A 72,089-nucleotide genomic window follows, 5' to 3' on the forward strand; every position below is an offset into this window, starting at 1 on the left:
GGGATGAAGCCTACTTGGTCGTGGTGAATAATCTTTTTGATGTGTTGCTGAATTCGGTTTGCCATTATTTTGTTGAGGATTTTTGCATCAATGTTCATTAAGGAGATTGGCCTATAGTTCACCTTTTTGGAGGTGTCTTTGCCTGGTTTTGGGATAAGTGTAATACTGGCTTCATAAAATGTGTTTGGCAGTTTTCCTTCCCTTTCTACTTCGTGGAACAGTTTAAGGAGGGTTGGTATCAGTTCTTCTTTAAAGGTCTGATAGAATTCAGCAGAGAATCCATCAGGTCCTGGACTTTTCTTTTTGGGGAGAGTCTTGATTGCTGCTTCAATTTCATTTTGTGTTATAGGTCAATTCAGGTGATTAACTGCCTCTTGGTTCAGTTTTGGATGATCATATTTACCTAGAAATCTGTCCATTTATTTTAGATTCTCAAATTTATTTGAATATAGGTTCTCAAAGTAGTCTCTGATGATTTCCTGGACTTCCATGGTGTTTGTTGTTATCTCCCCTTTTGCATTCCTAATTCTACTAATTTGGGTTTTTTCTCTCCTCATTTTAGTCAGGTTTGCCAGGGGTCTATTGATCTTGTTTATTTTTTCAAAGAACCAACTTTTTGTTTCATTAATTCTTTGTATGGATTTTTTGGTTTCTATTTCGTTGATTTCAGCTCTTATTTTTATTATTTCTCTCCTTCTATTTGTTTTGGGATTTGCTTGTTCTTGTTTTTCTAGGAGTTTGAGATGTATCATTAGGTCATTGATTTGGGATCTTTCAATCTTTTTAATATATGCACTCATGGCTATAAACTTTCCTCTCAACACTGCCTTAGCTGTGTCCCATAGGTTCCGGTAGGTTGTGTTTTCATTTTCATTGACTACCAGGAACTTTTTAATTTCCTCTTTTATTTCATCGATGATCCATTCTTCATTAAGTAATGAGTTATTTAGTTTCCAGCTGTTTGCATGTTTTTTGTCTTTATTTTTGTTGTTGAGTTCTACTTTTACTGCATTGTGATCAGATAGTATGCACGGTATTATTTCTATTTTCTTATATTTGCTGAGGCTTGCTTTGTGCCCTAGGATATGATGTATTTTGGAGAAGGTTCCATGGGCTGCTGAGAAGAATGTATATTGTGTAGAGGTTGGATGAAATGTTCTGTAGACATCTACTAGGTCCATTTGATCTATTGTATATTTTAGATCTTGGATTTCTTTTTTGATTTTTTGTTTGGATGACCTATCTATTGATGATAATGGGGTGTTAAAGTCTCTCACAACCACTGTGTTGGCGTTTATATATGCTTTTAGGTCTTTCAGGGTATGTTTGATGAAATTGGGTGCGTTGACATTGGGTGCATACAGATTGATGATTATTATTTCCTTTTGGTCTATTTCCCCTTTTATTAGTATGGAATGTCCTTCTTTATCTCATTTGATCAATGTAGGTTTGAAGTCTACTTTGTCAGAGATAAATATTGCTACTCCTGCCTGTTTTGGGGGGCCATTGGCTTGGTAAATCTTCTTCCAGCCTTTCATCCTGAGCATATGCTTATTTCTGTCAGTGAGATGAGTCTCCTGTAAGCAACAAATTGTTGGATCTTCTTTTTTAATCCATTTTGTCAAATGGTGTCTTTTGATGGGGGAATTAAGTCCATTAACATTAAGTGTTAGTACTGATAGGTATGTGGTGATTCCTGTCATTTAGTTGTCTTACTTGTTTGAAGGTTTGATTGTGTGTACCTAACTTGATGTTACTCTCTACTGTCTTGCTTTTTCTTTTCTTGTGGTTTGGTGCTGCCTGTCTTTTCATGGTTAAGTTGGGTGTCACTTTCTGTATGCAGGATCCCTTGCAGAATCTTTTGTAATGGTGGCTTTGTGGTCACATATTGTTTTAGTTTCTGTTTATCATGGAAGACTTTTATTGCTCCATCTATTTTGAATGATAGCTTTGCTGGGTAGAGTATCCTGGGGTTGAAGTTATTTTCATTCAGTGCACAGAAGATCTCACCCCACGCTCTTCTTGCTTTTAATGTTTCTGTTGAGAAGTCTGCTGTGATTTTGATGGGTTTACCTTTGTATGTTACTTGTTTTTTCTCTCTTGCAGCCTTCAATATTCTTTCCTTAGTTTCTGAACTTGTTGTTTTAATGATGATATTTCGAGGAGTAGTTCTATTTTGATCTGGTCTGTTTGGTGTCCTGGAGGCCTCTTGCATCTGTATGGGAATATCTTCCTCTAGATTTGGGAAATTTTCCGTTATTATTTTGTTAAATATATTACGCATTCCCTTCGCTTGCATCTCTTCTCCTTCTTCGATGCCCATGATTCTCAAGTTTGGTCTTTTGATGGAGTCAGTGAGTTCTTGCATTTTCTTTTCATAGGTCTTGAGTTGTTTAATTAATAGTTCTTTGGTTTTTCCTTTAATTACCATTTCATCTTCAAGTTCTGAGATTCTGTCTTCTGTTTGTTCTATTCTGCTGGATTGGCTTTCCGTTTTGTTTTGCAGTTCTGTTTCGTTCTTTTTTCTGAGGTTTTCCATATCCTGGCAGTTTTCCTCTTTAATGTTGTCTATTTTTGTCCTGAGTTCATTTATCCATTTATTCATTGTGTTCTGTCTTTCACTTTGGTGTTTATACAGTGCTTCTATGGTTTCCTTTATTTCTTCTTTTGCTTTTTCAAATTCTCTATTTTTGTTGTCTTGGAATTTCTTGAGTGTCTCCTGTACATTTTGGTTGACCCTATCCAGTATCATCTCTATAAAATTCTCATTGAGTACTTGTAGTATGTCTTCTTTTAAATTATTCTTGTGGGCTTCATTGGGTCTTTTGGCATAGTTTATCTTCATTTTATTGGAATCTGGATCTGAGTTTCTGTTCTCTTCATTCCCCTCTGGTTCCTGTACTAATTTTTGCTGTGGGGAAACTGGTTTCCCTATTTTTTCTGTCTTCCCGTCATTGTCTTTGGTGTTGTTACTGTCCCTGTACTGTGTGCAATTAAGTATTTTCTAGCTTGTAATAATAACAATGGTAATATTTAGAATGGAAGGGTGAGCTGAGATGGAAAGCAAGAAGTTAAAGAAAAGGGGAAAACAAATATACAGACAAGAGGGAGAAAGCAGAACAAGGTATCAGACAAGAAAGTTTCAAAGGTATAAACAGGGAATGTTAGTGTACTAATCGACAGTAAGCTGAACAGACATTAGAGAGACAGAGAAAGGATTGAAAATCAAAGACAAAAAAATAAAAAATAAGTAAATGAAAGAAATATCTATATATAAAAATGAATTAAAATAAAATGGAAAATAGAAAATTAAAAAAAAAAAAACAAAACCAAAAAACTTCCAAGTTTATATGCAATGCAGTTTCAGTCTTAATAATTTGGGTGTCCGTCTCAATCTCAAGTCCTGGAGTTGGTGCCTCAGATGTTGTTCTGTAGTTGTCTCATCAAAGGGGATGCATAAAGTAGAACAAAACTACACACTCACTCATACACACACACCAAAAAAAAAAAAAAGCCCCACCAAGTGTCCCAAGTTCAAATGCAATACAGTTTCAGTAAGTTTTTCAGCTTGCAGGTGTCATTCAGTTGTTCTCTCATCAAAGGTAGGGAGAAAAAGAAAAAAAAAGCGTCTGGAGACAGTTCTGAGAGTGGTATCTGCAACTGTGGCTTGCCTGCCTGCTGCTCTCATCCTGCTGTAGCTGGCGGTGTTATTTATGCAGATCTCTGGGGTGAACTTAGCATTCACCTGGTCCCACAGGCTTTGTTTGTTCAGAGTTCTCCTGTGCAGGAGCCTCTGCTACAGGCTTTCCCCTTTCCAAGCACTGGGAAAGGTGACACTGCCCCCGTGTTGTCAGGCCTGTGTGTTTATTTACAGTTCATGTGGGAAGGTGGGTCTTCCCCCCTCTTCTGTGCAGTTTTCCTCCCACTGCCACTTTCACAAGCTTTCCTGCTCCTGCTTACTGGGCGGTGCTGCTGCTCCTGCCGGCTGCCATGTTTATTTACAGTTCATGTGGGAGGTGGGTCTTCCCTCCTCTCCCGTGGAGTTTTCTTCCTCTGCCACTCTCACAAGCTTCCCTGGTCCTGGTTGCTGGGTGCACGCCCCGCTCCCACCAGAGGCTCTCCGGCCTTCCCAGCTTGTTTATTTACAGTCCCGGGAAGGATTCTCTTCCCCCAGTCTTCAGTGCTCAGGGCTCCCCACCCTCTTTCCAGCGTGTCTTAATTGTTCTTATTACTTATTACTCAGTTTCTCTTTTTTTTTCCCCTGGGTGGAAGTCAGTCTGTCCAGGGGGCTATGCTGCTCTGGCCCAGGCTTGTCTGTGGGAGAACCGTGGTACCGTGAAGCTCATCTGGTCCGTGTCTTCCCAGTGGGTGCCGGCCACTGGTGGCCCCGGGGGCCCTCCTCGTTTCTCTGTTTAATGTGAAGTGGAGATTCTCTGCGCCGGCTGGAGGTGTGGAGGGGTCAAAGTTATGCCTTTTCTCAGTGATTATGCCTGCAAAGTGTGTCTCCAGTGTCTCTCCAAGATTTCACTATAGGAGGCTCGCTTTCTGCTTCCTATCTCTATCCGCCATCTTGGATATCTTGATGATAACTATTCTAACAGGAGTGAGGTAGAATCTTAGTGTGATTTTGATTTGCATTTCCTTTATGGCCAGGAATGGTGAGCATCTTTTCATGTATATTTTAGTCATTTGGACTTTTTCCCTTGAATAGGCCCTGTTCAGTTCATTTGCCCATTTCTTCATTGGTTCCATTGGTTTGTTGATTTTTTTCAAGTAACTAAATTTTGCTTTCCTTCATATTTTCTGTTTCTATTCTCCATTTCATTTTTGTCCTCTTTTATCTTTGTCATGACATTGTTTTACTAGCTTGTGGTTTAATTTGTCCCTCTTTGTCATTTCTTTATATATATATATTTTATTATCCATTTATTCACATGTGTATACATTGTTTGGGTCATTTCTCCCCCTGCCCCCCCCCCACCCTCTCCCCTCCTTCCCCCCCAGCTTTCAGGTAGAACCCGTTCTGCCCTTATCTCTAATTTTGTTGAAGAGAAGACATAAGCATAATAAAGAAGACAAAGCATTTTTGCTAGTTGAGTTAAGGATAGATTGTAAAGTTAGAAAATTGATTTGAGACCTTTTGTTTAATGCTTGCATTTACAGTTACAAATTTCCTTCTGAGCACTGTTTTACCTGCCTCTATACATGTTGGTATGGTCAGTTTTGCTTTCATTATCAAAGAATTTCCTCATTTCTCTGGTGACTTGTTCTTTGATCCATGGGTTGTGTAACATTTTATTGTTTTATTTATACATATATGTGAATTTTTTAGTTTTCCTTTTGTTACTGATTTTTACTTTAATTTCATAGAGTAAGAGAAACTTTGAATGAGTTCAATTTTTTAAAAATCTGTTAACATTTGTCTTTTTTGGTCTAACACATGTTTTGTTCTGAAGAAGGGTCCATGTGCACTTAGACAGAATGTGTATTATGCTCTTGTTGGATGATTTCCTTAAATGTTTTATTCAAAACCTCTATTTCTTTATGCACCTTCTGTATGGTTTTCTAACCATTATTGACAATGAGGTATTAAGTTTCTAACTATTATAGAACTGTATTTAACTCTTCAGTTGTGTGAGCTGTGCATCAGATATTTGGGGGCTTTTTTGGTTAGGTACATATGGTGGTTTGGACATGAAATGTCTCCCACGGCTCAAAAGCTGAAAGCCTCTTCCACACTCTTCCACAGGTGGTGAATCCAATCTTTGAGAAGTGATTAGATTCTGAGGTCTCTAGCCTAATCAATTTATCAGTCCCTTGATGGGTTCATAATATGATGAGATTATTAGGAAGTAGTGAAAAGTAGGTAAGAAAGATAGACCTACCCCAAGCCATTTTGTATCTCTCCTTCTGTGCTTTCTGTCTACCATGGGGTGATTACTTTTGATATATTACACCCTTCAGCCAAGTTCATTCTCACCATACTGTTTTCATGGGATGTCTTTTTTGATTCTCTTACTTGCAACCATTTTGAGTGTTTGAATGTAAATTTAGTCCCTTATAGAAGCTGAGAAATGGATCATAATTTTGTTTATGTTTTTTGATTGAAAAGTGTAATCTACTTACATTTAAAGTAATTATTGAAAAGGGAGGACTAACTTTACCATTTTATCACCTTTTATAACCTGTTATATTTTTTCATTTGTTTGTTTCTCAATTCTTCCATTATTGCTTATTTTCTTAAGGGAGTTTCAGCAGTATACCATTTTGGTTCCCTTATTTCATTTTATGTATTCTTATTTTCTTAGTGGTTAACTTGATAGTTATAACATCTAAAACTTGTAGCACTCCAGATTGAACAACTCACTTAGCTTCAATAGGATTCGAGACTCTTCCTTTATGTATCTACATCCCTATGCTCCCTATTTATGTTGTTATTACCACAGTTTACATCTTTAAACACAAAGCATGTCTAGTAAGGTGATCTACTAATAATAATAAGCTTTCTTGGGTTTTCTTTCTCTGGGAATCCCTTAATTTACCCTTCATTCTTGAAAAATAGTTCTGCCAAATATGTAAGTCCTTGGTGACAATTTTGTTTTAATTTCTTTCATCACTTTAAACATGCCATCCTACCACCTTCTGGTCTCCAAACTTTGGTCTAAAAATAGTCCTGAAGACTCCACTCATGAAGAATGCATAATTTAATCTGTAAGAAATCCAAGAATAAATGAAATTAATCTATAGTGAAAGTCAGAGTGATGGATATCTTATTGGTATGTAGGATAGGTATTGAGTAAGAATGGCCTTAAGAGTTCTTGTGAGGTTTGGGAAATCTTGATACTGGTTGTAGTTATTCAGGTACCTACCTAAACCCTGTGCAACCTGTGTGATGAAGATTTGAAACCATTACTCTCATGTGTTATATTTCAAACTAAAAATTTGTGACAAAGTGATTTATTTCTTCCTTAATTTATGATAGGAAGAAGGCAATGCATTTTACTGTCTCCTATAAGTGCAATGCTTCATAAACTATTCTTCTTGTTTAGATATTTATTTTACTGAAGTATAAAACAGAGGACAATAAAAAGGAAATTATTTTTTAATCCTTAAACTGGTAATTTCTGTAACAGATCAATTGACAAACAGAATATATGATGGTCTTCTACATAAAAATAATTCTATTGCATACTGTCTATGCAAGAAACAAACTTCATTAAAATAACATGCAAATTGATGTTTCTAACATTTTTAAATTAGGACCAATCAATACTTTGAAACCACTAATTCATGGAATTGACTTAAGTGAAATCTTTGGCTAGTTTTTTTTTTATTAATAACTATATATCATTTATATCATTGTTATGACAGTATCAAATCTTCAGCCTAAATCCTGCTGAGTTTTTAAGAAAGAAGGCACCTGAATAATAACCAACAAGATCAAGATATAGAGTATTTCCTTTAATCCTGTTTGTGGATGGATCCCATTTTGTTACTTAGAAGGCACAATGTGAAAAGAAACTTACAATCATTTTTTTAGTTTATACTCCTCTATAATGTGTGGTACATTGATCAGCTTTGATCAATATTGGAATACTTATGTAGGAGAAGATCAGGCAGTATTTGGTATGGTGTTATAGCAGGAACTTGAGATATCCATGTCTGACAATAGGAGGGTAAAATGCTCACTAATGTTCTCAATGACTTAACCAATAATTGGCTAAGGAGACGAAGGAAAGATAAGTATTTTCTTTCTTACTCACTTCCATTTCCCAGTGACAGCATGTTTTCATAAATGAGTAACAGGTAATCCATCATTGAATAAGATTGGAATACTCTTTAGACAATTTATGAAGGACTTACCAGTGTCTTTAGTTAGTTAATATACACTATAAATCTATAATGAGCATTTTGTAAGTTTATTTTATTATAAAACATTTTTTATTAAATAAAACTTTTGGAAAAAAATATTTTATAAGACCTATTTTTTGTTTATATTGAAAATGGCTTCTATACAATTTGCCTTTCATTATTCTACCTTATCAAAGTTTTTTTCCTCTTAGACATCAGTATTGTATAAAAATTAATAAGGAAGAAAGACATTAATGAAATTTCAACTTTAAAATTAATTATGATTTTAAAGCAGTTTTTAGTAGTACAATACCTTTTTATTAAAAAAAATCATAAAGGAACCCAGTAAGAATACAAGAATAAACTGAAGGTACCTTTTTAATCTGAGAGTTGAATCTACCATCCAGCCTGCCACTCTCTTCATCCTCTGCTAGTTACAGTTTTGAGATTCTTATTTTGAAACCTAAATTTTCATGTACAAAAGCAAAGTCCACTCCTACCTCTTCAGTTTAAGTTTAAGGAACCCATATATTGAAAAATACATGCAACTTTAAAGTCACAACGAAAGTTGATGGTAGTATGGGGAAGAGAATTCAAGAGCCCTACTTCCAACTTTATTGCTTATTTCATGATGTTTAACTGATACACCATTTAATACATGGTAAAGCAAAATGTAAAGCTTTTGGAGAAAAGTGAATTGTTTAGATACTGGTAATAACTAAAAATATAATTTGTAATTTCTTAAATAATAGAAATATTTCTTTATAAAGACAACCATTTCCAATGGTCAGCTTGTAACTACTTCAAACCTTGTGATTTCTAAAAGTTATTTTCCATTTCATAAAACCAATGTGTTATAGAAATAGGCTCCTTTTATTTTTTGTAGAACTGTGGGTTGAGCTCAGGCTTCTTACTTGCGAGGCAGGAGCTTGACCACTTGAGTCACTCCACCAGTTCTTTGTGTATTGGTCATTTTGGAGGCACAGTCTTGCTTTATGCCTGGACTAATCAGACCACAATCCTCCTGTTTGTCCTTCCCTGAACACCTGGAATGCAGTCATGCTCTTCCACCACACCCAGCCGTTGGTTGAGATAGTGTTATGTGGAACTTGTGCTTGGTCTGTCCTTGATCTGCCATCCTCCCAATCTCTGCCTCCTGAGTAGCTATGATTACAGCCTTGAGCACCCAACTCAGCTTCACTTTTTAAAATGAAGACATATAGTCAATGTAACATTTTCAATAGTAATAATTATCATATTTTAGAAATCATGTCACAATATCTCTAAAATAAGGGCTGAAAGTTCTTAAAGCTGTTCTTTTCTGCCCATAAGGGGCTGCAAATAATTTTAGTTTAATCATTATGGCATTTAATAAAACAGGAAGCAAATGGGCCATATCTGATCTCCTTGCAGGCGGAAAGCATATTAAACCACTTTTTTGATTTACTTTTGTATGCTAGAATTATGTATTGGTTCTTTCCTTACATTTACATAAAAAAATCAAAACATGTATAGATATAAAATGTACTAAAATTTCAATTTTCAGCAGCTGTGTGAAATTTCTCACTGTTAAATTATCTAGAAAAAAGAACCTTAGGAAGGAAAATAAGTCTAAACAATTTTATCCATGTTATTACTAATTTTTTGAAAAGCTATAATAACTGATATGCCAAACCATGTTAGATAGTTGTCTGGGACATAATTAAATCAGACACATTTCAAAAACTGTAATGAGTGTACACCTATATTCACTATATATTTCACTCTCTTATTTATAGACTTTTGATTATAGTTTTCAGCTTTCTAATGACATCTCTTTTAGTAGTTATAAGTTAAAAGCTATGAATAAATCTGTACTACTTTGTTCTAATTAAAATAAAAATTTAAAAGTTCTCTGTGGAGACCCTGAGTGACCTGGTGCTGACTTTGTCACAGATTAACTACAAATTAGAGCAATTCCATTTCTTCCCAAATTTTGTAGTTAGTGATTTAATCTCCTTGAGACAATGCTCAGAATTGATTATTTTCTAACAGCCCTATGTGATTGGGTAAGTTTTCCTTCCCATTCCCATCCATATTCTGAAGTGGAGTCTTTTTCATATCTCTTCTGAAGTTCTGGCCTATGCCAAGCTAGAATAATAAAGCAGAACCTTTAATACAGGGGGAAAAAGCAGGAAAGATTCAATTAGCATAATAGCACATTGAAACCATGCCATGGGAACTGGTCAACATTTATAAGGAAGGCATGTGCTTGCTTGGTCAATATTTCACTCTGATGCCTTGCAGTTCTGAATATGTACAGTTCAATCTCTTCCCCTCTCTCATCCTTAAATTCCAGACCCAAATGAAAAATAGTGACTGAAAATAAGAATTCTGGGGAAAGAAGTTTGAAAACACTGTGGAGATGAGGAAATAAGGGACAGTTACTGGAAAGGACAATGTTGGAAAGGGAGGATTGTGGAATTGTGGGCAATAAGGTAAGGGAATGAGATGATTGCTTTATGTCATTACTTGGGAGTGTCATGTCTGGATGTACCAGCACCAGCTTGTTCTGTACAATCATGTTTACTTTGCTCCTATCTCTCAACCTAACAACTGCCACTACCAATTGCTTCTGCTGCTAAGTGCATTATTATGTAATTGTCGGAAAATAAATACCTCTCAGTAGAAATATTATATAAGTAATTAATATATCCAAAATAGTTTTGAAGCATCTTTTCATTCACAAGTATGTTGCAATTCTAAAATATCCTCCTGTATTTAACAAAGAGTAAATATTCAAGCTTGTGGAATGATCTTGTTTCCAAGAACCACAACATTATTTTGACACTGTATTTGTTCTTCCCTCTGACAACTGAGCTACTTACATGTCTTTGTTCTTTCATGGAATTTCTCTCATTTCAGTTGTAAACTTTATTACTTACTAGAACACAAACTATCCGTTTGGATGTCAATTAGTTACCATCTCTCAGCATGTTGAATAACTAATGGCCTTGAATTTTCCAAGCACTCAACTTTACTAAAATAATTGTGCATAATCTTGGAAAAGAGGTTCCTAATAATTTTATACAAATTTATAATGTTTATGGTAAATTATCTTTAAGTGAATAAGCACAATGACATGATTTACTGTATTATTTGGAACAATGAAACACATTCTCACTTTGCTAACAAAATCCAAATGCATCTGGATTGGATTAATTTGTTTTGCTAAGAAAAGATGAGGAAATTAAAATTGTATAATCCAATTAAACTTGGCCAACACAAGTGATACTCTGACAGCTCAGGTATAGAATAATAGCTGATATTCTAAATCAATAAATATAACATCTAAAAGAGATAAAATTCTACAAGTTAAGATAAATATGTAATATTTAGATCCACAAATGTAACAAATTATTAAAATTTGTATAGGTGATGAAATTTTGTGTTATATTAATGGTCTCAATATAATAAAAGTAATAGCTATAAAACTCATCTTCTTTCAGTAATAACTCTGGATGTTAATTGTCTCAATTCTTCAATCAAAAGGCACAGACTGGCAGATTGCTTTAAAACAAGTCCTGACCATTTATTGCCTATAAGAAATGAACCTAAGTGAGAAAAATAAACATAAATTATAGTGAAAGAATGGGAGAAGATGTTCCAAGCAAATGAAGCCTAAAAGCAAGTAGGAGTAGCTATACACATATATAACAAAGAAGACTTAAAACCAAATTTAGTCAAAAAAGACAGAGAAGTTTGCTGCATATTGATAAAGGGCCCAATCTAAAAGGAGGTTATACCAATTACAAGCATATATACAATGAATTGCAGCTCATCCAATTTCATAAAGTAAATACAACCTTACTTAAAAATACTAATAGACTCCAGCACAGTAACAGCGGTTACTTCAATATCCCACTCGCAAATTGCTAGAACACTCAGACAAAAAAATCAACAAGAAAATTCCAGGCTTTAACCATAGATCAAATAGACTGAGCAGACATCTACAGAACATTCCACCCAACAGCCTCAGAATGCCCATTTTTATCAGTAGCCCATGGAACTTTCTCCAAAATTTATTCTATCATAGGACATAAAGCAAGGTTAATCAATAAAAGAAATTGAATTAATTTACTATTTTATATCAGACCACAAAGGAATAAAACTATAAATCAATAACAAGAGAATCTACAGAAAACATGAAAACACATAAACTGAAAAAAAAAACAATCACTCTTAATTGATCAGTGGGTCCTTGAAGAAATAAGGTGAGAAATAAAAAATTCCTAAAATCAAACAAAAATGGAAATACAACTTATCAGAACTTTGGTACACATCAAAGGCAGTGGGAAGAAGAAAGTTTATAAATATGAGTATCTTCATTTAAAATTAGAGGAATCATGATAAATAACATAATAATGTTCCCCCAGCTTTCACAAAAACTAGAACAAGCCAAATCCCAAATCCTTAATTAGAAAGAAATAAGAAATATCTGGGCTGAAATTAATGAAACAGAGTCTAAACAAACAATACAACGAATCAAACAAAAAGCTGACTTTTTGAAAAATAAGCAAGATAGACAAAATCTAAATTACATAAACTCACCAAAAGAAAGAAGGAAAGACCCAAATTAATAAAATTAGTGATAAAAAAAGAGCATCACAACAAACACCAATGAAACTCAGAGGATGATTTGGGAATATTTTGAAAACTTGTATTCTAATAAACTGAAAAATCTAGAAAAATGGATGAATTTTTAGATGTGTATGACCAACCAAAATTGAAGCAAGAAGATATAAAACATCTTAAAAGATCTATAATAAAGTTTAGATCAAAAAGAATTAACCTAGAAGGTAACACACACACACAGGAAATCAATGTGAGTCAATGCCCTGTATAGCTATCCTTATCTCAACCAGCAAAAACCCTTTTTCCTTCCTATTATTGCTTATACTCTCTCTACAACAAAATTAGAAATAAGGGCAAAATAGTTTCTGCTGGGTATTGAGGCGGGGGGGGGGGGGAGGGAGGAGGCGGAGTGGGTGGTAAGGGAGGGGGTGGGGGCAGGGGGGAGAAATGAACCAAGCCTTGTATGCACATATGAATAATAAAAGAAAAATGAAAATAAATAAATAAATAAATAAAATAAAAACAATTAAAAAAAAAAAGATCTATAATAAGTAATGTGATTGAAACAGTAATAAATAGTCTCCCAGCAAATAGAAGTCCAAGACCTGATGGATTAACTGCTAAATTCTTATTTAAAGAATAACTAACGGCCCCCTCCTGCGGCCCCGGGCCATAGGAGGCCTTGGGGCTAATTTAGAGGCTCCCTAGAGGACGGGGACCCTGGAGGCGGGACATTGAGGCGACCCACTGGTGGGGCCAGCCATTAAGCAGTCCCACTTCTATTCCAGGCACTGAACTGGGCTCTTGATGCACGTGCTCGAAGCTGAAACCCAGATCCTCACTGACTGGCAGGATAAGAAAGGTGACCGACCGGTGACCGACGATTCCTGAACCTGGGTTGAGACCATGAGCTTGGAGCTCCTCCCAAACATGGGAAGCCCAAGAAACAGAAACTGGAAGGGAAGGCAGGACATGGGCCAGGCCCTGGCTCTGGGCGACCCAAATCCCAAATCCAAAAATCTTCAGCCCAAGATCCAGGAATATGAATTCACTGATGACCCAATCGATGTGCCATGGATCCCCAAGAGCGATGCCCCCAACAGGTCTGGGCCAGAGAACACAGAGGGTTGATAGAGGGAGCCTTAGGATTCTGGCACTGAGGCTTATGGAGGCCCTGACGGTTCCCACTCTGGATCTGTTTCTTCCCACAGATTCTGGGCCTCTGTGGAGCCTTATTGTGCAGATACCACCAGTGAGGAGGTGCGCACGCTAGAGGAGCTCCTGAAACCCCCTGAAGATGAGGCTGAACATTACAAGGTAGAAACCCTGAGCCTCCACAGACATGGGCGAGAACAAGGGAGTTCAGAGTGACTCAAAATCAGATAGTAAATCATGCATCATCTGCCTTCCCCAACCCTGACTGCCTCCTGTATGCTTCATTACCCATCCACACACACAGGCTCCAGTGCTCAGTTTTCTGCTTGCGCCACTTCTGTTGACTACAGCCTCAAGCATCTACATCAGTGAAGACTGCCCTTGGCGCCTCATCTCCATCTCCTCTGCTTTGGTTCAACCCTTCGTCACCTTTTATCCAATAGCCTCTTAACGGCTGGGTGTGTTTCAAGTGGTAGAGCACCTGCCTAGCAAGTGTAGTCCCTGAGTTCAAACCCCAGTACCACAAAAAAGAAAAAAAAAATACCCTCTTAATACTCTCTTTGCTTTTAGAGCTCCAGAGACATCTTTCTTTTTCTTTAATATATAAAGTTAATTTTTTTTTTTAAGGGATGGAGTCTTGCAGTGTTACTCAGGCTGGCCTTAAATCCCTGGGCTCAAGTGACCCTCCTGTCTCTACCCCCAAGTGACTAGAATTACAGGCATGTGCCACTGTGTCTCGCTTAAAAGTTATTACTATTACCACTAGTTTGTGGCACTGGGGATTGAATCCAGCACCTCAGGAATGCTTGGCAAGTGTTCTACTCTTGAGCCACACTCTCAACCCCCAAAGTTAATTTTTTGTTTTTTACCATGAAAATAAAACATGTTCCATTAAAGAAAATGTAAAAAAAAAAAAAAAGAATAACTAACACTGGTGCTCCTTAAACTATTCATAAAATATAAAGTAAGGATTTCTACCAAATTCATTAAATAAAGTCAGTATTACCATGATACTAATACCAGATATGGACACAAGAAAAGAAAAGAAAATTTTAAATCAATTTTCTTGATCATCAGTTGCAAGATTTTTCAATAATGTACTTGCAAACCAAATCCAACAACACATTAAAAGATCATACAACATGGTTGAGCTAGTTTTATTCCAGAGATGTAATGAGAGTTCCACATAATGCAGTGCATAAACAGAATAAAGGATAAAATCAATCATTATTTCCATAGGTACAGAAAAAGCCTTTGACAAAATTCAACATCTCTTCATGATACAAACCCTGAAGAAAGAAGGAACAGAAGGACCATACCTCAACATAATGTTTTCCTACAGCCAACATCATACTAAATTAAGGGAAACCAAAATCATTTCTTCTAAAGTTAGAAACCAAACAAGGTGTCTATGCCCTCCACTCTCATTCAATATAGTGCTTGGTTTGCTAGCCAAAGCAATTAGCAAGAGAAAGAAATAAAAGGAATACATACAATAAGGAAAGGAAGAAGTCAGATTTTTCCCTATTTGAACATGACAGCATCCTGTGCATAAAACAACCTAAAGACTCCACCAATGAACACTTAGCACTTTATAAACACTTTCAGCATTATAACAGGATATAAAATCAATATACAAAATCTAAAGTTTTTCTATACAATAATAATGAACAGTCTGAGAAAGAAATCAGGAAAATATTGATATTCACAATAGCTTCAAAAAATTTAATGCTTAGTAATAAACTGATAAAGGAGGTGAAAGACATCTCTTTACAATAAAAACTGTAAAACATTGAAGAAATAAATTGAAGAAAATGGAGGAACTTTCCATGTTCACAAATTGGCAGAATTAATATTGTGAAAATGACTATACTACTACAAACATGTACAGATTCAATGAAATCCCCACAAAATTCCCATGTCATTTTTCATAGATGTAGAAGAATCAATTCTACCATTCGTATGGAAGCACAAAAGACCTTAAATAGCCAAAGCAATCCTGAGCAAATGAGCAACACTGAAGATATGGCAGTACCAGACCATAAATTATACTATAGACGAAGAGTAACAAAATAAACACTGTACTAGTACAAAAAAGGTATGTAGAGCAATGGATTAGAATAGAAAATCTAGAAACAACCCCAAACAGCTGCAGCCATCTGATATTTGGCAAAGGAGACAAAAACATATGTTAGCAAATAAGGTCATTTCTTCAACAAATGGGGATGGGAAAATTGGATATCCACATGTAGAAGACTGAAGCTGGACCCATACCTCTCACCCTGTACAAAAGATAACTCAAAATGGATCAAAGATCTTGATGCAACTCCTGAAACTCTGAAATTTGTAGAAACAAAAAATAAATATTAAAACTATACATAGTTACACATGATATAAGAGAAGTAAGTTAAAGGAGTCATTGAATTGCTAAAGCAATGCAGATAATGGTTTGTGATGTGTTTTAAGCCTGGAAAGTAGATATTATTGCTAAGACAGTAAAAAGTTAAGATTGAAAAATTATACATTTATAAGTCACACTAACTTGGCAGAATGAGAACTTCAAAATCTTTACAGATCTCACAGTTTTGTTATTGTTCTTATTGTTACTGTTTTATTTTTGGTAGAGCAGAGCAGAGTTTCAAATTGCATTTTTGCTGTTTATAAATCAATTATACATTTGAGGGGTAGAAAAGTCATAGCCAAAATCCCTATATGATATAGGATCAAAAACAATACCACATGGAAATTAGGATTCAGGAAGAAAGTGGAAATGTTACCTGTGGATTAAAGATGTCATTTTTCTTGTGCTCCTTAAAGGCTTTTTAAAATTGTTTAAATAGAAATTAATAGCAATGTATTTGGGAGATTATAAAATATGTTGAGGTAAAATATGCCTAGCAATTTCAAAGTGCTGTTATAATTAATTGCAACAGTCCCAGTACTAAAAAAAATGAAAGAGAAAGAAGGAAAGAAAGAAGGGAAAATTGAAAAAGATTTACTGTCATTTTCAAGAATAATATAAAACAAAATAAAGGAGCCAGAATTTGCTAGTTTCAAAAATAAAACTGGTTCTCATATCTAACCTCTTCAACAAAAGAATATCAAAGTAAAAAAAGGTATTCAAAGAGATATCATATCAGTCTGTGGAGGTAACACAATTGTCATACTTTTCCAAAGATTAAAGGGTGTGTATTGCAAGCCCACACAACCAAGCCAAAAATATTTCCAAAGCCCGTATGGGTAATTTTCTATTGCACACAGACATCGAACCTAAACAAGAGAAATGCCGCATTTTACAAAAATATGTGTGAGTGTGGCTCTTATAAGATTAAAGATAACATAAAACATAGAATTTTTTTTAAAGCCCTTGAAGATATTTGCATAGGCAATGCCTTTCCAAATAGCACTTCAATTGGCCTGCAAATTACAGCAAGAATTGAGGGATGGGATTGTACTAAAGTAAAATGCTTCCGCACTGCAAAGGAAAGAATTAGCAGAATCAAGAGACAGCTACAGAATGGAGAAAATCTTTGCCAGCTAGTCATTAGATAACAGATTAATATTCAGAACATATAAAGAGCTCAGAAATTAAACTCCCAAAATTAGACATTTTGATATACAAATGGGAAATTAGACACAAATGGCCAATAAATACATGAAAGATGTTCACCATCTTTAGACATCAGGCAATGCAAATCAAAACTACATTGAGATTACATCTCACTCATCAGAATGGCTATTATCATAAAACAAGCAACAAAAATCCTGGCAAGGATGTAGGGGGAAAGAAACCCTTATACATTGTTGATGACTATGTAAATTAGTTCAGCAACCATGGAAATCAGTGTGGAAGTTCTTCAAAAAACTAAAATAGGACTCCCATATGATCCTGCTATACCACTCCTGGGCATATATCCAAAGGAATGTAAGTCAGGTTACAGTAAGAATACTTGCATATTCATATTCATAGCAGTACTATTCACAGTAACTAAACTATGGAATCAGTCTGGGTATCTATCAATGGATAAATGAATAAAGAATATGTGGTTTGTTATGTAATATTATTCAATCATAAAAAAGAACAAAATTGTGTTGTTTACAAAAAAATGGATAGAACTGGAAATCATCACACTAAGTTAAATAAGCCAGGCTGAAAAGACTATATCATATGTTCCCTTTCATATATGAAATCTAGACCTAAAACAACCACCACAACAAAAGAATGGCAGAGGTGTAAAAATGGGTTACTGTTGGGGTATTTGGGGTAGGAACCAGAAGAAGGGGCAGGCTGAAAAGAGAAGGTGAATGGTGTGGTGAGTGTGATTGAAATACTTCATTTGTGTTGATAATAGAATATTGAGATCCATAAAAATTGTATTAAAAAGGGGATAATTATGAGCAATAGAGAGGGTGAGTTTGATGTTTGGAAATGGCACAATGAAACCCCTTTGTATGACTAATATACACTAATAAAAAGGAAAAAAGAGAAAAACAAATGTATAATTAGTATAATTTAGAGTAAGTTAATGCAAGATAGCATTTTGTGAGAATTATCTCTAAGTTTACTTTGAGTTGAGATCCTTTTACAATATTGAAATATTTTCAGATGAGATATAACAGAATCATTTATTACACCACACAAAAACTGAGTGTTGGTAACTTGAAAAATCACTTCTTCTGTATAACTTTCTCCATTCTATCACTTTTTCTACATACTAGAACACTCTTAGAAATTCAAAAAAGACTTTAAATTTGAGGATTCTCAATTCTAACCTTCAATATATATATGGAAATATATGGGAATGTATATACGGAAATGTATACATGGAAACATGTATACATGGAAATATGTACATATAGAAATGCCACCACCAAAGTCCCTGTATAACTATCCTTTCCTAACAAATCTTTTTTTTTAAGAAGGTGAAAACAGGCCCTGTCCAAGAATAGGTGTCAGTGGGAGGAGGGAAGGCAAAAGGAAAGGGTGATGGAGAGTGATTTTGGGGATGTGTTTTGTATTCCTGTAAGAAAATACAGCAATGAAACCTTCTTAGAAATTATTCCAAGAAGGGAGGTGAAGGAGAAAGATGGAAGGGTGAATCTAATTAAGATAAATTTATTGTAAGCACATATGTAACTGTCACTATGTATCCCCCTGTCCAACTATAATATGCTAATAAAAATAAAGAAATAAAAAGTAGAGCATAAGGAAAGGGGTTAAAGAAATACAATAGAGGCAGTGAACTTGCTCAAAATAGATTGTATGCTTATGAAACTTTCACATGAAATCTCATTGTACTCCAATGAATCCTAAATAAAATAATAATCAGAAAAATGAATTTGGGTGTCCTTAGTCTACAGTCTTGACTTTATATTGTGACTATCTGTAGATGAAGATTTACTTGTATTCTTGTGGCTTTAAATATAGTCCTGCCTTTCACTGGACTGAAATGGAGAAACAATATTTCATCCATTTATTCCTACAGAAATATTTTTAAAGTATGTATTAAGTGCAACATTCTGAAAAGAATACATATTTAAATAAAGTAGCATTCTTGACTCAGTAGTAAAAGAGTTGGATCATGAGTATATTCATTCTGAAAAGGGTAGAAGAAGATATTGCTGCAGGAAAGATGTGCAGAGCTTTCTGAGTGGTTGATCTATTGCTGACAAAGAGTTTCAAAGAAGATGACATGGAGGGTATAAAGTTTAGGGAGATATTACTGGAGATCCCCATAGTTCCTTTTTCAGTAGAGAAGTCTTGATCAGAGTCCCATAGACAAATGATTTGCTAAAAGTAGGTAATAGATTACAGCATGATTATGGAAGTCTCCAAGAAGCAAACCAAGGAGAATACAATTTTACATTTTTAGGCAGTAGTGAGACACTAAATGTTATAGGTATGGAGGTTAGAACTGTGCTTTGGAAAGATGACATGGGCTGCAGATGTCACAGGTTAGCAAAGATCTTGTCAACCCTTTGACCTCAACCATCCAGTGGCTTCCTATATCATTCACAGTGAAATGAGGATCAGAGCTATGGCTTCTACAATGCTTCTCTTTTCTCATGAGGTTCAGCCATGCCCACATTCAAGCTAAGCCACCCACACACCCATCATGCTGCAGCTTCTCAGTTCTGGCTGTGGCCATCCCTCAGCTGGGTGCGCTCTTCCTCACTCAGCCACATGGCTCACTCTTATCTTCTATGAGTTTTTGCTCCAGCATCATTTTATCAATGAAGTAATCTGCTCACTTTATTGACATAACACTCCTTCCCACAAGATGCTTCTCCCTGAGATCCCTATTGTAGCGGCCTCACATACTACAAACACATATACACATTTCAGAAAACTTACAGAAATGCCTGTGGGTTTCTCAGTTACTCAGAATTCAGCATCTAGTGCGAGTACACGACAGCCCATAACTGGGAGCATCTACTCCTATGACAAGCAGTTTTTACTTGCAATGGTGTCTCAGTGAGGGAAGGGTGTCTGAATGAGACACAATGTTGCTTCAGAGCAGAAAGAACACTGAAGCAGACTACTCAAATAAGGAAAACACATTCACTGATTCAAGTGCTTCTTTGTAAGTAGTGTGAATACTGTTTCTTCAATAAACAAGAATAACTTTCTAGTAATATCAAGCATTTGTTCACCTGGGTGTTTTTGTTTTCTAATTTTTTTGTGTCAGAGGCACAAACAAATTAGCACATTTTTACAAATGGCAATGACATGTGAGCAATAGTCTACAATGCTAAATACCATCAACTGTAATGGATCCGTGGGTCCCAGGTCTACCAGCCAAACCAAACTGTCGTCAATAGTGTAGTTAATCTTAATAATATGGTGTGTCTTACTGAACATGTAAACACATTTTCCTTGTTATTATTCCTTAAAAATATAGTATACTGACTATGCATACACACATTTTTATGTTCCTATAAAATGTATACACACATACATTCATACATATTTAAAATCTAGACAATATATACAAAATTTGTGTTATGCTGATTGTATATGCATAGAAATATTTCTTGAAGAATTATAAAAATCACTAAAATGGTAAAGCTATGGATAAAATTTAAATGTTTCATAACATTTTCTGCTTAACAATTTATTAGATGTGCCACCATTATCATGTTTGAACATAATATGGAAAATGTTTTGTTTTATATTTAAGGATGGCTTTAAGAATTCTATTGGTAAATCTAGTTTTTTCTGTGTCACCAGGACAAAATTTCACCAAATTAAACTCATTAAAAAACTACATAAAATCTTCAATGACTCAGTAATAATCACATAATACCATCAATAGAATATGTATTATATAAAAGTCTTGATTTTACCAATGTAATCAGCAATTTTGCTTAAATCAAGGAAATAAAAATAAATTTTATGGAACAAACCTATAATAAATTATGAATTATATATCTCTCTTAAAAATTATCCACCCAAACATCAGTAGATCATTAGCAAAACACTTGAGAATGTATAATAAAGATTAAATAGCTGTTTTGATAATTTGCTTACTTTCAAGCACATAAAATCATTGCTTAAAATTTATGAAGATACCTAATCACAGTGTGAAGATAAGAAATATTTCATATAATAGTTTGATTTATAGTTTCATATATTAGTATGAGGTATTTGAGCTTTCAGTTATACTTTGCACAGGGCCAGTAGAAGTCAGAGATGAGAATGCATATTTCTTAAAGAATTGCACTGAAAGAACTCTCAGAATTTTGAGTTATGATGTACATGGGGTATTGAGAAGGAGTCACGTGAGGGTAATTCCAAAAATTCACAGGTAGTGGATTATCTGCTTTGGTTTTCTTTGAAAGGCAAGTAAGGTCAGAAGAGTCTACCAGGACATGAACTTTAAAAAGAAACAAATGTCAGCACTGCAAATGAACAAATACAAAATAAACACTTACTGAGCAGAAGAACAGTCATATTTATTGAATATATCAAGCACAGTTCCTCTTTGAATTGCTATATGATAGGAACAATTCTTCATGCAATAACTGTGTCACCCAAGGTAACATCAAGTAAACACTATGAAGTACAAGTGACTATTTTCATTTTTTACAAAGAGAACACTCAGGGTTTAAAATGCTAAGTAAATATTCAGGGACACTGCCTATTTGTCTCACTTGAGCCTTATCATTTCTTTCATTTATTCATTCATTCGTATGTGCATACTTTGTTTGGGCCATTTCTACTCCCCACCCCCTCCCTCCTCCCTCCCCTCTACTCCCCTGACTTCCAAGCAGAACCTGTTCTGCCCTCTTCTCCAATTTTGTTGAAGAGAAACATAAGCAATAATAAGAAAGACATAGCATTTTTGCTTGAGATAAGGATAGCTATACAGAGAGATTCCTAGCATTGCTTCCATGTACAAATGTGTTACAACCTGAATTGATTCATCACTACCAGACCTCCTCACTACTTCCCGGTCAACTTCCCATAGTGACCTCTGTCGTTTTAAGGTTACTATATTAATTCATCTACAATGGACACATCAAACACTTTCAAATTTTGGGTCTCCTACCTTTCCCTATTCCTCCTGTATGTGCTCTCCCTTTAGCAGGTGACCCAGGTCCAATAATATTACTGCATTTGTTTTAGGTCTAAATTCTGCATATGAGGGAGAACAAAATTATTGTTTCTTGATTCACTTTCTTTCTATTTCACAGAACTGTGGTCTCATTTCATTTCTCACTTCTGTATAACTGTCTCACTCCCAAAATATGTCTCTGTCAAGTCTTAATTCACTGAAATAGTAAGATATAATATATCGGAACTCCTTATTATTCCTAAGCAAGAAACCACATTCTTTTTTAGGGTATAACTGTGTATCATTACGGGAAGGTAAAAAAGATAATAGCAAAATGAATAAATGTAGAAAGTCTGTAAGAGTTATGAAGATTTTTACTGTTCTATTATCATAGTATCTGCTTTATAGTCCTTGATTTCTTGGAAGGTACTAAATGTTGAACTTCTGTCCTCATTATTTTTTTCCTGAAGATGAGCTTAAATAGTTAGTCTTCCTCACTATTTCCCCTACCTATAATCATTGCTCCTATGAAAAGGCCATTTGGGGTTTACTTGTACTGTACCTTCTCTCTAACATAAGCTTTTTATCAAAAGAAATCATGCAAGAATATATTTAGGAAATATAATTGGACTTCCTGTTATCACCTGGGCTGTTTTCGTTTCACTGAACCCCTGGATTAGGTCATTCCAAGTTCACTGGCCCTCTGTCTTATCTGGGAACAATCCCACCAGTGAATTTCTTCACAGTCATCACAAAGCAAAGTGGAGGCAGAGCTGGTCTATCAAGTCCCAAAACCATTCTCCTTCATTTTTCCGCAACCCCAGGCTATTTTCTGTGTTTATCCTTTTGAGTCCAACACTGACTAGGTTGGAGTCCATGGGGCCGGTAACTAACTGGCTCTGTGGTTGGCAGAGTTGCTTGTGTCCTTGTCACTTCCTGGTCCTATGGCAGAAAACACAGAGGAGAGCTCACAGAGGACTGGGCATCACTCTGGGTACATCATGATAGGCTCCTATGAATAGCCTTAGGTCAACATTGAGGGGTCTATATCCCAAGCACATAGAAAGCATAAAAGCATGATGGGAAAGCAACAATGGGGGAATTTCATGTATTTTAGGGCATTCAAGATTTTCCACCTAAACCTGAGTGCTATTTTACAGTGGAAATGAAGGCCAGAGAGTTCTATCTGTGCTGAGGCTGTCTGGGTAAAATTATCCCACCAAGGTGTGAACCTGTTTCCCCACCTTCTACTTGTGGTCAGACATGGAATTTTGAAGTAGTCAAGTAATATTTGCTAAGATTGTTTTGATTTTTTAGGTTCCTCTGAATGTATGATTTGAAAACTAATTTGAAAATCCAATATTCAAAATTTATTAAGAAAACTTTGGGGATATTTTGAATTGACAATTTTTCTTTTGGAAGTAAAATGAAAAGGGTTTTCTTTTTATCTTTTCCAATAACTTTACATCACTATAATATAATAAAAGAACATAGTTCTTAGACTTACAGAGGACTAGGTTCAAATTCTGTCCCAGTTTGTATTATATGACATTGTATAAATTATATTCCAGGAATTTTAATTTATTTATCTTTAAAATGAAAATCATAATATATAACTTACTGGGATTTTTATAAAATAACATGTCAAAGTGCCTAACACAGTGTTTCTAGTACTAAGTTACTAGACAGTGAATATTGACTAAATCTGAATCTGATTCTATTCAGAAGATAAAATAATAAGCTATGCAGTAGAATTCCCAAAATAGAAATATTCTGTTCAATATACATTGAAACTAGAGTCCACAATAAAGGAATGACATGTAAGCTAGTAGTTATGAGATAACCTCCTGTTTGCTCTGCTGATATTCTGAGTGCTTTCGCCCCATGTCAGTCTTCATTCAATCAGAGGACCAACGACCCTTCCTCTTGAGGTCTTTAATACAAATACGTAGTAGAAATAAGTTAGTTAAAGGAATAGATTCTAATAATTGTAGAACAGTAAAGATTTTGACACATGGAACCTTACTTTTATTTGGAAAGACAAATTTAGACTGCCTCTTTTTACTGTGCAAAGCCCTTCCCTAATCTGAAATTTAAGTCTCGGATTTTTCATCACTTGATAAGAGAACAAAACCCTGAATTAACAAGAAGTAAGAGAAAATTTCCCCATTCTTGAAATAGTTCTGGTTGAGATAAAAGCCCTAAAGGTCAGGGAGGCAGCACTTGCCAGTAGAATGGCAGAGGCAAGAGGGAACAGCATGTATAGAGGTTTGGAGGTGGAAGTCAGCATGCTATCATCTCTTCTAGGGAAAAGCAAGTAGCACAATGTTGCTACAAAACAATGGTCTGGTAAGGAGCGTCGAAAGATGAAACTAAGGGTGGGGGTTGGATAGGAGCCAGTCCATGGAGATTCTCTGTACTTTGTTGAAGAGTTTAAACTTTATCTGTGTGCACTGAGGATTAATTAAAGGATGATAACAAGCAAATGAAAGAAACATGTATGTATTTTGAAAGATGAAGAATGCCTAGCATAAGAGGGATTGGAGAGAGGAAGCTGAAATGAGGACAAATGTTATGGTTTTTATAGTAGTCCAAGTTGAAGGTCTTGAGGATCTGACAGTTAACATTCTTAAAGTTGCAAAGCTAGTGTTTTTCAGATTCAGGTTTCATATCTAGTTCCTAAAAATTTTATGGTTAATGATCTTTCAACGTAATGAAATTTTCAAGATTAATCAATATAAATATAGAGCCAGCTCTGGTAGACTTGGCTACCAGAAAAAAGAAAAGGAAAGACAAATTAGCAATTGAAGCATCCCAGACACATGCAAACATGAAATATATCTTTGACTTCTTCTCTATTACTATATCTTAAGCCATTACTATTTCCTGTAAAGTCTACTGGAGTAAAAATAACTCATGTATTCATAGAGAGGATAATGCTTCAAGCTCTGTAGTGCCTGAGTGCTACTTTGTTGAACCTAATAAAAGTGGAAGCAACAACTTTTATAGGGATATAAGCCTATGCTACACCATTCCAACTGCTCTATCAGTCAGATTAGGCTAAAGTATGCCTGGTAATAAACAACACCAAAGCCTCAGTGCCTTACAAAAACCAAGGTTCTCTTTCTCACTCATGTCTCTTTTGGACCAACTTTGACTCTGCTCTGTATCTTTTCATTCTGGGATCTAGTCTCAATGAACTGCTCCTGTCTGGACACCATGATCTTCAGGTGGAGATAATTCTGTTCCAAAATACACACAAAGATCATTGACCACATCCAGTCACATAGCTTAGTGTGACATCAAAAAAGCAAGACGTGTAATCCTTCTGCAGAGAACAGTCCAGTAGTAAGAGAAAACCAGCATTTTTCAATATTCAGTCTATGAGGATCATTGGAAGAGAGGCCAGCCTGGATATTTCTGGATATTCTAAGATGGGCCTTGTTTCTGAAAATCTATTTTTCTGAGAGATTGAAAGAAGTAATTACTAAAGAAGAGACATTTCCATAAGGACATTTTATTCAGTGACAGATTTTCTAGGGCAAAACACCACAATTCTTCAAATATGAAGGCAATTTTGTCAGGTAGTTTTAAATTATATTTCTATCTTTATCAAGATATATGATCTACAGAAAGTTGCTTAAATTGTGTCTTTTTTACCTGTGAAATGGGGATGATTTTTTTTTCATGCCTCTTGGCAAGAAAGTTTTAAGATGTGTAGCATCAATCCAATAAATTGTCTTTTATACCTGAACAAGGCCATGTAACAAAGATGCTGTTCCAGGCCTACTGGTGGCCCAAGGTGGTGTGACAATATGGCACTGCATTGCTCCTCCCTCTAACGCACTGCACTATCCCTTTCCAAGCCACCTCTCTAGAGTTTTAGCAGGGCTGCTCATCAATGCAAGCAGAGTAGTGTAACCAATTTGGTCATCACATCTATGGACAGACATGGCCTGAGGAGTAATTGAGTAGAGGTGACACAGCTGAAATAGTAGACAGAACTTGCCAATGAGCTTATAAAAAGCATCCTCAGGTACATTAGACATAAATAAGGACAGGCCAGGCATAGTATTTATAGTTAGAACTGATGGTTCAACTACTTCATTGATGAAAATTTCAGTGAGAAAATCTTTCATGTTCCTGAAATTTCACTTACTGAAACTTGACAATCTGTCATAATGTTCATTGGAAACAGAGCAGACTATTTTACTTTCTATTTGTGAAAGATGGTAACTGCCCCATTGGGCAATTTTGAGCTGATAAACTGGAGAATGATGACAAAAATAACTCTAAGTAACAAGCAGCTATCTTCCACAAGGGCCATCGAGCAATAGAGTGCCTTAAGGTTACATTCTTTACTCATAAACTATCAGCTGACCACAGTCTTTGGGGTTAAAGCCATTTTGAGAATAGGAAACACAGCTTCAGAGAGCCTGGCATTCAAAACCCTAATCAATTCATCTTCTCTATTGGCCCTTACAGGAAACTCAGTTTTGAGTGGAGAGATCACACTCCTTAATGATACTGTCTGTGGACAAATGGTCCTGGTATTGGAATCATCCTGAGTTAATTCTTCTCCCTTCTAATATATTCCTGTACATTCATTTCTTCTGAATCCTGGCTGCCAAACCCTCAGCTCTTGCTAGGATTAACCCTTTGGGTAGTGGCAACACTGGCAAGTACCTGCAGAGGAACAGAAGATTCTGCTTGTCATTTGTTAGAATCTCCAACTCTATCCTGCTCCCCTTGTGAAGTTATCAATATATAAATGTACACAGACACAGAACCATTCTGAAAAAACAAATTATTTTCTGTATTTGTATTATTGTTTGAGGCTATTTGGGATAAATACAGGAATCATGAAGGAAAATTGTACTGCTAATATCTTTCAGGGGCCAATCTGTGGTTCTGTGGTGGTTGTCAGCATTCTCGGTTCACAAGAACTCACAAAACATGTGGAGCTTAACTGAGAAAAGATTCTGTTTTACTGAGACAGCCTGAATTAATTGTGTTTTTAAAGCACATATCACACAAGGGCCTTGGGCTGTGGTAAATGCACACTGAGAGGCTATTATGTGTAAGAAAGTCATTAGTGCTTTATGAGGTAGAGAACAGAGCCCATTAGGCTTCATTTCAGGACCAGATTTCAATGTCGTGAAATGTAGCTATCTCCTTCACAATATGGAATGTGCCATTGAATTTATTCGCACATATCTAAAATAGTTTAAATTTACTAGTGCAGCTTGCTTTAATTAAATTATGCAAACCAAGAACTTCAGCTGGTATTATTAATTCCTTTTGTAATGCCATTAAAGTCCAATTTCTTTGATCATCATCCTAAAACAATAAATCCCTAAATCTAATGTCATTGTTCTTATGCTAATTAAGTGCTTTATAAATAAGAAACTGTTGTGGGCTCTAATTAGTGAAGTAAGTCACTTAGAGAAAATATCCAAAGGAGGAGAAGATTGATTAGTGGTCAAAATTGTAGTTGGAGTTTATTCTAATTAAACTATTTAAAAATACAAATGTTCATTTGCAATTGAAATGGTAACATGTACAATTCATCTAGGCCTGTAAAATGACCTTTCCTTGTTAAGAAAACTGGCTAACTACCTGCAGAAGATTGACTTAGACCCTGACCTCTCATCCTGTACAAAAATCTGCTAAATGAGATCAAGATCAAGGATCTTAACATAAGACCTTAAACATTGAAACTATAATAGGAAAAGTAAGGAAAATTCTAGAATTTCTGAATAGGACTACAACTGCCCAAGAAATAAGACCAAGAATTGACAAATGGGCCTGCATCAAATTAAAAAGTTTCTGCATATTAAAAGAAACAGTTATCAGAACCAAGAGACAACCCACAGAACTGTTGAAATCTTTGCCAGCTAGTGAACAAATAAAGGATTAATAACTAGAATATACAAAGAGCTCAAAAAACCAAAGAAAAATAATCTAATTAATAAGTGGGCAAATGAATTAGTTCTCAGAAGAGGAAATAAATGTGGCTAATAAATACATGAAGTAATATTCAGCATCCTCAGCCATAAAGGAAATGCAAATTTAAACTACATTATGATTCCATCTCACCCCAGTCACACTGGTATCATCAAGAAAACAAACAACAAATGCTGGTGAGGATGCAAGAAAAAAAGACCCTCATACACTATTGGTGGGAATGAAAACTAATGTAACCACTTTGGAAATCAGTATGGAGGTTCCTCAAAAAACTAAAATTAGAACTACCTTAGGATTTCACCATCCCACTAAATCATGGGCATGTATCTGAAGGAGTGTAAATCAATATACAAAACAGCCAAACTGTGGAAACAGCCAAGATGCCCAACAACTGATGAATAGTATATATATGAATATTACTTGGCCTTAAAAAAAAATAAAATTGTGTTATTTTTAGGAAAATGAATAGAACTAGAGATGTATCCTGCTGAGCACAATAAGACAATCTCAAAGGCCAAATATTGCATGCTCTCACTCAATTGTGGAAACTATACCTAAAATGATGATGTCAACAACAACAATAATAATGGGACATGAATGCATATGGGGGACTGTCTACAGGGGATTCAGCCAGGGAGGGGAGAGAGGAAAGAAAGGTTGATGAAGATGATCAAAATATGACTTCATAGTGAAACCCACCAAACATTGTTTGAAAAATATGGGAGGAGATGGAAGGGAAAGGAAGTTTAATGGAGGGAATAAACTTCTTCAAGGTACACTGTATGAATATTTTGAATTATCACAATGAAATCCCCCTTATGTTACTAAATGTATAATTTTTCAAAATTAAAAATTTTTAAATAAAAAATAAACAAAATGACCTTTCCTTTTAGAAAACTCACCCAAGTTACCATTTGTACATTTGTCTTTACTTCTCTTTACAGAATGGGGACAATTTGAAGGTGGGAAATAGTGGGAAGGAGGAGTGCAAAAAGAGAGGGTAAAGGGGGAGTAATATGATCAAAGTACTTTAAACACATATGTGAAAATAAAACAATCAGTCCCATTAAAATATCTAGTTTCTCATTTCCAGTTTTATTTATTTGGGTTTTCTCCCTCTTTCCTTTAGTTAGTTTAGCTGAGGGTTTGTCAATATTGCTTATCCTTTTGAAGAGTCAACATTTTGTTTCATTGATACTTTGTGTTGTTCTTTTAGCCTCTGTTTCATTGATTTCTTGCCTGATCTTTATTATTTCCTCCATCCACTTCTTTTGGGTTTGGCTTGCTGTTGTTTTTCTAAGAGCTTGAAGTGCAGCATTACCTTCTTTATTTGAGATCTCTGTGATTCTTTAAATGTAGACTTCTACAACCATAAACTTGTTCTATTTTTTTTGAACTTATGTTTTTATTTTATTTTTATAATTTTCCCAGAAAAGTATACAGAATATTTCTTGAAATGGTTCATGATCAGGTATACTAAACTTCTTCAAGGTAACTAAACCCTCATCAAGAAAATTACCCAAAATACAGGTCAGTCAGAGGCTGAGTCTCAATAATTTTACATTATAAAACAATAACGGTTTATAACAATTTTATCATTTTATATTCTATTCCATAGAATAAAAGGAAATGATAGGAAAAAAGTATAAATGAGCCTTGCCTTTGCTGTGTCCCAAATGTTCTGTTAAGTTGATTTGAATTTTCATTCAATTCAAGGAATATTTAAATTCACCCACTCATTTCTTTAATAATAAACTGGTAATTCAACAGTAAATCTCCAGGTGATTTTATATTTTCTGTAGTTCTCTTGTTATTTGTTTTTATTTTTATTCCATGGTGATCTAATAAAATACAGTAAGTTATTTCAATTTTTGTATTTATTAAGACTTTCTTTCAACTTAAAATACGAATTTTGGAGACATTTCATTGTGGAGAAGAATGTTCTCTGTGGCTACTGGGTAGAATATTCCATGGATGTCTGTTAACATTCATTTGATCCCTAGTTTTATTAATTCTGAAGTTTGCTTGTTGGTTTTTTTGTCTGCACTACCTAGAGTAAGAGTGGGTTATTAAAATCATTCACTATGACTGTATTGTGGTGTATCTAAGCTTTCATTTTGAATAGTGTTTCCTTTTTGTGAAATTTTGTGTGCTGATACTCAGTGCACATGTTATATCATCCTTCCAAATATGAAATGCTTTCTTTGTATTGTATAATTTTGGTTTGACATCTGTTTTGTCACATATGAGTATATCTACTCTTTCTTGCTTTCTGGGTCTATTTTCTTGAAAAATATTTTTACGTCCTTTCACTTTAAACTTGTATTTTTCTTTGCCAGTGAGGTGGGTTTCTTGTATGCAGCAAATGGTTGCATCTTGTATTTTAATCCAGTCCACAAGTCTGTGTTTTTTTATTGGAGAATTGAGACCATTAATGATCAGTTATTGTCTAAAGGAATGTGGTGATTTCTGCCATTTGGTTGTTTTTGTAATGTTTAATATTTCTTTATTCCTCATTTCCTCATCTAGACATCTAGTGGTATTTATTCTTTCTGTATTTTCATGGTAACATTTATCTTCCTCTTCTGTGGTACTGGTTTAGTGACCAAGAATTGCTTTAATTTTTGTTTATCATGGAAGGTGTTTATTTCTCCTTATGTAGATTCGCATTATGTAGGTTAGCATTTATTTTCTTTCAGGGCTAAAAGTACAACATTCTGTACTGTCCTTGTCTATAAAGTTTCTGTTGAAATATCTGCTGTTATTTGGATAGGATTGCCTTTGTAAGTGTCTTGGTGATTATCTCTTGCAACTGTCAATATTCATTATTCTTTCCTTATTCATAATACTTTTGTTTTAAATTTTATTATAACATGGGAAAATTCTATTCTGGTTTTGTATGTTTGAAGTTCTAAAAGACTCCTGTACCTAGACAGCCATCTCTTTCTCAAGATTTTGGAAGTTTTCTGCTATTACTTATTAAAATATCTTTCCCAGACCTTAACTTGCACTTCTTCTCCTTCTTCTATTCCCATAGTTCATAGGTTTTTGTCTTTTAATGGTGTCTCAGAGGTCTTACATGTTCCATTCATACTTTGTTTTTTTCTTTATCTCCATCTGCATGTTCTAATATGTCAATCTTATCTTCAAGTCATGATAGTCTCTCCTCTGTTTGATCCTGTCTACTATAGAGGCCTTCAAGTGAGTTTTTTATTTGTCTTGTAAAGCTTTTCATTTACCAAGTTCCAATTTTATTATTTTTCAAGATTTCAATACCTTAACTGAATTCTTCTTTATGTCTTACATTGTCTTCTTTATTTCATTCAACTGTTTATTTGTATCCTCTTTCAATTCATTTAGATGTTTATTTGTGTTCTCTTTGAATGTTGCTCATTTCCTTTTTTAATTTCATTGATAATTTCTATTATTCTTTTGAGTACAATATTTGAGATTTCATCAACCTCACTATTTTTAAAATTCTGCTTTGTTGCCTTTTTCACATTTCTAATGTCTCTGCTCTGAAATTTACTCATTTAAGGTCAAGTTGTTGGTTGGAATTATTCTCTATATTCTGGCAGTATTGTGTAGTTGCATGGCTAATGTGCCTTTTCTTCCACTGGCATGGGGGCATAAATCAACAATAAGAAATTCACCAATACAAAATCAAACCAGATACTTACATGAAATAAAAACTCATAAAGTCAGGAACATAGCAAGGCTGTCATCTTTCTTTACTCTTATTCAATATAGTTTTGGAATTCCTAGCCAGAGGAAAAAGATAAGAGCAAGAAATATAAGGGATTTGAATCAGGAAGGAAGAAGTCAAAGTATCCCTATTTTCAGATGACATGATCTTATACCTATGAGAACCCAAAAACTCTACCAAAAAAAAAAAACTATTAGAAATAGTAAACTCTTTTGGCAAAGCATACAAAATTTGCACACAGAAATCAGTAGCTTTTCTATTTACCAACAATGAACAGAGAGAGAAAGAAAACAATCCCATTTACAATAGCCTCATAAAGAATAAAGTACCTTGGAATAAATTTAATGAAAGAAACCAAGACTCTTTTAATGAAAACTATAAACCACTAAAGAGAGAAATTGAAGAAGACATCAGAAGATGGAAAGACCTTCTGTGCTTGTAGATTGATAGAATCAACATTGTGAAAATGACCAAGATCAATGTATCACAATAGAAGTTCCAGATATAATAAACCTATGCATCTATAGTCAACTGATCTTTGACAAAGCAGCCCAAAACACACAATGGAGAAAAGACATCCTCTTCAACAAATGCTCCTGGGAAAACTGAATATCCACATGTAGAAGACTGAAACTAGATCCCTGTCTTTCACCCTGTACTAAAATCAACTTCAGGTGGATCAAAGACTTTAATATAAGGCCTGAAACTGAAACAACTCCAGAAATCAGTAGGAAATACACAGCAAAAGATAAGTATAAGGAATGACATCCTGAACAGAACTCGAAAGGCTCATAATCTAAGAGAAACAATGAACAAATGGGACTGCATCAAACTAAAGAGCTTCTGCACAGCAAAAGAAACAGTTGCCAGACTCAAGAGACAGCCCACAGAATGGGAGAAAATCTTTGCCAGTTACTCATCCGACAAGGGACTAATATCTAGCATATACAGGTGAAGGAAGGAGATTAAGGTGATGGTATATGGTAAATGGACTTCATATACCTATATGAAACGGAACTAAGAAACCTCTTGTAATTGCTTTAAGTGGAGGGGATAGGGCTGATGGGGAGAAGTGATGGGGGCAATGTAAATAATGTTCAATGTCTAACTGGAATTGTCACTATGAATCCCCTCCCTCTATAATGAATATATCCTAGTAAAAGTTTACAAAAAACACTTGGAAATATTTCCTGCGCCTACCAATAACATTACATATGAAAGACACTAGAGTTCTTATATGGTACATTAAGCTTTAGAAAAGCAATCATGCATTTAGGATTTTAAAATTAAGTAGTAAAAATAAGGGTGGGATGAGGGAAGACAAAAGGAAGAAGAAAGATTGGGGAATGGGGAAGACGTGTGTGAAGAAGAAGGTAAATAATAGTTTGAGGGAATATACCTTAATTATTTCAGAGAAAGACACTATGGTCAGGGATTGCAAAAGAATAGAATTATTAAAGAATTAAAATATACAGAAAAAGGAAATAGAATAAACTAACAACAGAAACATAAAATAGAAATAGGAAAAAAAGTCAATATATCTTCCTTGTTGAGAAGAGTGTATGCCAGCTGGGCTGTGTCAGTGAAGTAGTTTTTCTCTAATCTCTATCCCCAGCATTCTGTTTGCATTTCTCCTGTTGTGTTTACTCATGTATAACATCTCAGCTTGGAATTACCTGGGATTCCCTTCTTGGTGCAGCTGAGGTGCAATGTTCTGTTGTTGGTTAAGGGTCTTGACCAGAGGAAATAACTGGAATGAGGTGGGGCATGTCCTATGCAGTAGCATCAATTCCTAAGAGCTGGGATGCCCTGAGATGGTGTAGTTATGTTCCACTGCAGGTGTTCTGATGGGATTAGGGAGGTAACACCTGGGATAGGAGCAGTGAAGAGGCCTCTGGCCACAATTAATAGGTTAGGGAGGATTTTAACAAGTGTACCTATTATCACAGTCTGCATTTTACCCTACACAAGTTATCCACTGGCAACTGTGACTTGTTCACAGGTAGCGTTGCTCTTCACACTTCAGCCTTCATTTGAAGTTTCGTTTGCATGATGGTGAGCTGGGCTGTACAGTGAGTTTAGGGATGTAGCTGATGTTCCTATACCTGCCCTTTGTCCTAATGGGGACCAAGGTTCAGGGTATTTACGCTTAAGTTTTACAACCCTTGGTAGTCTCTGGTCAATTGATCTTGAAGCAGAGTCTCATGGCAGATGTATATATGCTATAGTGGTGATTTTAGAGATGTAGCTGGTTGACTCATTCTCAAACCCTGCTTTTCCTGAGGCAGAGGTACCACATGCTAGCTGTCTTCCATTCAACCAGAGAAGTTCTGGTCAGCCTGTTTTGCAGTGACACTTATAAGCAGCTCTTCTTGCCAGTACATATGCTGGGTTGGGTGGTGGGTGTAGAGATGTTACAAGTTAGGGTGGCATTCTGCTAGATTGATTACCCTGGACCCACCTTTTGCCCTTGGCAGAGGGACATAGCTTCTGGTTGTCTTCTAACTTCTTGCCAGCCTGCTTTTAGATCGTTCTGGTCACAAATACAGTGGACCATGAATCTGAGGGTAGTGCAGATCAAGTCCCACTTCCATGGGAACTCTGGGCTCCACATGAGCAAAGTTCTCTCTTTGTTTATTTTATAGATCTACAGTTAGATTTTTTTACAAATTTTTTTCTCTAGCTATTGTCCGTCTATTCTTTTATTGCTGTCCTCATTTGTCTTACTCACTTGCCTGCCTTCACTTATAAACTCATAACTGAGGTTTTATTTCTGGTTTGTGGAGAGGCAGGGATGTGGTAGGGGTTTGAAATTTGCCATTTTTTTCTCTCCCAGTCCTTGTTTTTTTGAGACTGGATCTCCGTATTCATTACAACCTGGCTTCCACCTCCTAGTCTCCCCACCTTCACTTTTGGAGTGCTAGTATTATACGCATGTACCATCACATCTGAATGCTGCACTTTAAAAATGTTGATGACTTTGCTCTTTACATCACTGGATATGTCCCATATAAAGTCACAGAATTGAAATTTTGAATAGAATTGAATGCCTGGAAAATTGCTTCTTAAAACTTCTAGTTTGGGTGATAATGTACCTCACTATATATTTTTTTACTTTATTTTCAATGTACCTCACTATGTTTCTATTTTTTGAATAAAAATGAGGCTAGAACACATAAATTATTATGAATCTCTCCTTTCATCACTTCTTACCCTTTGGGCTAAGATCAGGTAAAGCCGCTCCTTCTTTCACATACTTTCTTTTCTTCCTCGCCTGATGGTCCCTTCCCATTTCACTTTTTTTCACCTAAGATATGCTTTTCCATTGAAAATCTCACTACAAAATCTTCTTTAGAAATAAAATCAAATGAATAAACTAAACAGGATTAGATTTCTGTGAAATTATACTGGAGTTTGGCAAGAGAATACAATGGGCACATTCTAATTTAATTTAATGGCAAAAATAAGGGAAAAGAGGAAGAACAAAACTAGAAAATGGCCAAGATCCTCTCCAAGAGACCAGTAAAAACATGAACGTTGTGCAATTCATAGTGTTTTGATGAAATACCCTTTTAGTGCTTACTCATTTGGGGGCATTGGCTAATATTTAGACCAGCAAAGCTTTTTAGAATGTCATTTATCATGAGGAATTGAACATTACATGGAACATAGTAAATAAAAAAGTATGATTTTTATATCACACTCTCTCATTTATTATTCACATACAAAATCATTTTGGAAAATGAAATCTTCAAATCACTGTGTTAGAAAATTAGAGAGTAAAGCTTTTTGCAAGCAAATTCTAACAGCAGAAAGTAGCATCAGAAAGCAAAGCAATAAATTCATCTATTGCTCAAAAATAAATCAATAGCACTTGTGTCTATAAAATCACTTCCCAGATCTAAAGCCTCAGTGACTACTCATTACCAATAGAAAACCCTCTAAATTCTTTACCTTGACATTTAAGATGATCTAACATTTGATCTAGCTTGTAACACTAGTCTTTTCTGCTCTCTCACCATCCCCACCAAACTTTTCATGGAACCTCAGGCTCGAGAAACACCATTCATCTCAGATTTCTCTGATCATACTGCATGCATCTTGCTCTGCTTACTTTCCTTAATGCCTTTCACTCTTCAGAGAATGCTCTTCCACACCCATTCCACCAAGGTGACTTGTGACCTCTTCTTGATCAATGGGAATATAACACCCCCTCCCTCATTTAAAATTTTTTTTCATTTTCGTTTGTGCATATTGATTTTACAAAGTGGTTTCACCATGGTATATATTTTACTTGAATCAGATTAACCTCCCCACTACTCTTTCTTTACCCCATCCCCAGTACCCTCTATTTTTATTGGTTTTATAGTGCCATCTTCATACATAGATACAATGTACTTTGATATTATTCACCATCCCATCATTCTCTTTCCTTTCTCATCTTCCCCCAATTTCCCCCATAAGTGCCATAATTTTATTCATGATAAATATCTATCATCTAATATATCTCTCTATCTATCATCTATCATGTCTAGATTCTGCATACAAAAAAAAGATATATTTGTCTTTCTGAGTTTGGCATGATGATTTTAGTTCCATCTACTTTTCTACAAATGACATAATTTTATTCTTCTTTATGGCGCTATAATTTCATTATGTATATAGACCATTTTCTCTTTATCTATTCATCAGTTGAAGGACACCAAGGCTGATTCCATAGTGAAAGGAATTAAATGTTTGATAACTGTTTGTGATCTACACTGTGTCTGGTGCTTTCTCTAAACTAACTTCTGTAATATAACACCCTCCCCAGAAAGTGTTCTCTCATCTGTGATTCTGCTCATGGAAAAGCTGTTGTAATCTCAAGAGTTCATATTTTCACTGTGCAGCAATGGTTAGACAGATGTTAGAGCTAAACTGGGAATTTAGCAACCATTGTTTACATGAAGGCAACTCACGCTTCAAATCATTGATGTAAGCCTTCACTTTTTAAAATACTGATTTTGTTAGGATGCTGACACTGGAGTGTGTAGAGGCAAAGGATAGGTATGTGTATAATGACAGAGTCCACATAAAGTTTGGTTGATCCAAGAATACTTTTCTCTTTAAAGTGAAGTGAACATAGGCAAAATGAAAACAGCATTTGAAAAATCTTCAAATTTTCTAGATGTTTTCACAAACATCATTCCTTCCATTAAATAACTTTTACAGTTGTTTGAATTTCATGTGGAATTATTGTGAAAATTGTTTCAAGAAAAAAGGTAGGTGAATTTTACTCTAGACACAAACTAAAGAAAAGCATTATTTCCCTAAAATATAATTTCAAATTTTAAAGACAAAAGTGAAAAAAAGCCTGTTATTTCTTGCATATTATGTGCAAAAATACCAACTGAAAATTAATCATTGATGTTATAAAACAAATTTATGGATATAAAATTCATTTTTCACTTTGCCTTCCTCTCCAATTTTGTTGAAGAGAAAGCATAAGAGATAATAAGAAAGACACACCATTTTTTGAGCAAAATAACTTAAGGGCACTTTGAATCCCATATACTGCAAGTGTAGGATGTCCAGTGAAGAACAATTACAAAAAAGCAAATAATAACTTATGTGCTCCTCCTTACTGTAAATCAACATTTGGTTAAATATATTCAGTGACTTCCAAACAAGCCTTTCCCATTTCTAAATTTAAAATCTTGCTATTCAGGCAATGCTAAAATCTGGTGGCATTTATTGGATTATTTGAGATGAAATAAACACATTATTTATCACACATAAAAAAGCACAGTTTATTGGCACCACAGCATTAAGTTATACTGCTGACACCACAAGTATTAAGTTATAATCGACCTTAATAAGGAGTTTACATTTGTTTCAGCTAAAATTTTTAAGTTGAACCTCAAGTATTTGACATTTAAATCTAGTTAATTTCTAAGCTAATTTCAAGAAAACCAATGCACTGAAGTGGAAAATCATTGACTTCTAGTGGTTAAAAAAATGCTATAAGTATATTCATTTCACTATTAATTTTCATCAGCAGTTTCACTATGGAATTTTCTTACTTCAATGAAATCTAAGCAAATTTTTCTCTCAGTATCTAAGAAATATCAAGCAAGAAATTAATGTTTATCTTTCTCTGTAAATACCTGTGAGTTAATATAATTTTGGGTTTTTCTACCTCAATACTAATAATTATGTTTACAGTGATACTTTCAATTAGAAAGTGGCCAAAATCATGAACCAGAAACATCATGCAATGAAATATATGCCCTCTAAGCCAAAGGTTAAGTCTTAATCATGCAATGAAAATGTAACTTTATTGACAATTATTTAATATCCCCAAAGACTATCAGGGTAAGTGAAGGAACATTTATGGAGTATCTGATATTTTGGGAAATTGTATGTATGATATTTTTTAATCTTTATCAAAATCTTGATGGAGATTATCCCCAATTTGCAAAGAAAGAGAGGGAGATTATAGGAGACAATGAAAGAGAAAAAAGTAAGAAAAAGTTGAGATTATTAAAGAAATTAACAACTTTTGCTCTATGCTCAGTAGTTGGAAGAGCTAATAATACCCAGAAATCTTTCTAAACACATATCCAAAATCCATGTTGTCTGCTTTACATTTCATTTTAAAAACAGAGAAAGTAGATTTTACTTGGCCCTTAGATACATTGTCCTCTATGAATTACTTTTGGCTCTACAATAAGCACAGTATGAGAAAGACTTAGAAAGATAAGACTGGTACTAACAACCACATTACAAATTCCAAGTGGATAAATTCATGCATTGTAGTATGAGAGGCAGGTTCTTTAATGAAAACTATTTTGTATTTGCTTCCATTGTCATTCTTTGAAACAATTATGATTAATTGTCAATAGTGTTATGTACCTGCTTCCTACTCACCCAATCCCCAATTTCAGCACATTCTCACTGCCATTCTTTCTACCTTTTTGAGTCATAAATGCCAGAGGAAAATTCTTCAAGATGGTAGTGATTCAAAAGAAGAAAAATATATCACTATCGACAATATAGTTCTGATGAAAAGTTAATGCTCTTGTGTAGTCTGAAATAAGGAAGTAGACTATACTTTGCAGTTTTGATTTAAACAGCAGTAAACCATCTCCTAAATGCTATATGATCACACAGGTTTCAGCCCAAAGCTGAGAGACTGACAATCTGACAGATGAATGGCTTTTGTAATACCTTTTGGTTAATTATAATTAAGATCATATTTAGTCTTAACTCTGTGGTTATAAAATCAATATTTGCAATGAAGCTATTAACATGGCAATCATTTAAAACAAACTACTTATCAAAGAACCATGCAAGAGAGCATATCAATGCAATCTTTCTAATTCCACACAAGAAATAAATGAATAGCAAAGTGATAATGATACTGAAGCATGCACCCAGCCATTTTTGATTTGGGGATATTTGTATTAACATTTTAAATTGTTGAATTACCTGTGGCAAGGCCAAGCAGAAAGATGAACCTAGTTTGGTTGTTTCTTGGTTTCAAAAAAAGAAAAAGTAGAAAAGTGACAGAGCTTGAAACCAGCACCCATCTCAAGAAGGAAGGTGGGTCCCTCCACCCACCCAACTGTCTCCTATCTATGGACTTCTGTCATGTCAGGGTGAATTCAGATAATGTGAAAAATTGGTGGTTTTGATCCCCTGAAATCTGTTGTTCAATCCACTGGCTTTTCCATAAAACTAGGGCATTTGTCTTGTTCACAAAGTTATCTGGAAGCTCTGGAGAGTTTTCTCTTAGCTTTACAGATCTTTTAGCAAGTTTTGAATCCAGTTATTATTGTAAGATTCATTCATCCAGGCAGTAGGTTCAAACAAAGTCAGTGAGGAATGGAAAATATTACAGCAAAATAACATGAATAAGGGAAGTAGCTGGGTGCCCATGGCTAACACTTCTAATCTTAGCTACTTGAAGGCTGAAATCAGGAAGATTGTAGTTCCAGGTCAGTCTGGTCAAATAGTGCATGAGACTCTATCTACAAAATAACCAGAGTAAAATGGACTGGAGGTATGCCTCATGCAGTAGAGCACTCACTTTGCAAGCATGAAGCCTTGAATTCAAATGTCAGTACCACCAAAAAAAAAAAAAAAAAAAAAAACAGAAAAAAAGAAAGAGAGAGAGAGAGAGATGATAGCCTTACTTAAGAGAACTCAGAACATTAATGGTGACTTTCTAGGTGTCTTCTTTCTATATTTTGAGCACTCAAGTTGTCACAATATTAAGGAAACACAAAATCAAAAAGACAATGTTTATATAGCATGAATTATATACTTACTATAGTTAATATAGTACATACCATGCATATATCTCAGATGCATTTTAGCTCCTTGCAAAAGATTAGAAAGGGGTTTAAACAAACCTTGGATTGGGTATCAAGAAACAGTTAACAGTGAGAGAAGGATCAGCTCTCCCACCTCATCTTGCAGGATGAGTGAGCTTTAGCAACAGGAGAGAGAACACAGAGCCTGTTCCAAAAAGGAAGTAGTGTGGGTAAAGACCTATCAGAACAGGACAGAGTACGACTAGAACAATGAATTTGAAGAGGATTGCTTAGACATGAGTTTAGAAAGGTAAGCTGGAGTAGACATTTACTTTACTTAAAGTCATCAGAATTTAATCTGGGAAAATATGGAGTCATTGAAGGCTTTTAAGAAGAATGAGAAGGATGTTTTTGCATTAGAAATATCACTCTGGTTAATAGGTGGAGTTTGGGTTGGAGGTAGAAATACTGGAAACCAGTTAGGAAAATATTTTGATATTCCTGGTTCTGTTGGCAGTCTTTCCAGAGTATGGTAGAGAAAAATGAGATAATGCATCCTGTACAGTAGGAACACAAGTGGAAGAACACACATTTTCTAGTAACTTTATTAAGAAAAAGTAAAAAAACAGGTGAAACTACATTTTAATAATACACTTTAAATAATCAAATATGTCCAAAATATTATTTTACTATATTCAAATATTAAAAATATTAGTGAGATTTTTACATTTTTTTATACACAGTCATCAAAATGTGTTATATATTTTACACTTGGAACACATCTCAATTCATACACTAAATAGTTTCAGAATGGCTTGATCTTGATGTACATCCATCTTGACCTACCCAGAACCTTGTTTTGATTTAAATTTCATGAAATTTATCCTTTAAAAAAGATTCACAACTGTAAACTCTCCCAAACTTTTTTTTTTTTTTTTTGGTTTGGCACTATTGGGGATTGATTGCAGAGCCTCACGTTTGCTAGGCAGCTGTTCTGGCACTTGAGTCATGTCTCCATTCTTTCCACTTTTAGTTTGTTTGTCAGGTAGGATCTCTTGCTTTTACCCAGGCAGCCTTGGATCCTGATTCTCCTACTTCCACTTCCTGAATAGCTAGGATTACAGGAATGTGCCACCAAGCATCAAACATTTATTTATTTTTTTTAGTTTTCCAATAACTAGATGAGTTACATTTAAACTTAAATTGGATGTAAATAAATTAAATTTTTTCAGTTCCTCAGTTAGTCATATTTCCAAACAAATAAAAGGACATCTACCCTTATCCTTTTGTAAGTACAGAAAAGGAAATGTTGAATATGAATAGGTCATTTAATACAGTCCATAGATTTGCACTTATGTTTTAAGACACCTTTCTCAAATTTGTGATAATAAGAGTTTCATTTTTGTTTGGAAAGGAAACGTCTCCCAGTATTTCCCTTTTACTTAAATACATGAGAGAAATCAAAATCCTTTACATATAGTGGAAAAATTTTAAATATTTTTATTAGCATATGTTAGTTGTACAGGGGGTTTCATTGTGACATATACATGCTTACAATGTATCTTGATTACGTTCATTTCCACCATCATTCTCTCTCATACCCCTTCCTGCCTACTTAAACCTATTTCAACAGCTTTTCTTGTTCTACTTTCTCAGACGTATAAAAAGTACATTGATCATATTCATCCTCCTTTTACCCTACACCCTGCCCTGTCCTAATAATACCCTCCTCCTAAAAGGACATATTTTAAATTCCTGTTCTTCATTTTTAAATGTATATCCATTGTTCAAAAGGGTTTTGCCTTGGTTTTTCACCTGTGAATATACAGTATTATAATCTGATTAGCCTTCCTACACAGATGAAATGTGTATCAATATTATTTTACTCACTATTATTCTCTTTTCCTTTACCTCCTCCTCCCATCCCCCAAACAGTCCCACTATTGCAAACTTGTTCTCTCTCTCTCACACACACACAAATATATAGATAGTATATATATACTATATATACATATACATGATCTCCAGTTCCATTCGTTTACCTCCAAATGACATAATTCCATTCTTTTATAGCTGAATAATAATAATTCCATGTGTGTATATATCACATTTTCTTAATCCTTTCATCAGTTATAGAGCATCTGCGCTGTTTCCATAGATTGTTGTGAATAGTTCCACAACATGACATGCAAGTATCCTGACTTACATTCTTTTGGATGTATGCCCAGAAGTGGTCTCACTGGATCAAATGGTAGTTCTATTTTTACCTTTTTGAGGAATCTCCATATTGCTTTCCATAGTGGCTGTACTAATTTACATTCCCACCAACAGTGTATGAGAGCTTCTTTCCCTCTTTCATTCTCGCCAACATTTGTTGTTGTTAATGTCTTTAATGATAGCAATTCTGACTGTAGTGAGGTGGAATCTTAATGTTGTTTTGATTTGCATTTCCTTTATGGCCAATGCTATGCAGCATTTCTTCACGTATTTATTGGCCGTTTATATTTCCTCCTGTGGAAAATGTCTATTCTGTTCATTTGCCCATTTCTTCATTGTGTTGTTGATTCTTTGGGAATTTAGGTTTTTGAGCTCCCTCTAAATACTGGTCATTATTTTCTTATCAGATGTAGCTGGCAAAGATGTTCTAGATTTTCTACCATTCTGTAGATTGTCTCTTCAGTGTGGTGACTTTTTTTTTTTTTTTGCTGTACAGAAGCTTTTCAGTTTGAGGCAGTCCATCTGTCAATTTTTCTCTTAATTGCTGAGCTATTGGGGTTCTATTCAAGAAGTTATGGCTTATGTCTATATGTGCTAGTGTTTTCCTTGTTCTTTCCTGTAGTAGTTTCAAAGTTTTAGGTTTTAGGACTTACATTGAGAGCTTTGATCCACTTTGACTTGATATTCAATTCAGGTGAAATATACAAGCAGCTACCCAGTTTTCCAGGCACCATTTAGTCTGGGAAACATGTTACTTCAACAAATATTTTGGGATCCTTTGTCAAAAATCATTTGGCTATAAGTGTGTAGATTTATGTCTAGATATTCTATTCTGTTCCATTTATCTTCATGTCTGTTTTTGTGCCAGTACTGTGGTTTTTTTATTTCTATGGCTCTGTAGTATAGTTTGAAGTCAGGTAATGTGATACCTCCATGGCTGTTCTTTGTGCTCAGTATTGCTTTGTCTATTTGACATCTTTTGTACAGGAAAACATTTTTGAACTAGTTAAAAATATCACATGATACACGACATTTGTTTATCAACTTCTGTGTTCAAGAAGCTTAAAGTTTTCTTGTTAACATAATAAAATTAAGATGATTTCCTTTAATTTAGAATTATAAGTTTAGTAATAGAGTTATAGATATTTGTCATAGTTGTAGATATTTGTGAACTCATTATTATTTTTTATTCTTCTGAGAAGGTTTTAAAAGAGGAATATTCAAAGCAGTCTTTTATATTATATTTGTGCTTTTAATCTATTTATAAATTAAATTTAAAATGGAAAAGTTGATTTCTGAAAATTATCAACAATAGGGATAATTTTATCTAGATTTTGAGAATAAATCATTAATCTCTTGAATTTTTATCATTAAAATTTAAAACAATGATTGATACATAGCTTCTCAAAACCAATAGGTTGGAAGAATGCTATAAAATATAAGGTTTCCTGAGAACATTAGGTATACTCTCACTTAATCTAAGAAACAACTGCATGGTGCAGGTTTTCTCATCATCATTATTGTGATCATTAGCTTTGTTTTAGGTATTAGGAAAGTGGGAGAAAAGATGATAAATAACAGAGGAAGGCACACATAGCTACAAGAATGAGAGTCAAGGTTTCAGCACTGACACTTGGAGGCCAGGTCTAGTGTTGGTAACCTCCATCTTGTCTGGTCCACCTTTATTCTGCTGCTGGATTTTGAAATTGTCTTATGAATTCCTCCCTGACCTTGGTTTTGAATGGCCATAATGAAAGTTTGTTAATGAGAACTTAGATGGTCTTTCATTGTATTCAACAAGAATTATAAATACACACAGAATTCAGTTTTCATTGATTCTGACATACTTGACATTTTAACTGTGAAATTTATAAAGAGAAAGTGACTTATTTTTAAAGTTTCAAGTCACAAGAGGAGAGAATTAAGGTTTAAAATGGCCTTGACAGAACCAAGATTTCACCTTTCTTAATGAAACTGAATTCATATTTGCAAATTAAAAATGACAAAAGCAAATGTAAAAAATATGCAACACAAAATGAAAATGGCCATCTTGATAGCAGCTGACTTGTAAAAGATATCGAAGAGTTTTGTTCACTACAGATTCCACCAACCAAACCAAACATGATGTCAGCTGACAGCAATTGCCAAATTCTTCCTCCAACATGGCAAATACATATTTCTACATTACATTAATAGAAAATATTGTTCAAAAAAATGGAGATTTTCACCATTATTGTATTTGGCAGATGGCAGATCCATGTAGAATATTGAATCCAGTTCTAGGTATCATGGTTTGGGATCCAGTACGGCAAATTCATAATTAAAAAATAGAATAATTTGAAATTTGGTCTTCTTCATGCCATGAAAGAATGCTTGAGACTTTTGTCATTGGGAACCAGGATTGCTTAGTTTAACATAATAATCTCTAGTTCCATCCATTTTTTTGCAGAAGACATAATTTTATTCTTCATTATGGCTAAGTAGTACTCTACTATGTGTATATACCACATTTTCTTTATCCATTCATCAGTGGAAGGGCATCTAGGCTGATTCCACAGCTTGGTTATTATAAATATTGCTACAATAAACATGGGTTTGGAGGTCTCTCTATTGTATTCTGATTTGCTGGAAAAGATTTTCTCTAATTCTGTAGACTGTCTTTTTAGTCTGGTGACTGTTTTTCTTTGCTTGCAGAAGTTTTATAGTTTGATGCAATTCCATTTATTGATCCTGGCTTTTGTTGCTAAGCTACTTGAGTCCTATTCTGGAAGTAGTTGCCAGTGCCTATGTCTTCTAGAGTTTTCTGTATGTTTTCCTGCAGTAGATTCAAAGTTTAGGTCTCACATTAAGGTGTTTGATCCACTTTGAATTGATTTTACCACAATCCAAAAGACAGGGATCTAGTTTCAGTTTTCTTTATGTAGATATTCAATTTTCCCAGCACCATTTGTTGAAAAGTTTTTTTGGTTTTTTTTTCAGTGTAAGTTTTTGACATCTTTGTCAAAATCATCTGGCTGAAACTATGTGGGCTTATTTCTTATTTTTCTATTCCATTGATATATGTGTCTGTTTTTGTGCCAGTACCATGCTGTTTTGTTATTATGGTTCTATAATATAGTTTGAAGTCAGATATTGCAATACCTCCATTGTTGCTCTATTTTCCCAGGATTGCTGTGACTATTCAAGGTCTTTTGTGCTTCCATGTAAACTTTAGGATTGATTATTCTACCTCTGTGAAGACCTTTATTGGAATTTTGATGGCAATTGCAATGAATATACTGATTTTTTGGTAGTATACCCATTTTCACAATATTGATTCTAGTGATTCATGAATATGAGAGGTGTTTCCATTTTCTGGTGTCATTTTTGATTTCTGTCTTCAGTGTCTTATAGTTGTTGTTATAAAGGTCTTTTATCTCCTTAGTTAAATTTATTCCTAGTCAGTTTATTTTTTAAAGGATATTGTGAATGGGATTGTTTTTCTGTTTATGTATGTTTATATACATAAATACAAATATATACATACATATATATAAAACAGTTCTCACTGAAGGACTGTTGGGGAGATTACTGGAGATGGGGGAAAAGGAATGAGAATGATGGAGGTACACAATATGAAAATAAATTGTATCTATGTATGAAGATAGCATAAGGAAACCCAATGGAAACTACTGGAAAATAAGCAGGAGAGGAGATGAGGGAAAGAGAACTATAGAGGGGGTTAAGCTGATCAAAGTACACTATATGCATGTGTTATGTGAAATATCACAGTGAAATCCCTTTGTACAATTATCATTTACTAATAAAAACAAAGTAAGAAAATATAAAGAAAACTTAGAAATAATTTTTAAAATTATGACATATAGGTACGGTAATTTCTCAGCACTATCAGGTCTTAAGTTGCTCCGTGATCACTAAATTGTACATTTTAAATAGTGAACAGAGCTCACTTTTAAATGAACTTGGAAGAGAATCAAGACATGTCTTATCTGTCTTTTTTAGCACTGAGTTATTACAGATATTTAAATTATTTAAATACAAGTTCATTATCGTATTTTCCAGTTTTATTGAGGTATAATTGAAAAAGTAAAAATTATATATATTTATAGTGTGTGTATATGTATACATTGTGAAATTATTCTTAGCATAGTCATGATTTTTACATATTTTCCCATTATGTGGATTACATTTTTACCTTCTTCATGTTATTTATAACACAAGAGTTTTTAATATTAACTCAGGATAATTTATTTACTTTTTCTTTCATTGCTTATGATGTTGCTATCATAGCTCCAAAAATCATTGATTTTTGAGACTTAATTCCTATTTTATTCTAAGAGTTTTGTAGTTTTTCTTACATCTTTGATCTGTTTGGTTTAATTTTTGTATATAATGTGAGGTAGAATTCCAACTTCATTCTTTTCCATATGGAAATTTAGGAGTCCCAGGATCATTAGTTGAAATGATTCTTTATTGAATTATCATATCATCCTTATCCTATATCCTTATATATCTATACATTTGTAGATATAGAAATTAATATTTTTCCTCTCAGCTATATTCCATTATCTGTATACTTTTCTTTATGACAGTACAAAACTTTGCAGTAAGTTTTGAAATAAAAAATAACTTATTGCTAGGCAAAAATTTTTAAGAAATGTTTGAGAAAATAGGGAATGGAAGATTTAATTTAATACATAAAAGAATTTTTTAGTTCTGAGAGATGGGAGTTATGTGCAGGAATGAAAAGATATGTTCTATCTAATATTTCAAAGGAAAAGTTTAAGTGGGTAGGAGATCCAGGAAAACATGCACTTCTCAAGTGCAATCATATAAATGCTTGTCTTGTGAAGAAAAGGACTCACCATCCCCAAAAATAAGTAAGAGAAGAAATTAATGACAGTTTTATTTTTGTGGAGATCTCTGAATAGAGAAGAAATTTGGATTGATACTTGAGGGGCCCTTCTAATTGAAGATTCTTTTGTAGCCCATCTTTGTTTTATTCTGTACCTGGAATTTTTTTAAATGTCATTTTAACTTAATTAAGCCGACTAAATACTTTTAATTGTACCTTATAATCAATAATAAAAAGTCAAATGCAAATTTGTTATTAGAGGAAAATTAAGTGAAATAATTACTGCTCCCATAAACTTGTGTCTACAATCAAGATTTTGTGAAAATCTCTAAATTTATTTTCTAAATCACCACACAATGGATGTTTCTAAGATACAAACTTAATGAATTTGTACAAAGAAAAGCTAATCAGTGTAATTAGAGTATGACTTTGTACCTTTGAGGAGTTTGTTACTACTCAGAAAATCCATTCAATGCAAACGATTTACTGTTCATGCTCATTAAAGCTTCAGATTTGACCAGTACCAAACACTTCGCAACACAAGTTTGAAAAATAGAAACTGTAAGACTGCTCCCTTAGTGTAGCAATACAATTACAGTTTCAAACAGGGAGTCAGTCTGTAGCATAACACTACTCTTTTCAAAGTGAACTCTTGACTAAAGTCACTAGATTCCCATTTTTATGAAGGTGTTGTTTAATTTTAGCTATGAAAGATTTTGCTAGGGTAACACTGCCCATATGATCTTTGCTAGAGGCCTAAGTCTCTGGAAACAAATGCCAACTAATTTGCATTATTTCAAATGCAAATGTTCTGCTGATCTCTCAGACCTAACACATGCTTTTTTAGCAATGTTCAGAGCTGAAAGACCACACCGAGCTTTTTTCAGAATACAGAAGGCAAAAGCTCTGATGTAGTGTATTTTCTGCAGGTTAACTTTCCTGTATCTTCTGAGATGGAAGAGATTGTACTTCCTGCCCAAAACCAAATACAGCATTAGGTACTCAAAAAATTCTGAACCTGATTTTAATAATGTCCTAACAAGCTAAAAAACACAACCCCTGCAAATAATGTCACATGGTGACATTTCCACATTTAGATTCAAACCCAAGCAAAAATTTTGTGTTTCAATGGCTCTGAGAAACATTTAGAGTCTTCATTCTTTTTGCTGCAGTACTGAGGATTGAACTCAGGCCCTGTGCTTGCCAGTCTTTTTTACCATTAGTTTCTTTTTGAATAGGGTTTCACTTTTATGCCCAAGAAGACCTGGGCTACCACACCAGCTTTTATTGGTTGAGATGGGCTCTCAGTACCTTCATGCCCTGGCTATCCTTCAATTGTGATCATCCCAGTCTCTACCTCCCAAGTAGCTAGGATTATAAACTTGAGTCACTGCATCCAGTTTCAAATTATATCTTATCAGATCTTTGCTGAATGGCTTCACATTGTTCAAGACATATAGAATTATTTCCATAGATGAAGAAACTGTAGCCCATGAATTTCAGTTTTGACTCACTAAACTGTTTTTTGTTTTTAATTCTATTCTTTTGAGTTGTGATGTCAAATTTAATTTAGAATGGCATGTTCTGAATGACAAACGGGAAAAGGTCAATCACAGCACATGACTGTGGAAGTGCTTCATTTCTTGTTCCTCCTCCTACTCTTCCTGCTCCTCTTTCTTTTACCTCCCTTCCCTTATCTCTCTCATCCTCTTTCTACTCCTTTTATTCTTTCTCTCCTTCTCTTCCTCTCTTTTTACTTAAAAAAATGCATCCTGTAAAAATTTGAACACCAAAATATTTACCTTTTGTAGATTTTTTTATGGATCCACTTATATTTTATGAAGATGTAATGTTAAATACAAACAAAAAGTAAACAATTTTTTGTACTTTACAAATTTACTAGGTCACCACAGGTCACATATTTCTATGTAGACAATTTAAACATTTTAATGTAAACAAACATGTCTAATTTATAAACTTGAAAATGTTTTTGAACTATTTCCAAGTTGAATTTTCTTAATTTTAAAGGTTATTTGGTTTAGAAAATTAAACAGAATCACTTTTAACAAATTTAAAGGCTGTTACAGACTCTTGTTCTATACTACAGTATATTTGCTTTTACTGCAACCTTGTGTTTGTGTGGTTGCACAATTCTGTGAATAATGCAACAAATATTTAGTAATAAATATTTCTTCCCAATAGTAGGAGTTCTAAGCTAATGTAACCACGTTTTCATAAATTTTTTAAATCTCCAAGATATTGACTGAAGATGACCATTAACAAGATGGATAATCCCTATTTAGAGAGGTCTATATAACTTTATCCATTATACTGTGACAAAATAGAATTAAAAATTGGGAACCAGAATAAGGAGGGAAAAGTGTGCTCTAGGCATTTGAAATGCTTTACTGAGGAATTATCCAACTAGGATTATGAGTTTTTCTTTGGTATTGTTCCATGGAAGGAAAAGGGGAAAAAAGCAAAATTCAGTCAAAGCAAAATTTATGTGTTAGGAAGACCTGTCTTGACAAAAGGTCACAGACCAATGCCACCTTGACTTCAATTTTAATGGCCTGTGCAGTCTTCCCTTTTAAAGCATATTTGAAAGACTGATGGAGAAGAATGAAGAGGAGGAGAAGAAACTCAGAGAAAAAAACAGGAAGATTTTTTAAGCTGATGATTGATACTAAAATTTTCTCAGCCTTCATGTGTTGTTGCTCATCTTATAAGTTCCCAGTTCTTCCTTTCAATTTTTTAGTAAAATACTTAAGGAGCAGCCAAGTAAGCAGGAGATCTCCCTACTGCTAGAGAGAATAATGGAACACTGGCCATGAATTTGTGTGCTTTCTCATCAGTCCAGAACAGCAGCATATCTTTCCTGTGACTATCTGTCCCATTGAGACTAATCCTTAATCAGAAAATTCACTGACAGGTGAGAATCTTCAGCATGAAACAATCTCAAGGGTCTACATGGAGGGACAGAAGAGTTAAACCAATAAAGAAAAACATTGAGCTTAAATCCTGGTATGTATAGGTTTCCAAATAAGGGTTTTGCTTTTCTGGATGAAAAATAATACATATATCTGCACTTCAGTAATTAATGTTTAGGTAAGAATGAAATGAAGTCTGTCCTGAGTATTCAAGACATATCATTTTTATAGATAGCTATAAAATAGAAAATAGACCTTTGTATATGAACATATGCCATAATGCAGAAGAAATTACCATGAGTTTAAGCAAAATCCTATTCCTTCTCTGACCTTTATACCAATTATCTTCCAACTTGTTTTTATAACACAAAGCACTGTAATTTTCTCAAAAGACATGAAATTCTTCTAAAATATACAAAATTATAATTTTCCATTTTTTAGACACAGAACAAAAAATGTAACGCCTAGAACATTTAGGAGAAGTAGAAGAAACTACTACCCCCTCAATGGAAGGGAGTGGTAGAATATCCAAACAATTGTATATGACACCTGAACCTAAGTCAGTGTCTGTTCCAAATGAGCCCTCTGGCTCTTTAGACTATTCCTACCTGAAAAAATGGAAGAAAATCATGATCATTTCTTTACCATCCAAATCAATTGGTTTAACACCATAGAGTTTCTTTTGAAAAGTATAAAAGATACATTTAACTCAAACATGAAATAAAATAGTGATATTTGCTAGTAATTTCAGGTCATTTTTGGTTTTCCAAAAAGGTATTAATAAATATACAAAGCTGCATTGTAAGTACTGAAGAAAAATAGTGAAATTGTTTGTGAGTAGTATCACAACTAGTTTTGAATTGAGTAACAGTCTTCTGCATCTTCTTATTTTTCTAAGGTAAGTATACTTGTATTAACAGCCCTACGTGATGGCAGAGAAAGTGTTTGCCTATTTGGTAAGGTTAAAAAGACATTTACCACCTTATCCAAAATCATTTCTGCCACCAGTCTATGGTGTTACCAGAAAATGTCTCACTATTCCTTTGGAATATTTTCTCTGAAATGTTCAATAAAATGTAAATGTATTACCTCACAACCATTACATGTTAATCTTTTATTACTCATCATATTAACATGATCTTGTTTATTCTCTATGAAATATAATTTAGGTTAAAACTGAAAAGTTTGGGTTCAGGAACAAAAGAAGCTGGAGGGCACAAGTCATACTTTGTAGAGGAGTCCTGAGGGGCAGTAAGTGCTAAAATCAAGAAGAATAAGAGGGACAAGAGCAGTGAACAGTGCAGGGAATAGAATGCAAGTTTGCCATGGCAGATGCTTTCCTATATCTGTCTGTACATTCCTGAATTACAAAATGATTCCTTCCTCTTATAACTGGCAAAGTCCTTTGTATTTCATCACACATGACAGGTATCCTAAACATCCATGTCTTAGTGCTGACTTTACATTGCTCAGGTTTAAAATCTCAGTATTGCATCCACTCCCAGCAGGAGGCCTTGTGCATAATACTGTAATGATACTCAAATGAATAAAACTAATTTAGTAGTTATGGCTACACCAGGATTATAGCAAATGTGGGATCAATTCTACTCATTTTCATATAGTCTCTTGATGATTGAATTGCTTCCCTGACTACTTATCAGAGCACATTCTGTGCACTCGAGGCTATTACTAGTTTGTCCATCTACAGATTTTCGTATTTGTTTTGTTTTATTTATGTCTTCATGATAGGACTTTGTATTGTTGGTTGAATGAAACCAAAATTGTATTTTGAATATCTTTTATACCGTGTTTGTTATCATCATCACTATCTTTTTCTCCTTTCTCTCTGTCTTTCCAGACGCTTTAAACCACCGCACTGTGTCTGACCATATCTGGCATATCATACCAAGGAAGCATGAAATAATACTGAGAATAAAAAGAGAGAAAATGAAGGGAAGAAAGAAGAAAAGGAGGAAGAATGAGAGAAAGGGAGGGTAAGGCAATGAGAAATACATTTGCAATCACTGTTTTTTCCTTCTAGGGAAGCTGTAACAAAATGAAGTACATAGTCAAATGGCATTGTTGACTTGCCATTTAGTGAGAAAGAATGGCACACTGAGCTGTTGTGTGCTGAGTTGAGCAGGTTGGGGGACGGGATGCAGCGGTGGTAGTGGGATAGTTACAGGATCATGCAACAGTTTCACATCTCTTTCATCTCATTATCACTCTTCCAGAATTGAATTGTATCCTGCCAACTAATTCTGTTACTCTGTAGGTCAAACAAGCTTGAACACTTGTATGTCTTTCTCCAAGGGTGCTCTACCAAATATTAATAAGAATTAGAGCTACATTTCACAAAGACTTCATTCATAATATTTAGATATTATACTACCTCACATTCTGCTTTTAGTTAGAGAGGTTGAACAAGTAAATCCATCTAGTCTTTTGGAGATACTGTCGAGAAACTGTTTATTTTGTCAAGATTCATGATTTAATGGGTCATTAACCATGCATGGAACTGTTATACAAAAATCGCACATACAGCAGCTTTTCTAAACAGATCTCTGCAACAGCTTCATTATCTCTTGATTTTTTTTTTTTTTTTTGTAGCAGCACTCTTTCATTTTCCCTGTAGTATATGTCCTGGAAGTCTATGTTTTGACTTTAGAGGATATCAAGCCTCCATACATAGGACTACTTTGTCAAACTTATTTTTGCCCAGACAGGCACACAAGAGTATATGTATAAGATAAAGTCTTTGTCTTGAATAAGACTTTAATTCCCTAGTCACAGAGCCTACAGATTATAGACATTCAATAAATGTTGAATGAGTGTACTAGTGAGAACCTAATCTAGGAGAAGTTTCTTCTTTAGCAATCTAATTCAGTTAATAAACAGGGACTTCCCAATTACACTTGTAAAAGGCTCATAAAGAAGAAGTGACAGTCACAAATCAATAGCAGTAGTTTCTTAGATCTGTAAGAAAGGACTCTGAGAGTCCAGAACAATTTTAGAATTATGAGAGAAACTAAGTACTCATGGTTCTTGAGGAAAATGTGTTATGGTTCTTTGGGAACTCATGTGAACCCATCAGAGACGTGAAATGATTGAGAGGCATAGCATGGAGGTTGAAAGAAATATGAGCACACTTTTCAACAAGATATTGGCTCAAGGTAGATTTGGAAAAGCACAATTTTATCATTTATAAAATGGTACCTACATCCTAAGAAAACAGAGAAATGAAATTATTACTGGAAAATAATCAGATAAACAAGAACTGTCTTAAGTTTCTCAGGAAAAGTTTAACTCTAGTGGACTTTTTCAAATATGCTTCTGCAATTTCACAAGATTTATGAAAGTGCAGAAAGAATTCTGCCACCTTGGCAGCAAAGATCCATGTAATGATTCAGCAGGTTTTTGGCTCCAGTAAAACCAGTGCTTTGCAACCTTCAGAAATATTCAAGCTCATAGTGCATAAAAAGGAAAGAAAATAGACACAGTATGGTATAACTATAAAAGACTGAAAAAATCTTCTGTCATTTCCTGGAGGATGAGAAGTCTCCTGGATATGGATTTGAATGCAGGAGAATTCTGCTAGAGGAACTAGGCTTCTCAGAAACTCTTGTGACATTTAAGTTTTTGGTAAATAATTGAGTGAAATACTTTCTTTGTTGAATCTATAAAACTATAGTCAGTCTTGATTCTTAGTTGTCTAACAAAGTAAATGTCTAATGAAAATATGATTAAAGAAAAAGAGAGTCCAATATTTGTTAATTCTCAGAGATCCATATTTGTCACAAGAAGAAATTGCTCTAAAGATTTATATAGCCTCATTTGGGAGAAAAAAGGTACAAACTATATAAAAGAGCCCTGAATCAAAAGAGTGCTGAATTAATAATCATTATCTTCCTAAAGGAAAATCTCAGGTATTTCTCAGGTATTGCTAACTATAAATCAATATTCTTAGAGAACTCACAATATTCTTAGAAAAAAATAAATCATTGATTTGAATAGAACTGTGGGATATGTTTTATTGTTCCTGAAGATATTTAACATGAAACAATGTCTAATTTTCTTCTGTGGAGGTTATTTTTAACTTACAGAAAGCAATCTTTAGACATGTCATTCAGGAACTCAAAAGAATTTCATAACATTGACACACACAAGTAGACAGATATAAAGAAGGGGGGAAAACATTGCACAATCTAAATACCGTATATGTAGAGTGTGGACAGTTATTATATCTGTAGTGTAAAAGTAAAACAAGAAAACATGAGAGAAAAAATAACAATATCCAATCTGTTAAGAGAATTAACTACAGTAATCCTGCCTTATCAGTAGATTTATTACAAGTGGTTTTGACAAGTAAAAAAAGAAATTTCAAATACAAAATTTTACATTCCCACCCAAGCATTGTGTACACAGTTCAGTCATTGCTGAGAAGCCCTTAATCAGTCTCATGTCAATGTCAGTTGTGTTTAAATTATTGGATGATTTGCTAAGTGTTTTCTTGTCCTTAATTTTGTAAAGATATGCCTCCCTAAAAGAAAATGGTGCCCAAAAAGCAAGTTAAAAGTGAATACGCTTAATTGAAGTGATAAAGTGAAAATTTTAGATTTGTTGAAAGGCAGCAGGTCTTTAGTGGAAGTTGGGCAGAATTATTTAAAATCAATCAAGCATCCACAATGCAGCACTGAGCTTTATGCATCCTGAATGTTTGTGGCTTTTCCTCAGTGGTGGCTTCTGTGGAACCATGTACCCTAAGGTAACAAGAGTCTACTGAGAAATGCTAAAATAAAATACCTCTACTTTACCAGCAGTATATGGGTTTAAAAACTAGTATGTTCTTCAATTTTACAACCCTTATGCTGCATAAAAGATTATCATTTATACAAAAGCAACAAAATTATAAAATATTTAGGATTCAACCAAAATACTTGGCCAAAACTAAGATCTAAAAGTAATAGTGCCACTCTTTGCTAAGAAGTTTAAAAAGGTATGTGCATATTATAGTTACTGAGAGGAAGACTGGTTAATATAAAGGTGTCAGTACTTCTCAAGGTTATTTATTATCCTCATTAAATCTAATTCACATAATGCAGGGAGGACAGATTTTGATCAGCTAACAATTTTTTGAAATAGAAAAGTAATTGCTGTATCCCGTTCCTACAGAAATCAAGTATAAAGTAGTCCATGATAATCAAAAATTACCTAATTTTAGTAGAAGAAGAATTGAGAGCCATTCAAAATTAACAGAATAAATAGAGCAGAAAATAAACTATTGTAGATAATGTTTTAACATATAATAAAGGTGAGATCACGAGTTTGTAGGGAAAAAAGAATTCTGTATTAAAAGAGGCTGGGAAAGTTGATTCATTAAGAAAAAAATCATAAATAACTGAACCAAATTACCATTTAACTATTGTTACCTAAAAAGCATATTTTATAATTGCATGCTTACCTATATTTTAATAAAGTGCTTGATTCATGAAATCCTGATAAAACAAAATCTGTTTTTTTACTGCAGAAGTACAGAGCCATGAAATTGCTCTTTGATTTATAAACAACAGTGAAGCTCTTCTTGCCAAGTGTTATGTCTGAATATATATCCAGAAAACTACATATTGAAATTTAATTATCAGCAATGTGATCTGATTCACAGGGGTGGTCTTTGGGATGTGATTAAGTTATGAGGGCTTTGCCTTCATGAAAGAGATTAACGCCTTATAAAAAGACCACACAGCGTTTGCCTCTTTTGCCATTCCATCTTCTACCAGTGAGGATGCAGCATTCAAAATGACATTTTGGAAGCAGGGATGGGCCCTTCATCATACACTGGACCTGCCTGTGCTTTGATCTTGGACTTTCCATTTTCCATAACTATGAGAAATAAAATTATGTTATTTATAAGCTATCTAGTATCAAACATTTTTCATGGCAGTACAGATGAACTGACACCAACTTTGTTAATAACTCACATTTTACTGAAGGTTCCCAGCTGTTAAATACCCTCGCCTCCTATAAATAGTGCCCATTTTTACTCCCACCCCCAAATAACTTTTAAAATACTTTGGGTAGATTTATCTTTTGTTTTAATTGCCTTTGTGAGATAAGGAATTCTGGTTTATTATAACCCAGAATGATATACCACAAAAAAATGATTGATGTGTACTTTCCCAAGGTAAATTTCACTGAGATGAATATTTCCAAGTCAGTTATGCTATAAGTTTGACCTTTTTTCAAATTCAGGATGGGCCTATTAAATGAGTTCAAAATTAGTTTAGACTTGTTCAAGACATTATCAAAGAATGTCCTTTAAGATTTATACCACACTCAAGAGAGAGACAAACAAATTGAGGGTTTAACCATATTTTTTTTACAAATGTAATTTATTAAAAAAAATCACTGAGCAATGTTGAGTGAAAGCCTGAGGTTTCAGAGGCACATTACTTTTCCCCCAAATCTGTGTGACAATATAATCTATTGAGAATATCTCTGTTGGATGTTTATTATTCTAAGAGACACTTAAGAATGAAAATATAACTATCTTCTTCTATTTACATTTTTCTGACCAAGCCAACTTCTTTATGTTCTGGAAATCAGGATTCATTTTTGTTTTTGTCACAGTCCTAAATTCAGAATGGTGAGAGAGCTGGGCTTTCCAAGAGACTAGGACCCCTACCTGGAAAGAAAATTGGGACAATCTGTTTCACAAGAGGTAGAAATCAGGGTTGTGTTCATACGAATTCCTAGAAGTAGGAAGATCATAAACAGGGAATCTTTTTTCTGGGTTTGACTGAAACTCCTTTTATTCTTATAGCTGACTTGATAAACCCCTGCTTAACACTTGTGATAAATGATAGTTAAAAGCCAAAACAGTATTAAATATGCAAGGATATTATTAAAAGAAATTTCTGAGTAAAAGGAAATAAGGAGGCTCATCAGACCATGATGCATGTCCACGTGAAGAAGACAGGAGGAAAAGTTTTCATGGAAGATTGAAGATTTTGAGTAGACTAAAGAAAGTTCCAATAAAACCTTGTGGTCATCTTTGAGCCAATGTCACCTATAGTTTCTCTGCTGCACATGGTCATTGCAGCTATAATCACCTGGTTTCTGTGAATGTGATGGTGGATTTCACAGTGCATCAACTGAGAAGTACAAGTCCTATGTACTCCTTATGCTGAGGAATTGTGATGGTTAATCTTGGTTGTCACCTTGATTGGATGGAGGGCATTTCTAGAGGTGACTGATATGTGAGACAGCAACTGAGGTTGGAATACCCAACCTGAATGTGGGTAGCACCATCCTGTAGGCTAGAAGCCCAGATGAATCAAAGCAAGAAGAAAGCCATCTAGTGCATACAATTGTCCCATTCTTCCTGAGCAAGTGTGTATCTATTGTTGCTGCCATTGCTGTGGATATCAGACCACATTTCAACCTTTCATCATGGACTCATACCAGTGACTCCTCAGGGAGCTTCCAAACCTTCAGCCTCAACTGTGGTTGAGCTGTGTCTCCCTCTTTTACTGAGTCTTCCAACTTCTTTGAATGAGAAGTTACTGATTTTTCTGCCTTTCCTTAATGCAGATGGTCATTTTTGGACTGTAGTCTCCAATCATGTAAAGCAAGCCAATAAATCCCTTTTTATAAATATTCATATATGTGCATATATACACATATGTGGAGTCAGAGATAATTACTAGAGAGAAAGAAATAACATCATAGAGACAGAATAATAATTATCTGTTGAGCTATTTTTGAGAAACTTGCAGATTTCTTGCCCCTTTATTCCTGACTACTTTTACACATATTTCTTAAGACAAAAGATACTCACTTTTATAATCACAGTAGAATTTCCAAAATAAGGCGATTCACATAGATGTAATAATGCATATCATTTCTTTGAATTTCAATAATTTTCCAATAATAGTTCTAATAATAATTGTTTTTCATACTAGATCAGATCCAGTATGGCCCATGGTATTCAATTTTCGTTTTCTTTGATTACTTTTAACATGAAAGGATTTCTCATTCTATAAAAACAGTATTTTAATGCTCTCTATATTCACTCCACTGTATGCAGTGTTTACAGCAAGTGTGCAATACACATTAACTAAATATATGTATTCACATATGCCTCTACAAATCTTAGAAACATGTAAGTACTATGGTAAATTATCCCCTCTTTTGTTGTATTACAATAAGTCAATGGTGTCCTTCAATTTTATAGCCAATAATCTTACATTAACTTTTAAAAATATGATTGGCAATTCAAGAATATTACATTCTCATTCTACAGAGAACATCTTTATGGAAAAACAAAAAATGTTTTAAATGATGCTATTAGCCTATTGTCTCCCATTGGTTAAAAATCAGTACTCATATATTTGGAGATTTTCACATGACTCATATTCAATAAAAAATATACAAACTACACAATTTAATAACATTGAAAGGTATTTATTTACTGTTGAAATGCTAATAACTGACATCTACATATTATTTATTTTGTGAGCAAAAAGTATAATTTATTGAAACTTAACTTAAGCATACAAGATTCTGCAGTGTACAATACATAACACAAAGCACTCTCAAGTACACATTCAAGTTAAGTAAGAATTCCATATCCCTTTCCCTAACCCTCCCACTCCAGGACCTTAGTATTGCTTCCATATATAATCACACACATTTAATTCCAACGAGGAAACCCTAGTATATTTTAATGCACTGAAAAGAGTAAAAGTCTATTTCTTTTTAATAAATAAGAACCTTAAAACCAATAAATCAACTGCAGGGATAATAGAATAAACCTATACTACTCACATATATATTACACATTTACATATACCCACAGCTTATTCTACCAAAAAGAAAAAAACAAAACAAAGTAGTGTAGCTCATTCTCAGTCTGTGTTCATGATGGCAATTATCCCCATGCTGTGCTACTGGAAGCAGTCTGTTTCTAAAACAAAATTGCTATTTAAGAGTTTTATCCACAAAGCCCAACTGTCTCTTTTGTTGGAAACAAATCTAAAATTGGTGTAGAAAACTTAAATCTTTCATGAATAACCACTCACTCAATTATGAAGCTACTTTAATGCAAGATCTCCACCGTCAATGCTTTGCCCAATACAACCACCAGGTTTTCCACAAAAGGAAATATTATTGTTTCATTTTCTAGTAATGGTAGGATTGCTTCAATCCAATGTAGTTTCTATCACCCATGCAAATTAACACATCTAAAGGTGCAAAGTTGATTAATCAGTTAAACAAGATGTACAGTAAATAAGATGTATATGGAAAAACCATGGAATGGGTTTCTGATGATAAACATATTTAACTTATTTGGGTAAGTAAGTCAAAATTTTACTGGTTATTTGGGGGCAATTAGTTAAGAAAATGAAATAAAAGCAACAAAGTTTAGAAAAGAAGAACTAAATTACCTTTAATTGCTCATGACATGATTCTATATGTATAGAAAATCTTAAAGGGCAAAGGTCACATGTTCTCTCTTATATGTGGAAGATAGAACTATAAATTAAATGCACACATAAATACATATATGACCTTTTATACACATATGTGTGTGTAAATAGAAACAGAGAAGGAAAGAGAGAGTCATTCTATCTGAAGGGATTACAGGAGGCAGGAGATGGAAAGAGAATGTTAGTGGAAAATATTGAGACATTCCATCTATATATATGAAGATGAATAAAGTAATGCACTGTAATCTGTTAAATAATGGGGGAGCAGGGTGATAGAGAAAAAGTGACTAAGAGGATGTTAATCTGTTTAAACCATGATATATACATGTGTGAAATGCCAAGGAGAAACCCTTAAGGATTATCAATGTACAATGAAGGACTGGAAGATAAAACAGGTCCTTTCTGGAGGTGGGTATCAGTGGGAGGGCATAAGGAAAGGGTGAATGAAAATGAATATGGTGGATGCATTTTATATTCATATAAGAAAATAGAAGCCAGTCACCAGTGGCTCATGCCTGTAATTCTATATACTCAGGGGGCAGACATCAGGAGGATCTTGGTTCAAAGTCAGCCCTGGCAAATAGTTTCACAAGACCATATCTCAAAAAAACCTTCACAAAAATAGGGCTGATGGAGTGGCTCAAGGTGCAGGCCCTGAGTTCAAGCCCCAGTACTGCAAAGAAAAAGAAAAAGAAAAGGAAATATAATAATGGAACATGATGAAATTCTCTAAGAGGAGATAAAGAATGATGGAGGGAGAATGATGAAGGGGTAAATCTAATTAAGACATATTATAAACACATATGTAAATATCACAATGCATCCCTCCATCTGGCTATTATATGCTAATATTATAAAATTCTAAAAAGTGACTTGTATCCAAATTACATAAACAATATAACAATAAAATGATAAATGACTCAATTAAAAAGTGAGAAAAATATTTGGAATTGGGGCAAGATGCTGGATTAGAAGTTTCCTGTTTGTCTCCATGAATGAAAAGTGTCCGGGCAATAAAGGAGACACTATATTCTAAAGAAAGACAGAAGGAGCATTAGGAATCATGAAACTGATAATAAGGCTGCTAAAAAGAATGGAAAGAAAGAAAGGCAAGAGAGAAAATTACAAAATAGTCTGCAGTGCCAAACACAACTCCTGGTACTAGGGAAACCAAAGTAATAACCACAAGGTAAGTCAGACAGCCTTTGTGACAGACTGGCAGACATAGCTCAGGATAAGTTCATGCTCCTTGAAAGCTTCCAGTGTAGGAATTTGGTGTGACAGTGACTATTCTTGAATAATGGCTTGCATTGGAAAGAAAAACATTCTGTCACTGTCCATATACAGACTATGGAGGGTGAGAACCAGGAACCATCTTGAATGGGGCCTATCATTTGAGATGGAGCTACCCTGCGTACCTAAATACAAGGAGAAATTGTGGATAAGGGATCCTGGAGTCACCTCATATAGTATTTGGGTGGGGAAAGCCATGAGAAGGTTCATGGAGAGGGAAATGATCTGACATGGACCAGTGAGAAATTTAAATGGCATGGAGCTTATAAAGTGATGGTTGTGATGGTCAGTGACCCTTCCTTTCTCGCAAGGAGCAATCCCATTACCTCAGATTCATTATAGAAACAGCACTCTAAGAGCATTGCTGGAAGAGTGATTGTCCCCTTCCTCCTATCTGTGTGGTGCTGTTACTGAGTAGAACTAAGAGTTATGAGACTAAGTCTCATGTGATTTCACAGTCTCCTACTTTCCATCTGGGTGGAGTCATAAAAATCCTGAAGCCTTAGGCAGAGTGCCTGATATCCTCAGTTCTCAAACTCCACTTCATACCTCAGTGATCTGTTTGCTTCCTTGACTCTTCCACATATCTGGGGGATTGAAAATTTGCTGCCCTTGAAGGCACAAACTAGAGTGCTTGTGAAGCAAATGGGAATCTGCCTGGCTCACAGAATGCAAAGCAACTTCTGGCCAGCAGCAGCTGTCAGTGTACAAAGAAGGGATGTTTCTAAAGTGAAGGGATCCCTGAAACAACAACTGACTCTTGACCAGCCTTCCTTAAGGCCAGCTAGAGCACCAAGTAGTACATTAGAAACTACAAGAGACTCCAACTATTTTTCTCTTCTCTTAATGGTTCTAGGGATTGGGCCTGTTGCATTGATAATGTGTGCTAATGTTTGCATACTGAGTTATGCTTCCAGCCATGTTGACAAAATATACAGCAACTCTGCCACAACCCAGTCCCACCCAAACATTGAGAATACTTGAACAGAAAGAATTCAGGTAAGGAAAACCTCCAACTATCACTTGGCCACAGATGTGCAAATCCCAATGCAAAGACACAAGAATTATAAAGAAACAAGGCAAGATGACTTCCTCAAAAGTCAATAATTCTTCAGTAACAGGCTCCAATGAGCCCCCCCCCCCCCAAATGTAAAGAAATAATTGTTGGAATGATCAACAAATTTAAAGATGACATGAATAAACATCTAAATGAAATTAAAGAAAATAGAATTAAACACTTTACTTAATTAAAAGATGATACAAATAAGCAGCTGAATAAAACAGGAAAACAATTCAGGATTTAAAAGAGAAACTCAATAAAGATACAGAAATCCTGAAAAAATCAAATTAAAATTCTGGAAATGAAAAGTTCAATAAATCAAACATAAAGCTCAGTTGAAAGCTTCGTTGTTAGACTGAATAAAGGTGAAGAGAGAGTATCAAGATGAAGATGAGGTAGAAGAATTTGAACAAAAGACAATGATAAGGAAAAACTTAAACCAAGAAAGTATGAACAGAATATACAAGACCTCTTGAATATCATTAACAAATCAAACCTAAAACCCAAGGCCATAGAAGAAGAAGAAAATGTATATATTAAAGGAATAGAAAATATATTCAATAAAATAATACAGGAAGTTTCCTAAATATTGGGAAGAAAATAGTAATACAGGCATAAAAGGTTTTTAGAACACCAGACAAGACCAGAAGAAAACCTTTCCATAACATAGTTTACTTAAGACATTAACTATAGAAAACAATGAAAATACTGAAAATACAAAACAACTAAGATACTGAAAATATTCTCTCTGCAATTAAGAACCAAATCACATATAAAGGCAAGCCCATCAAAAAACAGTAGGTTTCCTGCTGTGAAAACTGGTTAGCAGTCTGCAAAAAACTGAAACTAGATCCATTTATATCACCCTATACCAAGATTAACTCAAAATGGATCAAGGATCTTAATATCAGACCACAAACTCTAAAGTTGATACAGGAAAGAGTATGAAATACTCTGGAGTTAGTAGGTATAGGTAAGAACTTTCTCAACGAAACCCCAGCAGCACAGCAACTAAGAAATCACATAGATAAATGGGACCTCATAAAACTAAAAAGCTTCTGTTCATCAAAAGAAATGGTCTCTAAACTGAAAAGAACACCCACAGAGTAGGAGAAAATATTTGCCAGCTATACATCAGACAAAGGACTGATAACCAGGATATATAGGGAACTTAAAAAACTAAATTCTCCCAAAACTAATGAACCAATAAAGAAATGGGCAAGTGAACTAAACAGAACTTTCTCAAAAGAAATTCAAATGGCCAAAAAACACATGAAAAAATGCTCACCATCTCTAGCAATAAAGGAAATGCAAATTAAAACCATGCTAAGATTCCACCTCACCCCTGTTCGAATAGCCATCATCAGCAACACCACCAACAACAGGTGTTGGTGAGGATGCGGGGAAAAAGGAATGCTCTTACACTGTTGGTGGGAATGTAAACTAGTACAACCACTCTGGAAAAAAATTTGGAGGCTACTTAAAAAGCTAGATATTCATCTACCATTTGATCCAGCAATACCACTCTTGGGGATATACCCAAAAGACTGTGACACAAGTTACTCCAGAGGCACCTTCACACCCATGTTTATTGCAGCACTATTCACAATAGCCAAGTTATGGAAACAGCCAAGATACCCCACCACTGATAAATGGATTAAGAAAATGTGGTATCTATACACAATGGAATTTTATGCAGCCATGAAGAAGAACGAAATGTTATCATTCACTGGTAAATGGATGGAATTGGAGAACATCATTCTGAGTGAGGTTAGCCTGGTCCAAAAGACCAAAAATCGTATGTTCTCCCTCATATGTGGACATTAGATCAAGGGCAAACACAACAATGGGATTGGACTTTGAGCAAATGATAAAAGTGAGAGCACACAAGGGAAGGGTGAGGATAGGTAAGACACCTAAAAAATTAGGTAGCATTTGTTGCCCTTAACGCAGATAAACTAAAGCAAATACCTTAAAAGCAACTGAGGCCAATAGGAAAAGGGGACCAGGAACTAGAGAAAAGGTTAGATCAAAAAGAATTAACCTAGAAGGTAACATACACACACAGGAAATCAATGTGAATCAATGCCCTGTATAGCTATCCTTATCTCAACCAGCAAAAACCCTTGTTCCTTCCTATTATTGCTTATACTCTCTCTACAACAAAATTAGAAATAACGGCAAAATAGTTTCTGCTGGGTATTGAGGGGGTGGGGGGAGAGGGAGGGGGTGGAGTGGGTAGTAAGGGAGGGGATGGGGGCAGGGGGGTGAAATGACCCAAGCCTTGTATGCACATATGAATAATAAAAGGAAAAAAAACAGTAGGTTTCTCAATGGAAACTTTAAACACCAGTAGCACATGGAATGATGTATTTTAAGCTTTGAAAGGAAATAACTGTCAACCTAGATTTCTGTACCCAACAAAAATATCCTTTAAAATTGAACAAGAAAAAGTAAAAACCTGAGAAATTCAAGACCACTAAGCAAGAATTGCCAAAGACACTTAAAAGAATCATACATACAGAAGAGGAAAATAAACACAAGCATGAAAATACAGGAAAGAATAAATCTCATTTGTAGATAAGCAAATGAGGATTAGGAAGGAATATGCTTTCTTTAAAAAAACAACAACCAAATGATATGAATTAACTTATACATTTTGATAATAATCCTGAATGTTCTTGGTCTCAAATCTCCAACCAAAAGACAAAATTAAGTGAATTGGATTAATAAACCCAAACCTCTTCTTCCTGTAACATAAATAACTCACTGACAAAGACAAACAAAGGCTGAAAGTTATTCCAAACAAATGGAATGTGGAAGCAAGGAAAAAGTATTTAAATCATATCTGCTATAGCAAACTTCAACTAGAAATTAGTCAGAAGAGACAAATGTCACTGCATATTGATAAAAGAAATGAACATCAAAAGGATGTATCAATTATAAACATATGCACTGAACATTGTCACATCAATTTCACAAAACAAACACTTCTGGACATAAAAGCAAAGATAGACCATATCCCAAAAATAGCGTGTAATTTCAATACCCTACTGTTAGATGGTTCATCCACAGCAAAATAACAAAATCAACAAAGAAACACCAGGATTAAATGACAATATAGATCAAATGGATTTAACAAACATCAACAGAATATTCCTCCCCAAAGCCACAGAATATATAGTCTACAGAACTGTCTCCAAAAGAGAACATATCTTAGCACATAAAACAAATATTAACAAATACTAGAAATTTGAAATAAATTCTTATATTTCATCATACAACAATGATGTAAAACTAGAAATAAGCAACAACAGAAACTACAAAAAATACAAACACATGGATATTAATAATAAACTTTTGAGTGATCAATATGTCATCAAAGAAATAAGGGAGAAAATCAGAAAATTCCTTAAATCAAATGAAAATGAAAACATAACTTAACAGAACCTTTGGGACAGAGGTAAGGCAGTGCTTACAGGAAAGATTATAGCTATGAGTGCCTCCATTTGAAACTCAGACAGATATCAAAAAATAACATAATAATGTACCTCAAGCTCTTAGAAAAACAAGAATAAGCCAAACCCAAAAGCAAGAGATGATAAGAAGTAATAAAGTTCTGGACAGAAATCAATGAAATGAAGATTAAAAGAAAGACATGAATAATCAATGAAAGATTTGGTTCACTGAACAGATAAATTCACCCACAAACCCTTAGCCAAACTAACCAAGAGAGAGAGAATACCCAAATTAATGAAATTAGAGATGAGACAGAAAATAGCAGAACAGATCCAAATGAAACTCAGAGGATGATTGGAGAATATTTTGGAAAATGATATTCCATTAAACTGGAAAATCTCAAAGAAATAGATACATTTTAGAAGCATTTGACCTGTCAACATTCAACCAAGAAGATACAATCCACTTAAACAGATCTATATAAGCAATGAGATTTAAGAAGTAATAAAGAATCTCCCAACAAAGAAAAGTCCAAGACATGACGGATTCATTGCTGAATTCTACCAGATCCTTAAAGAAAAACTAATGACAGTGCTCTCAAAATATTCCATAAAATAGAAAGGGAAGAATTACTACAAAAATAATTTTATTAAGCAAGTATTATCTTGATAACACAATCAAATAAGGATACAGCAAGAAAGAAAACTATAGAAAAATTATTTTAACATAGATGCAACAAGTATTGTCAATAAAATACTTGTGAACTATTCTAAATAGTGCATTAAACCATGATCAAGTTGATTTCATTCTATGGATATAAGGATGGTTCCATATATACAAATTAATAAATATTTTAGAACACATAAATTAAATAAAGGATACAAATATCACGTGATCATCTCAATATATGCAGAAAAACCTTTGACATAATTCAACATGCCTTTCTGGAAAAAAATACCTGATTAAACTAGGAATAGAAAAATAGAAAAATCATATCTAAACAGGGTATATATGACAGTCCTTCAGCCAACACTGTGTTAAGTGGGAAGGATTTAAAGCATTTTCTTTGAAGTCATGAATAAGACAAGGGTGTCCATTCTCTCCACTATTTTTCAATTTAGTGTTTGAATGCTTGAGTAGAGCAATAAGGCAAGAGAAAGGAATTGAAGTGAAAAACTCAAATTATCCTATCTTGAATATGATCTTATACTTAAAAAATCCTTAAAGGCCCCACCAAAAACTTAGCTCTGATAAACACTTTCAGTAAAGTAGCAGAATATAAAATCAACATACAAAAACCAGATTTTTTTATATATCAATAAGAAACAAGCTAAGAAAAAAATCCCACTCACAATAGTCTCAAAAAATATCTAGGAATAGACCTAACTAAGAAGGTGAAAGACCTCTACAAGGAAAACTGAAAAACAATGAAGAAAGAAATTGAAGAAGACACTGGAAGATAGAAAGACCTCCAACACTCATGGATCAGCAGAATTAATATTTTGAAAATGGTTACACTACTGAAAGCCATCTACAGATTCAACCTCAATCAAAATTCTGATGTCATTCATCATAGAAATAGAAAAACCAGTCCAAAGAAATTCATAGCACAAAAGATCTGATGTAGCCAAAGCAATCCTAAGGGGGAAAAAAAAAAAACACCAATAATGGAGATATCACAATACCTGACCTTAAATTATACTAAGATACAGTATATTATTGACATTAAAATGGTCATGTAGACCAGTGGAGCAGAATAGATGACCCAGAAATAGACCCACACAGCTACAGACATCTGATTTTCAAGAACATAGTCAAAAAAAGATGTTGGAGAAAAGACATTTTCAACAAATGGTGTTGAGAAAACTGGGTATCTGCTTGCAAAAGACTAAAACTAGATCCCTGTTTCTCACCCTGCAGAAAAATCAATTCAAAAAGGATAAAGGACCTTAAGGTAAGATCTGCAACTTTGGAATTACTATTGAAAAACATAATAATATACGCATAAGGAATAATTTTCTGAATAGGAATCCAATAGCTGAGGAATAAGAGCAAGAATTGATCAACGTGATTGCATCAAATTAAAAGTTTCTGCATATTAAAGGAAGCAATTACCAAAGTAAAGAGACAGGGAGAAATTCTTTGGTAGCTATTCATCTAGCAAGGGATAATATTCAGAATGTATAAAAAGCTTGAAAAATTAAACATCAAAAGTACAATAATTCCAATAAGAAATGGTCAAATGAATTGAACAGAGTCTTTTAAAGAAAGCAGGACAAATGGTTAATAATACAAAAAAGAAATATTCAACATCCTTAGACATAAAGGAAATGCAGATAGAGATTCTACCTCACCCCAGCCAGAATACCCATCATTAAGGAAAAAAGAAAAAAAGAAAAAAAAATGCTAGTGAGGAGACAGGGAAGAAGGAACCCTTAAAACACTCTCAGTGAAAATGCAAATTATTACAAGCTAAAGATTTTTAATGGAAATCATTGCAGAGTTTCATCAAACCTTAAAATATTTTTATCATGTAATCCAGCTATGTCATTCCTGGACATATATCTAAAGGAATGTAAGTAAGCACATAATAGAGATACCTGAACACCCATGATTACTGCAGAACTATTCACAATAATCAAGTTATGGTATCATCAAAGATGTCCATGAGGGTAAAGAATATGGTATATATGTACACAATGGAGCACTATTCCACAAGAATGAAATTATATTGTTTGTAGGAAAATAAATGGAACTGGATTAATCAGAATCTAACTGTGTGACATCCTGGACCCCTAACCCATGGAAAACCTTCCTACACCCCACCATTTCTCCCTGCCAGCTAGCTTCAAAGCTCCTTTGTGAATCTGCAGAATGAACAGGTGAGCATCATGCACCATGCGTGACTCCCCGACCCAACCCCCAGGAACATAATCCAGTGCTGCCTCTGGGCATACAGAACCCCCCCCAACAAAACTGAAAAGCACAAACAGTGTACTGTAATCTAACACCGACAGTGGAGGTGAGGGTGGAACACTGAACCTGCCCTGGAGAACAGGGGGAGCAAGGAACTCTCAGTGCTGAACTCTCAGCAAGGGTAAAGTAACAAAGGCTGAGAGCAGGGGTGAGGCAAAAAACCAACCTCCCCAAGGGGGCAGGTGATGGATCCTGGAGCTGATCTTGTGGGACAGAGGGCAGTATACAAAACTGAATTGGCTCACCTTGCTGGGGGAGCAGCTGACTAAAGAGAGTTGCAGCTGAAGAGCAATGCAGCTGCTGCCTGGTGAAAACAACAATAGCTCTGACCACCCTGCATGAACAGGCAGACTTACCTCACCTCCAAATTCCAACTAACTTTGTGGACAGATGGAACCAAATACGACTCACAAACCAGTCATGTGGTAAGACTACATCAGAGCTCCCACTTGTACACCAATATCAGGATTGGATGCCTAAGGAATAACTCCAGAACTTTTACCAAAAGATTGAACATTTTGTTGTACCTGTACCTCATGTTTTTTATTGTGATTTTTGTGGGGTTTTTTTCTGTATTATTAACTCCACTATCACTATTTTCTTAACCCTATTCTTACCCGTGCTATAATCCATTGTTCTCCCTCCCAACTATTCTTTCTGTCCCTTCTCATCCACTCTCTCCTCCTGTCTCCTCCTCCCTCTCCTGTCCTCCCTCAACCTGTCACCACACTGCAACTCCCTCCTACACACTTACCAACCACTGACTAGCATTCAGTACCAACTATATACAACCCCAGTTCCCTGCAATCCCTGACACAAGCACCCTCCACTTCAACAACAGAAATGCACCCAAACACACACAAGGACCACAAAACTGAGAAACCCATATACCACTTCCCCCACACACCTTCCCCATTTCCCTCCCTCCACTTTTTAGTGCCACCTTTACCAATTAATAAATTTCAATATCTAGCCTAATAACCATTACACCCCCCAGCTCCCACTGTTTATAGATATTATCACCCAGGAATGTTCTATATAATTTGTAAGCAACTGGCCTGGCATTAAACCTGTGAATTTGTTACTACTAAATTAGACTTCCAGGCCAGGGACAGAAAGAGCACATCAACCTAGTTAACAACCTAGTGAGTCACAACACAAAAATTAAATCAGAGGAAAGAAAACAGGCAATTAAAACCACCCAATTAGCCTATCAAGAACACCAAGTGGAGCAATGGAAAGAAGAAGGGATGAAAATCACTTTCTTCAAAAAATTAATTCAATACAGGATTTAGTGGGAAATGAAAAAAATGGATACCCAGTTCTTGACTACAACACAGCAACGATAAAGGTCACTAAGAAACACAGTGATGTCTACAAAAAAAAAAAAACCCTCAAAGAAGAAATCTCTGAGAAATTCATGGAGAAGATACAAGACATGGTTATCCAGAATATACAAGATACACTCAAGAAATTTGAAAACACCCAAAATAAAGAACATGAGAAGACATGGAAATAAATAAATGAACTCAGAGAGAACTTCAACAAACACCAAAGTGAAACAAAGGACACTATAAAAAAGAGATATCTGAATTAAAGATGACAACAAAAATATAAAAGAGGAGTTGAACAAAGATATGGAAAAGCTCAGAGAAAAGAATCAAACAGAAATCCTGGAAATAAAAATTCCCTTTAGTCAAAACAAAAAACACAGACGATGGCAACTCCAGCCAAGTAGAACAAATGGAAGACAGAGTCTCAGAGCTCAAAGATAAAATAGAAATTAAAGAACAAACAGGAAATTTTAGTCAAACAACTCAAGAGCTGTGAAAGGTATATGAAAGAACTCAGCAACTCCATCAAAAGACCAGAACTGAGAATCATGGGCATTGAGGAAAGAGAAGAGGTGCAAGCAAAAGAGATACAGAATATAATCAATAAAATAATACCAAAACATTCCCCAAATCTCAAAAAGTTTTGCCCACTCAGGGACAGGAAATTTCCAAACAGACTTGATGAAAATAGAATCTCCCCACAGCATATTATCATCAAAACAAGCATAGAGAACAGAGAAAGAATACTAAAAGCTATAAGAGAGAAAAAACCAAATAATTTATAAAGGTAAACCCATCAAAATAATACCAGATTTCTCAACAGAAAACTTAAAGCAAGAAGGGTATGGAATAAGGTAATTTGGGCACTCAATGAAGATAATTTCAGCCCTATGGTGCTCTATTCAGCAAAACTGTCATTCAAATTTGACAGAGCAATAAAAATCTTAAACAATAGACAGAAACTAAAACAATATGCGACCACCAAGCCACCACTACAGAAGATTCTACATGGATTTCTGCACATAGAAGATGAAAGCAAATAAAACCATAAGAGGATGAGAAGTATCAAATATCAAACCACAGGAGAAGAAAAGACAGTAGAAATTCAGCAGACCAGCAACTAAGAGAAAGGATGGACAAATGGGACTACATGAAATTAAAAAGCTTCTGCACAACAAAAGAAATGGTCTCTAAACTGAAGAGAACAACCACAGAGTGGGAGAAAATATTTTCCAGCTATACATCAGACAAAGGACTGATAACCAGAATGTACAGGGAATCTAAAAAACTAAACTCTCCAAAAATCAATGAACCAATTAAGAAATGGGAAACTGAACCAAACAGAACTTTCTAAAAAGAAGAAATTCAAATGGCCTCAAAACACACGAAAAAATGTTCACCATCTCTAGCCATAAGGGAAATGCAAATCAAAACCACATTAAAATTCCACCTCACCCCTGTTAGAATAGCCATCAGCAAAAACACCACCACCAACAGATGTTGGTGAGGATGTGGGGAAAAAGGAACCCTAGTCCACTGCTGGTGGGAATGCAAGCTAGTGCAACCACTCTGGAAAAGAAATTTGGAGACTTCTTAAAAATCTAAAGATAGATCTGCCATATGATCTATCACATACCCAAAGGAATGTAACAGGTTACTCCAAAGGCACCTGCATACCCATGTTTATTGCAGTGCTATTCACAATAGCCAAGTTATGGAAACAACCAAGATGCCCCACTACTGATGAATGGATCAAGAAAATGTGGTATTTATATGCAATGGGATTTTACTCAGTCTTGAAGAAGAATGAAATCTTATCTAAATGGATGGAACTGGAGAACATCATTCTGAGCGAGGTTAGCCAGGAACAGAAGACCAAAAATTGTATGTTCTCCCTCATATGTGGACTTTAGATCTAGGGCAAATACAGCAATGTTGTTAGACTTGGGTCACATGACAAGAGGAGAGCACATACGGGAGGTATGGGGATAGGTAGAAAACCCAAAACATGAAAGCATTTGATGTCCCCACTCCAGAGGAACTAATACAGAAACCTTAAAGCAACAGAGGTCAATATGAGAAAGGGATCAAGAACCATGTAAAGATCAGTTAGAGATGAATCAATTTGGGTTGTAATACACTTGTACATGGAAGCAGTGCTAGGAATCTGTATAGCTTTCCTTAACTCAACTAGCAGAAATGCTTTGTCCTTCTTATTATGCTTATATATTCTCTTCAACAAAATTAGAGATTAGGGCAGAACAAGTTCTGCCTGGAAGAGAGGGGAGGTGGATGGGAGGGGGAGGGGTCTGGGCAGCAGAGGGAAGAA

Source organism: Castor canadensis, chromosome 1, assembly GCF_047511655.1.
Source record: "Castor canadensis chromosome 1, mCasCan1.hap1v2, whole genome shotgun sequence".
Taxonomy (NCBI): Eukaryota; Metazoa; Chordata; class Mammalia; order Rodentia; family Castoridae; genus Castor; species Castor canadensis.